This window comes from Acomys russatus, chromosome 18, assembly GCF_903995435.1.
Source record: "Acomys russatus chromosome 18, mAcoRus1.1, whole genome shotgun sequence".
NCBI classification, from domain to species: Eukaryota; Metazoa; Chordata; class Mammalia; order Rodentia; family Muridae; genus Acomys; species Acomys russatus.
In genome coordinates, this window is record NC_067154.1 from 45,190,180 (window position 1) to 45,262,268 (window position 72,089).

General features: G+C 41.3%; 1 protein-coding gene across 1 annotated transcript; it reads right to left on the bottom strand.

The window, feature by feature from the left end:
- Positions 1-3,032: 3,032 nt before the first annotated feature.
- On the bottom strand, positions 3,033-48,520 carry Obi1 (ORC ubiquitin ligase 1). The gene is made up of 6 exons (XM_051160937.1): positions 48,359-48,520; positions 34,253-34,388; positions 31,937-32,028; positions 28,319-28,567; positions 24,686-24,774; positions 3,033-4,657 (listed from the first exon to the last, which is right to left on the bottom strand). The coding sequence occupies exons 1-6, from the start codon at positions 48,428-48,430 to the stop codon at positions 3,112-3,114; spliced, it is 2,184 nt and encodes a 727-aa protein (XP_051016894.1). The 5' UTR covers positions 48,431-48,520; the 3' UTR covers positions 3,033-3,111.
- Between the last annotated feature and the right edge of the window lie 23,569 nt (positions 48,521-72,089).

Here is a 72,089-nt window from a genome sequence, read left to right on the forward strand (position 1 = left end):
TCTAGTGTTTTCCTTTTTCAGTTAGGTTCTTGTGTGTCCTAGCCTGGCTTTTAACTTGGTAGGTAGTTGAGGATGATTCTGAACTTAAAAATTACTTTTTGTGTGTGTGGTTGTTTGGCCGGAGTTTGTCTGTGCCCCACTTTGTGCATACCCTTTGCCCTCAGAGGCCAGAAGAGGGTGTCTGATCGCGTGGAACTGGAGTTAGTCTTGAGTTGCCATATGGGTGCTGGGAACAGGATGGGGATCTGCTGGAAGAACAGGTAGCACTCTTAATCACTGAGCCATCTCCCCTGCCTCTGAACTTGTGATCATGAATGTAGTTGTTACCTCTCAACTGCTGGATCAAGAGGTGTGCTCCACCACACAGGGTTTATGCGGTCTTGGGGGAGAAACACAGAGGCCACTGGGTATGCCAGGGAACGACTTTTCTAAGTGGCACCCTCAACCTATGAATGTTTTGTTTGGCACAGACATAGCATGCATATTTTAAAAATCTGTGAAGCAACCTATTTATCATGGAATCCAACAGCAGAAGTAAGCAATAATGAGGAAATGTTTAAAGCAAAATCCTATACAATTACCGTCTTTAGCTCAGGAATAGAATGGGATTAATCTGCACTCATCTATTTTGTTTTAGGGGGGGACGAAAGGATGCTTTTGAAGGTAAGGAGCTAAGAAATATTGTGGCCCAAGAAGGGTGCACTCACCCAGGCTAGTCACTGGTAAACCAGGCTACAAATATCAACTTCACTAGCACAAAGACAATATACATTTTGACTTTAAAATGGACACTTTTTTGATTATGTGGAATTTGTGGTTAAGTCCTTTGTATTGGCCCATTTAGACTTATACAAGAAAAGAAATAGAGATTTCTCACAGTTGTGTAGGCTAGGAAGTTTAGAATCACGGCATCGGAAGATAGGTACAGTGTTTGAAATGTACCTGTTCTCTACTGCAAAGATGGTGCCTACTAGCTACTTCTACAAGAGGCAAGCTGGTGCCTTCTACTTTGCTTGCAAAGTCATTAACCCCACTTTTTTATGACATAATCACTTCCCAATGGTACTACTTCTTAATATCATTACCTGGGGGTTATAGTTCAACACATGCAATTTGGGGGCCATTCAGGCTATAATACCCTTATTTACCACGATGAAAATCCTCCTAATTTCTACATGAACTCTAAACATGTAGCCATATAATCAGAGATCTAAATTGCCACTAGCTTTGGAAATATCCCCTTGGTTTACCATGGCAAAGAAAATATGTATGATAAAACAAATACTAGCCTGTTAGCTCCCCACCCTGTTGGTTATTATTACTTCTAAAAGTGGAGAGCATGATTCTTTAGATCATAAAAGTGATTTGTTGTATTTTTTATGGTTTCACTGAATCCTCAGAGTCTATTATAACAAGGGTCAGCAAATTCTTAAGTAAAAGGGCAGACAGTACATATTTTAGGTTTTGTGAGTCAAAGTCGCTGTTGCAAATATTCAGCTCTCCTGTTCTTGTCAAAAGCAGACACAGACACTTGGAGTACAGCTATGTTCTAATAAGAGTTTAGAAACACAATTTGAATTTCATGTTTTGGGGTATGAGGTACTTTTTAATTTAAAAAAAAATCACAAAACTTTTTTTTCCCCCTCAAAGATATACAGGATATGGCTGAGGCTGTAGCGGGACTACAGCACTGGCCTAGTGTCTACAAGGTCCTGGACCCCGAGACTCTGTGCCACAAACACAAACACCTTAGGTCCAACTGGTCAACTGCTGTATTATAAAATAAATTGAAAATAGCAGTAGAGGTCCTTAGAGGCTAATTCATTATCCAAGACGACATGAAAGACATGTAGTGCACATGGCATCCTTTATTCAGTTAACATAAAAAAGCATGCAGTGTTAAGGTCAGATAATACATGAAAATGCGCAGTGCACATTAGACAAATTGGTTATTAGCATACTGTTATTAACACATTGTTTTTACAGCCTATATTGGCATACCATACATGTTTAAAATAATGTACTTTTTAAAGTCTAAACTAAAAGTTGTGCTTAGCTCTTACATATTCCCACTCCCACTTTTTATTTTCACGAAAAAAAAAAAAAGTCCTATATAATAGATATCCATTAGCCAATAGGAATTTCTTTATTCTCTGGATGGAGGATGGAGGAGGCAAAAGGGCTCCCATGCTTACAGTTCCCACAGTGAGCAGTAACATGCAAACAAGAACATGATCACACAAAAGGCTTCCTGTGACACAAAGAGTCAGAAACACAACAGACTGCTTTTTTTACGTACATATCTGGAAAATAAAGCTGGGCTGTTCACGTTCCTCGAAACCCAAAGGATCTGTGTCTGCCTTCCAATACACAATGATCTCTAACTTACACACACACACACACACACACACACACACACACACACACTCAGAGATAAAGTAAATACAAACCTCCTGGAGTAGTATTTTCATACAAAAAATGTGTTCTTTCATATCAGAACATTTTCACACACACGAACATGCACAGAATGAACAGAACACAACATAACAGACTGTGAACATCTATATAAAACTAGGAACAAGCCAGCGAGTACCTAAGGTCAGCGTGCCGCCATTTCTCCAGCATGGCCTAAGTTAAATAAGAAGGGACATACGAAATCACTTCCACTCTGAGAACAGCCTTAGACAACTGGACAGACTCCACCAAAAGTTCTAAGATACTCAAGTTCTAAACACAGTTGAGTCTTAACTGGCCACCATCTCTAACAGTTTAATAATGGGAAAAAAGATGTCTAATCCAGATATATGTAAAATTCATTAAAAGCAAAACAACAAACAACACAGAGACAGAATCACATCCTTCTTCGAACCTCTCTGGCCAAAAAAAAAAAAACAAAAAACAAAAAAATCACCACATGAAAATAAAATGCCAAAGTCTCTTCAAAATGAAGTGCCATGGCCATGGAGTGAGGTAAACCCACTATGTTGACTTGACACTTAAGCGAAGATTATAAGTCCAGGATCATGTAGAATCTTCATGAAGTGACTACAGTAACATTAAAACGCTCACACCCCTTTCGGGACAAAGCCACAAGTGACATCTCTTGATGAGTCAGCTTTTGGTTGCTTTGGATGGGCTGGCATTGGACAGACTGCTCTGTATCTTCCTTTTTGTTGACTGATTCACACCCTTGTTCCTCTTTTCAGGCGTAAAGGCAGTAGACCATGGAGACTGCAGGGGGCTGTGGAGGCTCTGCATCTCTGAAGACATCTTAAATAAAGACGAGCCAAACCTCTGATCCTCAAATAGTCCCTGGGCACCGCTTAAGAGAACACCCCGGGAAAACTCTGTCTGAAACAAGCAGCTCTGGGCTTTGACTTCACTAGTTCCTGAGTGAGAAGTGGGGTGGAGAGAAAAACCTTCACTCATCTCTTGATCGGATGGAGAGAGGAGAAAAAAGGAAGTGGGTTTCCACTCATTCGCATTTTCTAACCCATCAGTAGTGAGGGCATTTTTGGAAAGATTTAGTTTAGCTCCTTCTTCCAACTTGTCAGGTTCCTCAAGAAACTCCCTGCCTTGGGGGGATTTGGAGGGCCCCTCCAGCTCCACTGACTTAAAGCCATTGCTACAAGGGCTCTTGCTATTGTCAGACTCTGACATCATCGAGTCCAGCTCAGAGATTTTGTCAAGATAAGCAGCATCCATGGACGCCTCACTGGATGTTCTTGTCCGGTTCATTTCAAGAGAGCGAATACAGTTCAGTCTCTTGGACAAGCCTGATGCTGACTTCTCACTCAATTTTGAAGGTATTTCCCCAACAGAGCTGGCTATTGTGCTCCCCTCTGGACTGTCACACTGCAAGCTTTGCGAATAGCTTGTGGGGCAACAATCCCAAAATCCTGTCTTTGGGGAAGCAAAACAGTCTGCTTTCTTTTCATTTTCACTTCTACTTATATCATCCTCTGAAGAATTGTTACCACAGCCATTTGGAGAGTCACAAAAATCATCAAAGACCAGTTTTCTGAGATGGTTTGCATGCTTTTTGGAACTCCCTGCTTTGATTACAGGGTTCTCTCTGTTTTCTGGAGTGTTTAGCTGAAGGCAGCTAAGTGACAAAGGAGTGCAAGGAGCTGGGAGATCATAGAGCTCTTCCCCTTTGTAAGGTGCACAGTCACTTGGCTTGCTGCCCCATTCTCTCTCCAAGTAAGCATCCATCGGTGCCTCTCTCACAGCCAGCAGCATTTCCGTGGGCTTGGGGTATCTGTCATTGTTTTTGGAACAGTTTGATTCAGTGCTGCTGGTGCTTTCCTGTCTGACAGAATTGGTGTCTGAGAGTCTGCTGCTAGAAGGTGCTGCCAGGCGAGAAGCCGAAGTGGAGGTGGCCGAGCCAGCCTGTTTCCTGGCACTGTCACCCTGATTCTTTGAGGCCACCACGTCGTCGCTGCTTTGGGGCCCGCTGGCATCTGCAGAAGGTGCCCTCTGGCAAAGGGCATCCATAGCTCCCTTTGCTTCTTCTAAATGTTCCAATTGTGCTACTTGAGACTCTAGTTCCTCTATGTATTTATCACTCCGCTCTAGAGCTTTCTTGAGGCGACTGGTCTCACGCTCATACTGTTCTACTTTGGACTGAAGAGCAGCAACTGTAAACCTTCCAAACCTGAAGAGAATGAAAGGACGTTAATGCTATAGCTCAGACTGTTCCCTTCGCAAAACCCAAGTATCAACTGCCCCAACCCGCATAACAGCAACAGTGACATTTCAGAAGACTTACTCAATAGGACAAAAGCAATGCTAGTATAGTTCCTTCAGAGAAAGTAATTACACTTTTTAGATAACGTGTAATAACACAGAAGAAAATCTAGTCAGACATTTGAGTAGTCAGACTAAAGCTTGAGACAAAGGCAGAAGCCCGCTGATGATTTCCTCTCCACAAGCTAGCTATCAATCCGGCTCACGTATGCATGAAGAGTTATCCCCTAAAACAATGGCGAAGATTTATGATAACATTTGAACAGTGGTCCACATCGTGAAATATTTACATTCAATCATTTTCCTATCGTACAGCAGTGTTTTACAATACATTTCTTATACAATGTCACCTTGTCAAACATAAAATGTCAATTTGAAATTCAGAAATCCTAGATGTCTCAGGAGGGGAGGTTTTAAATACTTATTTGGACCCTTTCAATTACAGTCACTGTTGATATGAAGCTTTTCCTTGGCCTTTCTCAGCACTGGGCTTTAATTCATTTCAGTTCCCCTTATTTTCGGCATTTTACAACTGTGTAGGGCATCAATCTCATTCCTTCCTACTTTGAAATACGAAGCTAGTGCTTGGCTTCCCACATACTACGCATAAAAACATTTTTATATTTTCTGAAAGGGAATATTTGAGAGTAACTAGAAAGAACATCAAAAGCTCACTCTTTACCTGGTACTATCTATTTTCCATTACTCCGTCAAGAACGGGCACTGAGTGCAGCTGAGGAAAGCTTTTTGAGCAGCTAGGACAGGCTGGGCGTGCACCTATCCAGGTCTGGAGCAAGGCAAACAAAGACTGTTCTGGGTCTAAATTCACCGTAAAGAGTGGCTGCACTTCCTTACACTTCCTCAGAGCGCATCATCTTCTTGGTAACTTCCAGGTTAACTGAGCTTTAAGACTCTGGGAGCTGTCTCTTTGCAGGTAGGTATCTGAAAGCGTATCTTCTAAAAATTGTTCTTTTTTCCCCCTTTCTTCCTAATTACAAAAAAACCTAAAACTACGAAAACGTATCAGCACTAAAGCATATATGAAGGAGCATAAGAAGCCATCGGTGATGGTGGCTTCTACAGTGAACTCTGTGTCCTGGACAGCCACTCAACGCCCATCACTTCCTAGGCCCTGGCCCAGTTTCTCTCCAGCATAGCACTGACATGATCTCTGCTCTCTTGCTACTGACAGAAAAACGTAAGAGCAAAGGTAAATATAGAATCATCACATCTCAGGATAGAAAAGGCTTTAAAAGATATGACTGTGGAATATTGATCTGTTCCCTGCAATTAACTCAACTCCCAAAGCACATTGCCTTCAACTTCTAAAATGCAGGACAAAAGCAAGAGACATAACAGAAACAGAAACTACAGAAACAAGCCTCTTCACCTTAAGACAAAGTTTGCTACTGTGAGCATTTGGTTAAGCAAAGACAGAGTTTGAAAAGGATTCGGCTTCTAAATACAGTTGACGGCGGCAGAGCTGGTGTTCTGGAGGAGAACGTTAGCGAAGTGGGCGAAGACCAGAGTGCATTCTCCAAACCTGTTTGTGAGTTCCTGCTCAGAACTACTCTGGCATAACCAAACACTTGCATGCTTTTAAATGGAAGAACTATGTAGCATGTTTATTTAATGCAAAGAGCAAAACTAACAGCCTTACATTTATTCACAGACTCATTTTTTAAGTGTAGACTTTATAAACAAAGATATCTTCCCACAAAAAAAGACCAAAGGATTTAAAATCAAATTATGCCACCAGACAGCACATCAGATGCTACCAAAGGATGTCACTGGGAACTAATAACGAATAAGGAATGCTTTCAAGTTTTTTTGTGTGTGAGTGTGTGTGTGATAGATAATGTACATGTGCTGTGCAGGTGTGCTCTTTCTCACTCTCTGCCTTATTGTTGAGGTGCTGAGGTAAGGTCTCTCAACCAAACCTATTCTGCTCAGTCTCATCAACAAGCTCCAATGGTCTTCCTGTCCTCCTTCCAACAGCAATGTGTGTTGGTTGAAACCAGGCATGGTTTCTTATGTGTGCCAGGAATCCATCCGCAGATCCTCATCCGTGTGGTGTAAGAGCTCTTTCTCACTGAGCCATCTCCGCAGCCACAGCTTAATTATATATTTTTAAAGAAGTAGCAAAGGTTCTGAGTTGAAGTCAGTGATATCCCTAGTCATATTTTTTGAATCATTTTGGAGTGAAAGCTAAAGTGCCATGGAAACTAACAGGTGTCAACATCAGAACGTATATTAAGAAGGACAAGCAGATCACAAATGCTTTTAAAAATTAGGCTGTCTTCTCAATGATTCAGAACCCCAAAGTTCCACTTTAAGACCCACACAAATTAATAATACTAAGTGATGGGGATTTTTTAAACATGCCAATGGGCACACTGACAGAAACATATAGTCAAAAGCATAGGAACTGATTTGACTTCTGAATCCTCTATTACAGTCGATGTGCCAAGAGGGTAGGGGGCCTTGAGGTCTACATTTACTGCTAGACTGTTAGACCCATTCCTGATACACAGCAGTCCCTTGTAAAATATCTTCTATAAATATCAGCCACCTACTTTAAGCTACATTAGTTCATTCAGGACTGCAGAGCCAACTCTATGGGATACACAAGCTAAATCCTCTGTCCTTTTATATATGTAAGTAGCACGACAATCATTACATTATTAAACCAAATACATTCCATACGTGCGCCTTCCCTTTTGGTTAACAGCAAGAAAAGCGATGGAGTGGCATGTGGTTTTTTGCTGCAGCCATTATACAGCACAGCCTTTCATTTGCAGGATGAATATTCTTACAGCTTCATCCAACAGGCTTTCCTTTTCACCTGCGTAAAAGACTCCGAAGAGATGAGTTTTCTGATACAGGGGTTGGGGAAGTTTTAATGATTCCAAGACACTTTTATTAAATTTGGCAAAGGTAAGCTATCACACAGAAATAACTAAGCACACACATCTAACGGCATAGACAATGAGCATAGGAGCTTATTTATCTTTGGGTTTTAATACTCTCTTACCCCTCCTAACTCCAGATATTTCCAAAGTACAGAACATTAAATGAAGCAATGCCAAGGCAAGCCAGAGGGATTTCTAAGTATCATTTAACATTACTTCCTTTTCCTGAGCAAATTCCAAAATGGTGCATTTTTATAAACATTCCATTAGAGACCAAAAAGCTTTGATTTTCAAAGTAGCAGTGATGGCCAAAGGCTTCATTATGGCAGAGAAGCACTGAACAGTTTGTGAGCTGATACTGGAAATACATTTGCCAGAATCTAGAGATGCACACAGGAGTTGTGTGCCTGCCAATGTGAACTGAAATGTGCATTCTGGATGAGAGAAAAGGATACAGAGGTAAGCCCCTGTCTCGTCCCTGGAGACTACAAAGAAATAAAAGCCTTATTAATTTGACCCTTTTTGAACAGTTATTTTTTCCTTTTAAAATTATTTGTTGAGAATATCATATTTGAGTATTTACATCACTCTTCCCCTCCTTCTCTTCCCTCTAATTCCTCCCAACTCCTCAAATCCATGGCCTCTTATCCTTTAGTTATTATTTATATGTGTGCGCAAATTTATAAACACAATCTTCTGACGTCATTCAGCATTCTCATGTATTTGAGGCTGACCTCTTGAGTTTACCTAATCTACCAAGGGCTTGTCCCCAGAGTGGACCGATTCTCCCTCTCCTAGTAGCTTTCAATTGGCTGTAGTTCTTATTCTTCTAGAGGTCAAGTCCTATGAGAATTCTTCCTTCCATGCTGGCATTTCAATCAGTAGTGTCCATCTTTCAAGTCTTGTTTAGGAACCATACTGTGGAGATTCTGGGGTGTATCTTTCCTGTTACATAGAGAAGACACTACCTCCCAGCAGACATGAGAACTCTATTAAGAACATGTCTAACAGCACACGGTTCATAAGACCATTTCTCTGCATAGCTTTTCATAACAACCAACCAGCCAAACAAACAAACAAAATGTGTTTCAAAGTGGCCAGAAGAATACAAAGGAGGCAAGAATTGTCATTAGAACCTAGTATGTGAAGGAATAAGTTTCAGTATCTAGCTAATTAGCAAGCTGGGAAACTTTTGTGTTTTCCATTCTCAACCCCAATTAAAGGACTAAATACATCAAGCACAGGGGATTGGCAAGACAATCAAAAATTTCAGAAAGGCCTTCTTCCTACAGAATTTTCTTATTATATTCTTACTTATCTTGTGTACGTGTATACATATGCGTTCCCACCACAGCATGAATGCGGAAATCAGAGGACAAACTTCGGAGTCAGTTCTCTCCTTAGGTCATGAGGCTTGGCAGCAGACGCCTTTACCTGCTGATCCATCTGAGCATGGCATTCAGAGAAACAAGGCTTCTCATGTGCCTCCTCCATATGTACAGTCAGTCCTCAGGCTCGGGTCAGACCCCAGGCATCATCATGCCTGCAGAGCAGTCTCTGACTTCCTAGTTTTTCCTTACCTACTGACTGAGCTAACCAAAACAGTGAAAGCACTGAGTGGCCTGGGTTTTGTGGTCTGGCTTACCTGACAAATCTCAGTGGTATTAAGCATTAAGATGGGCATGTTGAAGTCTATTTCAGGACGCTTCTTTTAAAATCTACATGACTCTAGAAATAGGTAGACTGCAGGACCTGATGGTACCCCACAGAAGTTCCTAACAACTGATAACAAAATGCCTGGTCTTCTGCAGATAGCTCTAATGCGTTGCTAAATGTCTTTGTAGAGCTCTGAGAAGTCCTTTGACTCCTGGTAAGCTCACTGTCCTGCCTCTAGTTAGTAACAAGCATAAGAGGAAGTTTCTGTGACCTGGAATCTTGGCCTAACAATGACCACGTGCCTTTGGAGTTGGGCCATCCATCAATCTGATGCTGAGCACTAAGGTCAAACCATAAAGGCAAAGCAGAAGGGATGACCTGAGAATGCTTGGAGAACGGTGTACTCAGATAAGGACGTTATAGACTTGGTGTGTTAAGGACTTTTCCTTAATCTGATTAGAGATGAGTATTTCCTGGGCTGGCAGGAGAGTTCCGCAGGTAAAGGAGTTTGCTGCTAGACCCGATGGTGACCTGAGTTCAATCTTAAGAAACTCACACGGTGAAGAGAGACAACTGATTCTAGCAAATTGTTCTCTGACTGCCAAACATGTAGCACATGGTATGCAAGCACCACACCCTTACACCATACATACATGTTCACACAAAATAATAAGTCAAACTACCCTGGGATAGGAGGGAAGCTATGAAGCACTGGACATGTCTCTATAACCAGTTAGTTCTAGCTGGTGTGATGACCATGTGCCTATTGTAATCTTTCATCTTTCTTTTCTGTGCTATTGTTTTTCTAAATTCACTATTTCCTTTACGGTTCCTGTATGTACTGAACTGCTGGCAGTATATCATGGCTGTTCATCACTAGAGATCATAATGCTAAGATTGAGCCCTGTTTTTAAGTAGCATGCAGACCATTGATAGATTTTCCCATTAAGATTTCTGTATTGCTGGGTACTATCTTACTCCATAGAAACAGGTCACATATGTAATTTTTTTTACTTTCAGCACTTTAAAATCCATGAGCCATAACAAGATGATACACTAAGATACTACATAAATCATTGTTTTCTTATTGCTAGAAATATACACTAAGTAAAATCAATACTGATATCCTTGCTAACACGGTTCCAATATGGTTCCAATAAGCACACATTACCCTAGTTAAGTAAAATGAGTCTCCTAACAGCATGGCTCAAAGTTCAGTTATGACATCATAAACTCTGAGTAGCTTCGTAATATAAAGCCCCCTGCTTTTAGCTTTCCAGTTCACACACAGTCTATACAACCAATAGATGGGTATTACTAGCACCCAACCAGGCCAGCTCTTCCGAAGCCATCGTGACCAGGCCGTGTACGCAAGCGCACTGACAGCAAACTAGTTAGGCTGCTTCCCTGTAACTCAGCGAGATACCTCACATGACATTTCGGAGAAGCAGACTAAGAGAAGACAGAACCAGGAGACAAAACATGAAGGGGCAGCACAGCACTGAGCAGAGTTAGTGCTGGGAGTAAAACCAGAACTGGATGACAATGTATTTAGGGAGGAAATAGCTGTCACAGGGCTTGTCTACTCAGGAGACTCTAGATACGAGCGTAAAGGCAAAACGTATCACAGAGCTGAGGAGTTGCTGAGGTGAGGAGGATGAAGATATGGAGAAGAAATGACAAGTGGGGAAGAAAAACCCTCACACGAGAGCATGTGGCTGTCGTCACTGCACTAAGAGCAGAGAATAGTCTGGTGGAAGTTTATGCAGGCACAAGAGTATGGTAACTTTTCAAAGTATCAAAAAGAAGATAGCTCACTGGTCTATGTTTTCTTTTATTGCTGCAATCAACATGGCCAAAAGCAACATGGAAAGGATTTATTTGGCTTATCCTGCACAGGGGCTTATAAAATGAATGAGTGGGCAGGCTGTCTTAGTAGTCACTGGGGAAAGCCACAATTGTCCTATGGATTTTAATTCATCAAAACATTATATCTTATTATCACCATAAATGTATATGGACACAAAAAATGGTAAGGCTAATATTTAGTGCACCAATATTTATTTAGCACCATTTGAAACACATGATGTCACAGTACATCACTGAGGGAAGGCAGGGAAGGAACTGAAGCAGAGACCAAGGAAGAACACTCACTACTCATGGCATTTTCTACCATGGCTCCCTCAACCTGCTTTTTCATATAACCTAGAACCAACCACCGAGGGATAGCACTGCCAATAGTGGGCTGGGTCCTTTCCCACCAATCATTAACCAAGAAGATGACGCCCAGATTGCCAACAGGCAAATCTCATGAAGGCATTTTCTCAGTTGAGTTTTCCTCTTTCCAGATGACCCTTGTTCGTGTAAGTTAACAACAACAACAACAACAAACAGCACACTCATGTACAGGAAGAGAAGGCAAGCCTAGTTCTGTGTGATTAGTGTTTTTAACAAAGAAATCATACTTTTAATGTTTCAAAGTTTCAAGTGTCTCAAACTGCGCTATGTCAATGTTAGTGTAATACAATTACAACTTTCTTTCTTTCTTTGTTATTCATTTATTTTATGTATATGAGTGCTCTATCTGTATGTACACCTCCATGTCAGAAGAGGGCATCAGATTACATTATAAATGGTTGTGAACTACCATATGGTTGCTGGGAATTGAACTCAGGACCTCTGGAAGAGTAAGTAGCTAGTGCTCTTAACCTCTGAGCCATCTCTCCAGCCCTAGTTTTACCATTTTCATGTCCATCTACATTTTTTGACAAAATATTAATGTCCATAGGACAATTGTGAATTTCCCACAGTGATTATTAAGACACCTTACCTACTCATTTTATGAACCACTATGCAGAATAAAGCCTTCCTAAAATAATAGTTGACATATGTCTCAAAAATTTGTATGTAAGAACAACTACAATTACTCTAACAAAGACTGACCTAGACAATGAAGAGATGGCTGTGAGTATTTGATGCTCTTCCAGGGGACTAGAGTTTGGTTCCCAACACTCACATTGGCTGGCTCACAACTACCTTAACTCTAGTCCCAGAGGATCGTCCACCCTCTTCGGGAGTCTGAAGGCATCATGTGCATGTGGTGCACATACATACATGCAAACAAAACACCCATACACATAAAATAATAAAGTTATTTTAAAAGAAAAGAATAATCTATTCTCAGAGTGTATTTTATCACAGAGTTGTGTATGTATGTAGCAGCAAGTGCAGGGCTCATTTCTTTATTTTCTTTTGAGACAGGGGCTCCTTATATTGGTGAGGCTGTCCGAAACTGAAGAGCCTCTTCAGCCTGTCAAATGCTGAGGTGCTGGCGTAAGCACCTTCTTTGATATATTTTTCCTTCTGTTTGTATAGTATACTCAATATTTTAATACTCACAATCTACCAGTTAGGAATTTCCATGACTTTAAAATCTTTGGTTGAGCATAACATAAGTGAGTAGCCTGCAATACCCACCTGCCAGGAATCGGAGTCAGATGGGACTGGGAAGCACAGGAAAGATTAGCCTGGGGTGCTGCCTTGTACATATGCTCAGAGGGACCAAAACTGAGGGCATTTCAGGTAAAGAGGAAAGGGAAGAGCAGAGCTGAAGAAACTTAAAATTATATTTGGGGTGGGAAAGAAGACTCAAATGCCTTAGTACGATTCTTTTCTCACCTGTTTCCTATGGCTTGATTGCACATTTTCCATGTCTATTTCATCACTGTATATGTTTTGGCAGGATACAGTAGAAACAGTCTATCTAGACACTACAAAAACTCCAGTCATGGGCTTAGAAATGGAGTGTATGTACATGACAGGCAAACTCTATACCAGTGAGCCACGTTCCTCTTCCCAGCTGGCTACATGTTACTGAGAGATTGTCTTAAAAATGCTTCTTCAATTTTTTTTCTTTTTTAAAAAATTAAGCACTTAGAGCTGGGTATGGTGGCATATACCTGTAATCCCAGCATTCAGGAGGCAGAGGCAGGTGGATCTATGTGAGCTCAAGGCCAGCCTGGTCTACAATGCGAGTCCAGAACAGCCAAAGCTACACTGAGAAACCTTGTCTCAATAAGTAAGTAAGTGAGTAAAGCACTTAAGTAAACAGATTTGTAAAGAATTTCCAATAAAATAGTATTGTCTATGACAATCTTTGTCATATCTTATGTCTGTTAAAAATGTCCTATAGGGACATGTATTGAGAGGAACAGTAAGCACATCCTCTAAAAACCCAAAGCAAGCAACTTGTGTACCTCAGCACATAATTCAAAGAATAACACAAAAAGGAAAAAACACTTTTGTCTGTAACTTAGCAAGAGTAATCAGAACAATGTTCAGTCACTACAGTGAGTACTGTGACACAGAGCAGCAGCACCATGGCCTGGAGAGTTGTTGACCAGAGTGAGTACTGTGACACAGAGCAGCAGCACCATGGCCTGGAGAGTTGTTGACCAAAGTGAGTACTGTGACACAGAGCAGCAGCACCATTGCCTGGAGAGTTGTTGACTACAGTGAGTACTGTGACACAGAGCAGCAGCACCATGGCCTGGAGAGTTGTTGACTACAGTGAGTACTGTGACACAGAGCAGCAGCACCATGGCCTGGAGAGTTGTTGACTACAGTGAGTACTGTGACACAGAGCAGCAGCACCATTGCCTGGAGAGTTGTTGACTACAGTGAGTACTGTGACACAGAGCAGCAGCACCATTGCCTGGAGAGTTGTTGACTACAGTGAGTACTGTGACACAGAGCAGCAGCACCATTGCCTGGAGAGTTGTTGACCAGAGTGAGTACTGTGACACAGAGCAGCAGCACCATGGCCTGGAGAGTTGTTGACCAAAGTGAGTACTGTGACACAGAGCAGCAGCACCATTGCCTGGAGAGTTGTTGACTACAGTGAGTACTGTGACACAGAGCAGCAGCACCATGGCCTGGAGAGTTGTTGACTACAGTGAGTACTGTGACACAGAGCAGCAGCACCATGGCCTGGAGAGTTGTTGACTACAGTGAGTACTGTGACACAGAGCAGCAGCACCATTGCCTGGAGAGTTGTTGACTACAGTGAGTACTGTGACACAGAGCAGCAGCACCATGGCCTGGAGAGTTGTTGACTACAGTGAGTACTGTGACACAGAGCAGCAGCACCATGGCCTGGAGAGTTGTTGACCAGAGTGAGTACTGTGACACAGAGCAGCAGCACCATGGCCTGGAGAGTTGTTGACTACAGTGAGTACTGTGACACAGAGCAGCAGCACCATGGCCTGGAGAGTTGTTGACTACAGTGAGTACTGTGACACAGAGCAGCAGCACCATGGCCTGGAGAGTTGTTGACTACAGTGAGTACTGTGACACAGAGCAGCAGTACCATTGCCTGGAGAGTTGTTGACTACAGTGACTATTGTGACACAGAGCAGCAGCACCATGGCCTGGAGAGTTGTTGACTACAGTGACTATTGTGACACAGAGCAGCAGCACCATGGCCTGGAGAGTTGTTGACTACAGTGAGTACTGTGACACAGAGCAGCAGCACCATGGCCTGGAGAGTTGTTGACTACAGTGAGTACTGTGACACAGAGCAGCAGCACCATGGCCTGGAGAGTTGTTGACTACAGTGACTATTGTGACACAGAGCAGCAGCACCATGGCCTGGAGAGTTGTTGACTACAGTGACTATTGTGACACAGAGCAGCAGCACCATGGCCTGGAGAGTTGTTGACTACAGTGACTATTGTGACACAGAGCAGCAGCACCATGGCCTGGAGAGTTGTTGACCAAAGTGAGTACTGTGACACAGAGCAGCAGCACCATTGCCTGGAGAGTTGTTGACTACAGTGACTACTGTGACACAGAGCAGCAGCACCATTGCCTGGAGAGTTGTTGACTACAGTGAGTACTGTGACACAGAGCAGCAGCACCATGGCCTGGAGAGTTGTTGACTACAGTGACTACTGTGACACAGAGCAGCAGCACCATTGCCTGGAGAGTTGTTGACTACAGTGAGTACTGTGACACAGAGCAGCAGCACCATGGCCTGGAGAGTTGTTGACTACAGTGACTACTGTGACAAAGAGCAGCAGTACCATTGTTTGGGGAGTTGTTGACTATAGAGACTGACTGTGACACAAGAGCAGTAGCACCATTGCCTGGAGAATTGTTGACAGGGGCATTAGAATGGGGACAGTGGAATAACTGCTTTTCCTTCCACTTTGCCAAAGTCATGTTTCAAGAGCAAGGTAGAAGCTAGGCATGGTGGCACTGCCTGTAACACTAACTACAGGGAGCTAGCCTAGGAGGACTCCAGCTTTGAAGCCATCATGGAGACACACAGGGAGACTGTCTCAAAACAATAGCAAGGTAGAATCTACTGGGCAAGCTCTCTGGTTGAGAAGAGGGCTTAACAGCAACAGTGGTAATGTAATGTTAAAGAAGGTCATTACTGTTTCTTAAGCTAACCGTGCACTTGTAGTTAAGGATTACTCTGCTGGAACCTGATGTTCTCAATAGACATTATCTGTGTGTGGGGCAACATATGCGAAGAGGAACACGTTACTCCCTTTGGAGGCTAGTCTCTAATAAGGCTTGAGCCTACACAGGGCCACTTGGAGTCATAAGGAGAATTACATACTGTAGTGTTTTCTAGGGTTTTTTTTTCTTCCCTGAATCACTGATGACAGAGACTTGGTCTCTAGTCCTTTGCTTGGAAACTGTAACTAGTGAATCACCTTTTCCAAGTCCCACCCCAGCCCCAAGCAAGCGCTACTCTCTCTATGCTATCAGTGAGATAGATTCATTTTAATTAGGTAAATCTCACTTTGTTTTTTTAAATTTACTAAAGGACTAATCTTGAAGATAATCAATCATCTATGGGAAAATACTATTTTATATCCTTTTACATTTCTAAAGGTAAAAGCAGGTATATCTCCAAAGCATAGTAATTGTAACAAAATTTCAACAGCAGAAAACATTACTAATGAGTGATAAATCATTCTTAATACTCCCTAGACAAATATATGTATATGTATTTTTCACTTTTGCTAAATCCTCGTATTCTTCTCTGTGCCCATTCTCTCCCTGTATATGGAACACTCAAAATAAAACAAAGAACTGTGATCTAGCCACCCTGTACTTATTACTCAGACGAGCTACTGAGGACTAATGTGTGCTCAGGCGGCTATGAGAAAGGACTATAAGGTAAGTGGAAGCCATCCTTCCTGTTCTCAAATATTCATTCATAATCTTTCTGACAACCACACTGCTTCATTACCAACATGCACTGCAAGCAACTAAAATACCCTATCAATACAATAGAGACAAGCTGAGGGAGAACTGCAGTAACTGTCTATCACCAATTAGCTGTATATCCAGAGAAGGGCCCCTCAGGCACCCAGCCCAGGGGCTGTTGCTCGAGTGGCTGTCACAGTCTGGCCCCAGGGTATCATCAGGCTTCCCCTGACCATCTACAAGCTCCCCTTCTGGGAAAACCAAAGGGCAGAGCAGAATCAGTCACCACATCAGGCTAGGGTCAAACACCAGGAATCACTGTGTTTGTCAGAGCATCATCTGGAGAAACAAAAGCAGCTGGACTAGGTCAAGAGGGGAGAGAAGACCACACCAGCTGGACCAGCCCTGCAGCACTGGTAAGACAGCAGAGGGCACTGCCATGCGGGCCCATCTAGGGAAAGCAGACTCACGAAATACTACTGAGCCACAGCTTAGAGCCAGCACAGAAAAGGTAGCCTAGTGTACGGAGAGACTCATAAGAAACCCAGGACTGGAGGAAAGTAATCTCTAAAACACCTCCTCTGTTCCCCTCTCTAAGAGACAGAAGCTTTAGAAAACTTCTTGTTCTCCTCATCCGGAGAAAATGCCAACCTCTGAAGTCCTGTTCTCTTAAAACTCGTACATACTCTGAGCACATAGAGAAACTCAAAAGTCTTATCACTTTGGTTACTTTACCTGAAGTGCTAGTGTAGCTAGGTGTAAGGGCAGCTTATTTCTTCTGGGTCCCCAAAAGGAAGTTGTGCGTGCATATATAGATATATATTTATATAGTGTAAATATACATATGTGCATTTGGAAATGTACCTAAGTGCCCTGGGCTGGCAGAGTAAGTTGCTATGATAGTCATGATGGTGATCAAAACACAGCATAATTACCAAGGTCCTGATTCTCAGAGTAATCATAATAAAAGGAAGGCACTCCTCTGCCTAGGGAAATTGCAGAGGTCCTCAAAGATACTGGGCTAGATTTCAAACAATAGGGAGCCATTGACTTGCAGTACTAACAACAACAGCAATAATAAATAAATAAATAATGCTAAAAACAACAACAAAAAAAACAACTTCTGGGCAAGACTAGGGAAGATGAAGGAGAAGTGTGGGCCAAGGCATCGAGTCAGCCCAGGGAGAAGCCCCACATGACCAGAGCAGAAAACAAGGAGAGGCAAGAGAAAACCAAGACTGTTGAAAGGTCAAGCCCTCAAGACCTTGCAGACTGGAGTAAGAAATTTGAGCTTTACTATAAAGGTGACTGGGAACCACAAAATGTCATAAAAAAGAAAAGCAAGTTGATCAGATTTATAGTCTAGATTTGGGCAACAATAAAGTAGATACTCAAAGGGAAAAAAGCAAGTAGTGAGGTTAAACTTATGTAGATCTATAGGCTACTGGGAATGAGATGATAGTTTTCAGATGCAGTTCTAAGAGCTATTTTCAAAAGGATATCTGAACAATACGGTGTAGAGTCAGGAGAAATGGTAAAACCCTAGCAACTCAGTGAGTAGTGAAGTCACTGAGAACACAAACAAACCCAAGAGGAAAAACAATTTCTGCATATGGTGAAGTATATTGCATATAATTATTAGACACATACAAAGAAGCATCCCTCTTCTTTATTATTTGTTACATGTTATGGTTCTTTGTTATATGTTGTTATATGTTATGGTTAGAATGAGAATGTCCCTCATAAGTTCATGTGTTTGAATGTTTTGTTTCCAGTTGGTGGAAGTGTTTGGGAAGGATTAGGAGGTGTGGCCTTGTTGGAGGAGATGTGTACTGGGGATGGGCTTTGAGGCTTTAAAAGCTCACACCTGCCTCAGTCTTTCTCTGCCTCTGTTTCCTGTCTTCAGATCAGGATGTGAGCTCTCAGCTACCGCTCCATTGCCATGTCTACCTGCTGCCACACTGCTCACCATGATGGCCAAAGACTAAACCCTGAATCTTGTAAGTAAGGCCCCAATTAAATACTTTCTTTTATAACCTACCTTGGTCATGGTGGCTCTTTACAGCAAAACAATACTAACTAAGACACATGTTACAGCAAAGTATAGATTAGTTCCTTTAATCCTCTCAATAATATATTATCTATAAAAGTTGAGGGTATCAATAAGCTAAATTATGTGTCTAATGTTATCTACTTGTTAATTTGTTTATATAACCAGTATTTATCAGGTACTTTCCAGGTTTGAGACAGTGAAAAATACAGGCCTCAAACTTCTCACTCTTTTGAATTCAGAGTTCAGAATGGTGGAGACAGACAACAAAGAGATAAACAACTAAAGTACTTTCAGGGAGTGAAAAGACTGTAATGAGCATGCTGTAAGCCTGGCTGAGCGCTAACTGTGGACTGTTATAGGTACACTTAACCCTGAGTGTAACCTTTATAGTAGGTCAGGTGCACTGGCCGCATTTCAAAGAAGCCCATAAATAAGACGGAGAAAACAGCCAGCGCTCAGTCCTAGGGGGTCTAGCACTGAACCTGTGTTCATAATCACTACACTTGAATATTTCCCTGTGTGATTTTCTTATTCCGGCCTTGTGACAAGACATGTAAGGGATAGGAAGCAATGAAGGGCAGGGGCTGGTTTCAACAAGGGAAAGTGCCTCTGATGTTCCACAGAGGCACCTACGTACAGATCAGAAAGTAGGACGCCAGCCTTTGAATGTCCTAGAAGCAGGAACCTGGGGAGAGGTGAACTGCGGAGAGTGGAGAAGGAAAAGACAGGCACTGAAGAGCTTATTCAGAGACTGGATTTCCTTCCTGGAAATTCCCAGGCAGTTTCAGGCAACAGATTTAAGCAAATTGATTTATACTTTGTCATAGACACTTTCGGAAAGTAGCAGAAAATAAATTGTGCAGAGGACACAGGGACAGAGTGGAGGCACAGAAATGGGAACTCAGGGAGCCTGCTTCTGGAGCTAAGCGCTTACCTACCATGCTTTGTGCTAAAAAGAGTATAAACATGACTGCTGTCCAGGAAAAGAAGTAGGCCAATCTTTACCTTTTAAGTAGGCTTAGACAGTTTGACACGCTGGGAGCTGATTATTAAAGCCACACAGAAAAGACCGGTTCAAGAAAACAAATGCCTTTAACTTCCCCTAAAAGGAGGTCTAACTGACAAGCTTTGAGGTTGTTGTGCCGTTCAGTAAGCTGCATACAGGGAGACATCTAGCCCAAAAACCATACCAAAGATACAACGATAATGTATTATACCCAGATATAGATGTATAGAAAGAAAAGCCACTGAATTCAAAATCCAACAATATATGTTTTAGATAAGTGACATTCTACATTTTATTTTTAAAAATATTTGCCATGTACACATGCATGTGAGTGGAGGGTGGAGGCATGTGCATGTGAGTAGCACATGGCAGAGGCCAGAAGAGGGTATTAGATTTCCTAGTACCGGAATTACTAGCACTTATAAACCACCTGATGTGTGTGCTAGGAATCAACACTGGGTCCCTCCATAAGAGCAATATGCACTCTTAACTGAACCATCTCTCCAGCCTCAAGTTCCAAAATTTTATACTTTGGGCTTTATACTCTCACCAGCTGAGGTGACTCAATAGCTGAGGACTAGAGTAGCTGCTTTGTAATAACTAGCCACAGGGCGCAGTTTCTGCCCACTATGGTGTGAACTGGAATGTCCCCTATTGGCTTATGTTCTGACTACTCCATGGAAGGCTGCAGAGCATCTGGCTGGGAGCAGGTCACTAGGCTAGAACTCTGAAGGTTGCTGGTTCTGTTCAGGTCTAGCTGTTGGCTGGTCCACGCCACCTGAACACTGAGTGGCTGCCTCAGCATTCTCCCATGTCTTCCAGCTTTGGGGCTGAAAGTTCCATGAAACAGTAAGCTAACAATAAGCCTTTCCTCATTTTAAATTATCTCTATTGGGTGCTGGAATCACAGCAATATGGAATGAGCAGGGAGGGTCAGTACCAAGAGCTGGAGTGAGCCTGGCCATGGAGTTCTTGGGCCTTTGGAAATGGTTGGTGGGAAACTGTGGAAGAGTTTGAAGATGTAGGACTAAATGAGTCTTCAAAGCCTCTAAGTAGAGCCCAATGGGTGACCCCAGTGGGGATTCTGAAGGCCAGAATGCCAAAAGAAGTGCTGACAGTGAGGCTTAATTCATAATAGTTTGTCAGAGAAAGTTTCTAGAGAGCACAGCATTCAGGCTGTGAAATGGCTACTGCACATGCTGGAGAGATGGTTCAGTGGTTAGGAAAATGTGTTGTTCTTGCAAGGACTGGAGTTAGGTTCTCAGCGCACAATTGCCTCTCCCTCCAGCTCTAGGGATCTACTCCCTCTTCTGGACTGTGGGCATCTGTACTCACATGTGCTGATACACACACACACACACACACATACACACACACACACACACACACACAGAGTTTATAGTCAGAACCAAGAGCAAAGAATGGAGGGTTTTAAAACCATGCAGTTTGGCACCAAAAAAAAAGGGTTCACACCTGAGTCAAAGCTTTAGGCAATGTAGATGTTAATGAGATTAGTATCACTAAAAGGGAGCACGCACTTTACACTGCGACAATAGGAGAGATAATTAAAGGTGTTGTCCTACCTACTGAAAGTCCCCATGTAAGACTGCAAAGGCATTTGGAATTCATTTAAAACTAGAAAGCTGAATGGGCCTCCTGCTAGAATAGAGCCACCTAGTGAGATGCTTTCCCAGGTTTAACCATGCAAGCAGACTGCTGTGTATGCAAAGGGGCCACACTATTTCTCAAACTGGCAACAGCCTGGTGTTGTTCATGTGGTACAGGCATACAAAATACTAAACTGAAGGCACTATAATAAAATAAAATGAATTTTAAAAATCCATGAGGCTTGGTAGCAATCTACAGCTGGACTCTCTTACAGGAAGCCCAGAAGCATGCTATGGGTCAAGCTTTGAGGTAAAGTCTAAGATGCAATGGGGAATCCCAGAATTTTAGAGATGCCAGAAAAATGGTGGAACAAGTATGAAGGAAAGCTTTAGTGGAACCCAAGACAGGCCACAAAGCCTACAAGTGGCAGGGCAGTAGGGCAGGGCTGTAGCCCAGTGGCACCCAGAAGATACCACCATGTATCTTGGTGCTGAGCATGGAGCTACAGGTTCTAATGTTTGTCCAGTCTTTTTTTTTTTTTTTTTTTTTTCCCAGTTCTTTTCCCTTTTGGAATGGAAATGTTTATTCCACTTTATGTTGGGACATGGGGCTTTTGCTTTGATTCCACAAAAGCCCACAGCTAAGAGGTCATTTCAGAACGTTGAGTCTTTCAGAATCAGACTGTTTAGTCTATAGGGACTTTTGAACGCATTTTGTATTATAGCATGGACAGCAACTGTGGGACTGTCATCTGTCAGAGTGTCATAGCTTGGATATGTTATGTCCCCAGCGGCTCATGTTTTAAATACTTGGTTGCCTCTGTGGCATGACTGTGAAGACTACAGATCCTTTAGGACACAGACCAGGTTGTGAAAGTAGGTTACGAGAGGGGACCTTTGTAGGTTATACTCACTGCTGGGCTCTGGCTAGCTCTCTGCTTCCTGGTCCATGTGATACGAATAATGAGCTACCTCCTACTCCCACTGACATGAACAGTATCTTCCAAACTGTGTTCTGACTGATAGCGAGATATCTCTGAAACTGTAGTGCAGAATAAATTTTTACCCTTAAATTGTTTCTGTCATGTAGTTTTGGTCGCAGTGATGGAAAAGTAACTAATGTTGAGTACCTGGGGTGGGGGGTACAAATAGGGGAAGAACCTGTGTGAAGAACTAAGGAACTTTTAATCCCTTATAAGTAGAAATGTCACAATTCTTCAAGTTAAATGTCACTAAGGAGTTCCTAAATCCAGCAAGTACAAACGCAACCATATGTGCTGACACAGCTTAGGGACAGTATTTGGAATCGAGGAAATTGAAAAACTATGAAAAATTCAGTTTTGAACTCTTCCCTTTGGTGTGCTCCCATTCTGTACTACTATGTGTGGGTGTGATGCTCTTGATATATCTCACTATATAGTCGTACTAAGAACAAGTCTTTGAGGCTGGCAGTGGGTGCGCACACATTTAACCCCAGCACTTTGGAGGCGGAGGCAGGCAGATCTAGTAAATTGGAGGCCAGGTTGGCCTGCAGAGTGAGTTCTGCGTCACTGATGGCTACACAGAGAAACCTTGTCTCAAAAACCAAAACTGATATAGCTTCTAAGTTTTCTCTACTCTGGGGTCTAAATGTAAAGTGCACTGTCCCGTGTGACTGAGAACAGTGTGCTCAAGTTGTGGATGTTTCAGAGAACACAGCGTGTGTACAGAGTGGAAGTAACCCTTTACACTCAACCAACGGGACAAGAGAAAAAGAACTGCTCAAGGCACTTGCTATGCAGAGAAGGAATGGGTGATTTTTCTATGTTTGTATTTACTTTTAAATTCTTAAAATTTCATATTCTTTTTACACAAATGTAAGTGTTGCTCTGCAGTGAACCGTATTTGGGAATTTTCAGCTTGATCAGCTTCTCTCCCACCAGGATTAACTGATGCCGAGTAAACAGGGTGTAAATCAAATGCAATGCATTTAACCCCTCAGTACTTTGCAAACTGATCTGGAACAGGAGTCAGCTCGAGTCACTGGTCAAGGGCAAGGGCTCCCTTCCTATAAGCAAGTCAAAGACAGCAAAGCTGCTGTGGGGTTGGATGCGGGGCTGCTGGTCTGCAAGCCACGGAGGCCAGACTTCCTCAGGTGAGAGTCTCCACTTATTTATTCGGTAGAAGTCATGGATATTTAAAAGCACACATCTTTGTGGCTAGCATTAAGTTTGAAATCTGGTGGGCAACTTTTCAAGAAATAAAAGCTACAAACAAAATAGCTTTCATTCCATTCAGCACGCTGTGGGAACAGGCTAATGGATAAGCATTACTGTGACTGGCAGGGCGAGCTGCCAATGACAGGGCTCCAAGCCCACATAAAAGCAACACTTTCTCAGCTTATTTCACTCATTTGTCAAAGTAGGACATTATATGACAGGAAGGAAAAACAAGGCTGGAGAGCACAGGAGAAGGAAACATTTAAAAGTAAAAGTTATACCCTTTTTTAAAAAAAAACCAGTGGTTTGTAATCTTCCCTTTGTGTATTTAGGATTGACTTTTACCATTTCCTAAACCACACTGCATCCAGCAAGGACTGTTTCTTTTCTGGAGTATATACTTCCAATATTGGTTTATCCTGCTTTGTCTTCTTACAATAGAAAAATGAAGGCATTCTGAAACAGATCCTTCAGAGAGACTGTGCCTTGGCGGCCATATTGTCTCCTCATCTGCCTGTTTCTTCAGGGTGGTGGGGTAGGTAAAGACCCCAAACATGCTCCCATCTCCTTTCCATCTTCACCCCTTATCTCCTAATTCTTTCTTACCACTTTAGATAGACAAATTAAGTGTTAAGTAGGTCAAACTTTCAATTTCTAACACAGAGTGGTGACTCTGCCATCATAAAGGACCCATCCACTCCACAGACGTCTCATATAATCAGTTCAAGAGATGGTGGACAATGCCCTATTTATTTCAGCCAAGGCTTTCCTCACCACTGTTAAGTGCTCAGAGTTTGAGGTGCTCCCACCTGCGCCCAAATGCTACTTTCACTTACTACTTCCACCTACCACTGGGCAGACTTAGATAGGTGAGTTAAATCTCTCTGCGCCTCCATCCCAGTACTCTAAGTTACATCCTACTGTACCAGGCAAAGAATGCATTACATGAACAATTAACTATTATCAAGATTATGTCAGAAAACAGCTAAAGGGCAGTTTTCATCTCAGTATTCATTAGTACTATTAAATAGTTATATGTAAAGCCAAGTGAAGGCTCATTTGTCTTAGGTAACATAAAACAATATTTTTATATATCAAAGAAGGAAGAGTTAAGAATGAATTCCTTTCTTTTAAATTAGCCTCAACTAAAGCTAAGACTTGCACTTGATGTTCAGAAACATTCGACTTTTCTAATTGACAAGTCAAATGGAACCACAGTCCATCAGAGAGTCAGTTTAAAAGCACCAACGAGCAGTGACCTCACTCTGTGAGATACGTACTTTTGGGGAGACCTATTATCCACTTCCGCCTTCAGGCGTAAATTCTCCCTCAGCAGGCCACTGTTTTCCAACTTCAACTTTTTATTTGCCTAAAAAAAAAAAAAAGAGTTAAAAATAATTAAACACAAGCTAATATAAAAGTACCTTGTAAATATTAAGACATGAGCCATCTGCTTACAGCAATATCAGAAAATTGAATACTAGACACAGCCCTCAGAAATGTAAAATCACCAGTGGGAATAGTGTGAAACTGCAAATACAAGTAGGCATTTAAAATGTACATTCCCCAAGCACTTTCTAAATCCTGTACTTAGGGAAATAAAGTTGTGTTAGTTAGCTAGCTCAGAGCCACTAAGGGACCATGCTAATGGCAAATATATGTGTTTCTTTTTTTCATTTTACCATAATTGAATGCTTCAAACAAGGTAAGATTACATCATAAGCAAGTATTTACAAATTAATGCTCAAGAGTTAACTCTTAAGCCATGAGACTCATTTCTTGCTTACTACCTAAACAACTTCTTTAGTGATAAATCTAACATAAGTAAGCTATTCATTTTCCTTCTTCAAAAATGTCTTTTTTATTCTCTGTCTTCCAATTTCTGATACTCATAAATTTGGGGCAGTATTTTCTTATAAGTTCCACCAACTGTCCCTGGACATACATAGGTAAGAAAAAGTCCTTCAAGCATGCCTTTTCCCCCTTGATTTGTACAACACCTAAAAATTACTAAAAGTATTTAGTGGTTTGACTGGAATACAGACTGTCTCAAAAAGAATAGAGGAAAGCTAGAAGCTCAATATCCCAGATGGCCTAAAGAAACCTAATGCTCTTAGACTTTACAATTGTCTTAAACGTTTCCTTGTTTAAATTCCTGTCACTGCATTTGTACAATTCTAACTAAAAATAAGCTCTATAGATTTGCCACCAAATTTCCTCACCCAGCAAGGAAATTGGTGAGAATATTTGTATTCACAGCTAACAGGTAACAGAATTACTGTCAGGAAAAAAGAAAAGGTAGCCTAAGAAGTATTTAAAATATATGCATTAAAAACATGTATGTGTTGTTGACTGACTTCTGTAATGTATTACTTTATCGACTTACATACAACTGTGCTTCGGCAGTAACAAGAGGAGGATAGTGGACATGCATCTGCAGCCTATCTCCTTACTTAAACTTATCAGGTTCCTTTTGAACTGGTTACTGAGACCCATCATTGTAGGCTCTGAGCACTTGCTCACCTTCACAGATGCATGCAAACCAGGATGGTGGAGGGTTAATTCTTTAAGTGACTGATAGACACCATTAATGCCCCCTGAAGATAGAAGGCAAGCCATTTGCTTCCTCATATATACAAACAATGAATTAAGCTTTCAAGCACAGTACCATAAAAGGAGGCACTTAGTGAGTATTTTTGATGATAACAACAAGCTTAAATTAGAACTCCCCTGATTTCCTTCCCTGCCCCCACCTCCTAAAACAGGTATTCCTATCAGTATGCTTCAAGGTCTCTCACCAGTCCTGTGGCTTTTTAATACTTCTCCTTATAGGCCGCATGGCTTTTAACTACTAGAAGCAAATAAAGGTTACAAACAGTAGAGTTCTGCCTACTGATGGAACCTGGGAATAATAAAGACTATAATTATTGTGCAGTCTCAACTTGGACTGGTAACAATGTTTCATGTTTCCAAACTCAGCTAAGTCCAGGAAGCATCAGAAGTCCATTTACGCACACCAAGTTGTCCTTTGAATGGCTTGCATTCCTGCATCTGACTCACATCATTGTTTGTACTTCATATTTGCGTTTTGTCTGTCGTCAGTGTTTCTTACTCATTTATGGCCTATTACCTAAGACTATCACTGGGTATCCCAATCAGGATGATTAGCTATTCCAAATAATTCTGATGTCTTAGGATGGCTACAACCAAAGAATTTAAAAATAACTGTGTTTTTATATACTCTTCTTTTCATATATACCACATAGTGACATTATAAAGCCAGAATGGATTCTGCATAGAGCTTCATGCTCTAAGAAGTATCTCTGCCAAAACTTGAGTAGCCACAGGCCATCTACAGCTTGCTGGTGGCTTGGGTAAAGGCATGGACTTCTCAGGAGAAACTGTCTATCGATAATAGTATAGCTCCTCTGATGTCATACATTTTAAATTCTCTTACTTTTCAACAAAGGTAACATGCTTACACTAAAGCTGGATGCCAATACAGAAATACACTACATACTTCCCTCATAAGAATGCATGAAGTATGTATGTAGTTTCTTTTTCCTGAAAGCAGTTTCCCTCTTCCTTTCATACTGGCTTTTTACAAATCGCACAGCATCTGTTTTGTATATGGAAAGTGGTTTACACTGACTTGAAGATGTTTCTCTACTCACTGAAGATATGAGAGCTAATATGGAATGGTTCTTCTGTGAAATAGCATATGGAGCCCATTAATGACTTTGTGGCTCAGGACTCAGTAATTCAGAACAAGAATAGCATTTTAAGGGAATACAGATAGGTTAAAAGGGCAGCGGTACAAATGAGTGCCATAAAGCGATATGCAGTTAGCACTACTTTTCTCCAGGGCAGGTAATCCTCAAGTCAAGCTAAAGGCTGGTCTTCGTTCCAGAAAGCAATATAACCCCTGTCACTGCTCTAGTGCTCATAGCATGCATCTTTATCTCCTTGCTGGATTTAAAAAATCCTGTTTTTCCCCTAACAGGTGTTCCCTTTATCTTGTTAGGTGGGTAGCCAACTAGGACGATGAATCAGCCTCATACATGGTGTTACTCCTTTGCATAAGTGCTCTAAAGTAGGTGCTCATGGCCTTCTCTGAATTAGTATACTTTTACTATGTAGTCAGATTCATCTTTCAAAAACCAGAGAATGGTAGTGCTAGGAAAGATGTGGTTAAAACCTTTTGTTCAGCCAGGCATGGTGGCACACGCCTGTAATGCCAGCACTCAGAAGCAGGGGCAGGTGGATCTCTGTGAGTTCAAGGCCAGCCTGGTCTACAAAATGAGTCCAGGACAGCCAGGGCTACACAGAGAAGCCCTGCCTTGAAAAGCAAACAAACAAAAAACAAAACCTTTTGTTCAGCTATGTACAGAGGGACACAGTAGTAATCCTAACACTAGGAGTCTGAGGCAGGGGGATGGCTGGTTTGAGGCCAACTTGGGCTACATAGCAAGTTCAGGACAAGCATTGGCTATATAGCAAATCTTGCCTCAAAACACAAAGAAATGTTTCTTTGCTAAGTAGAGAAATGGAATATGTTTGTTTTAATGTACAGAAAGCAGCCACTGCTGTAAGCTTTAAAAAAACAAAAAGGCAGACCACAAAGAAGGGGAACAGAATCCTATGCTTTAAGAGAAGACAGCTCTTCCAGAAGCACTCTCACAGAGAAGCACTGTCATACCTCCAATTATAGTCACAAATGCAACCACCTGAGATTTCTTGGCAGCTAATGATTGCTAATGAGAATTCGTTTTCCTATTGTACATAAATGCTCATCCACGCCCAGTTCTCCTCTCACAAATTAGCTAATGGGAGTCAAGGTATATGGCTACTTAAAATACTGTGTAACTTTAAAAATAAGCATAATAGGTTTACGCCCCAAGACTATAACTTACCTCTTTCAACTTATCCACATCATCTTTTACTTTTTCATAAATGTCATTAGCTGTTCTGAGCTTTTTCTTCCACTCTGTTGCTGTCTCTGGGTCAATTTTACTTGGATTATCTGTTGTTAGATGTTTGTCTTCATTTTGACTTCCCTGCATCAAGGCTAAAGGATCCAAAATAGTCTTGATCTGTGACTCCAAGCTCAAATTTTTACTTTTAAGTTCTTCTACCTCTTTCTGCAAACAGTCTATTTCATCCTAAAAAGGTACGGAAGTCAATAATTAGATATAGACTAATAGCTTATGTATGCTAAGCCAGAGTCAATGTGTTCTTGAATATTATACTCAGACTTTTATAAATACATGGGCCTTTTATATGCCATGACAGTTTTGTAAGGAAAAAGTCAGTTTAAATTCTCAAAATGTATTTTGACCTCATAAAAATTGGTATCGCATTGCTTACGTTTTAATTCAAAGACACTTCTGCTTTTTAAAAAATGCCACAAGCCTTTGACTTTGTTTAAGATATTATCAGGAAAATAACAAAAGACATTGAATTTCAACAAAAAAGTATATTCTAATTCAGAAGAAATAACTGAAGCATGTTAATTGTTTTATAGAGAGAAATTTTAAAAAGTACTGGTCAAAATAGTCAACCATAATTTTGTCTGAATTTTTATTTTTGCTTCTATATCTGAAGCAGGAATAAAATCCTTCCAGTTTTCATCCCAGATTAATACCAGCAGTGGGTCTTCAAGCACAAGTCAGAGCTACTCCAAATATCTGCTTTCCTACTCTGGAGAGGCTCTTCTTAAAGGTGATGCAAATGCTTGGGATAGCCTCTTCTCTCTAATACCCCTGATTCATCTATATTGGACACACTGTTTTAACCTGAGACTGGCAAAAATCCTATCAGAAAATAAAGTCCAAATGTCAGCACTTCCTTCCCTATCTCCTGCTGAAATGCAGCTGCCATTGTGGCAATATTACAAGGGAAGAGCATCAACAGATGATTTATTTGGCCATGAGGACCTCATGAATGAGGCGATGCTGGTATGTGGGGTATGAGTAATCACAGAATGGGTTGCTGAGCGAAAGAAAGAAAAGAAGAAAGGAAGGAAGAAGAAAGAAAGAAAGAAAGAAAGAAAGAAACTGAGTTCCAGCACTCTTTCTTCCCTGGTCCTTTTGTTTCTCATCATCGGCTTGATAATCTCTTAACTTTAGGTTGTAGTACCATAAGCCAAATAAATTTCTTCTTATTGAAAATTACCCAGTTTAAGGTGTTCTGATTTTAAAGAAACAGAAAACAGATTTAAGTCAATGATCTCTCTGATTAGTGTCTATGACATTTATTTATTATGTAAGAGTACATTTTAGGCTTGTCATAGTACTACTTACTATTTTAAATGATATTACATTTAATAGCATGCGAAAAGCAGTTGTGTCCCACCCGACCTTTTTTTCTTTCTGAGACAATCAATGTCTCTCTCTCTGTCAGTGGTTCTCAGCCTAGGGATCGGATGACTCTGTCACAGAGGGTGTACATCAGCTACCCTGCACATCAGCTATCTACACTATGATCCATTACAGCAGCAGAATTGCAGTTATCAACTGGCAACTAAATGATGTTATGGTTGGGATCAGCAGAACACGAGCAGCTGTATTGCAGGGCTGCAAGATTAGGAGGGTTGAGAAGCATGCTCTATGTAGTCCTGGCTTTGAGAACCAGTGTTGTATGCAGTCCCGACTCTCCTGGGACTCATTATATAGGCCAGGCAGACTTCAAATTCACAGAGCTTTGCCTGCCTCTTTCTCACAAGTGCTGGATTTATAGGCATGTGCCACCACACCAAGCTTAAGAAGTTGTATTCTTTAAGTTAATATAGTAATTAATAAACAAACATGCATTTATATATTCACAGGTGTGGAAAACACATGTAGGAATGAACATTTATTTATTCTCACTTGTGCTCCAGCGTGCTAAGAATGTCTGAGGCAGCTGAGGTAACTTCATGCACAGAGTGTAACACAGAGATACTTTCGATCACACCATGTTTATATAACAGCTGTGCACCAATTGGCCACTCTGTTTTTCTTCAAACTCTAAACCAGGGGATGAAGATCCTTCCGTCTTAAAAATCCTCAATCCTGCTGGGCAGTGGTGGAACACTCCTTCAATCCCAACACTTGGGAGGCAGGGGCAGGCAGATCACTGTGAGTTCGAGGCCAGCCTGATCTACAAAGCAAATCCAGGACAGTCAAGGCTGCACAGAGAAACCCTGTTTCGAAAATCTAAAAAATAAATTAAAATAAATAAATAAATAAATAAATAAATAAATCCTCAGTCCTCAAGAGAAGACCAAAATCTGTGGCTTCACAGGTGGCTCCTCTGCCTTGTAGGCGGCCTTTGCTTTATGTGTTTACTGCCTGTCTTTCCTCACCCCCAATAAAACTTTTTTTTCAACTGCTAAAAGGAGGAGGGACTTTCTATACAACTAGATCAGATATAAATATATGTACATATAGACATATGTGTATATTATAAAATATCCATCCCTCTTTTAGTGATGATAAAATGACAACAGGGCTTAATATCAACTATTCAAATACATATTTATTCCAGTAGCATGAATTTATTTAGGGAAAAAAAACCTACCTTTGTGGTAAGTCTGCTCTTTCACCTTTAGACAAAAATTAGAAATAATGTATTTCCCATAAAGTTTATTTAGTGTATCAGAATTGATCAAATTTATAATCATCAGTGAAGCTACAGGTAGTAACGAATTAATTGTGTTCCCTAAGTGGGCTTCTTTAATAGCTCATTTAAAAAAGAAGGAACAAATATAAAATGATTATGGAGGTACAAATTGTTAAATACAAACACATACACACAAACATACACACATACACAGAGAAAGAGAGAGACAGAGAGAGAGACAGAGACAGAGAGACAGACAGACAGAGAGAGACTGAGAGACTGAGGTGGGGAGTGGTTTAAAAAGGAGGGGGTGGGGCTGGAGAAATGGCTCAGCATTTAAGAGCACTCATTGGCTGCTCTTCTAGAGGACCTGGAATTGATTCCCAGCACCCACATTGCTGCTCACAACTGTCTTCAACTCCAGCCCCAGAGGATCCAACACTCTCTCATGGCTTCAGATACCTGGTATTTAAAAGGTGCATAGGCAAAACTCTTATATGTATAAAATAAAAAACATAAATTAAAAAATAATTATAAAGAAGGAAAAGAGGAAAATGCTCTTATTTCTTCCTTTTCTATGAAATCCTAGTCTCCCATCCTTTACTAAAATAAAATAATTTCTCTATTTAAAATAAAAAGGGAAGAACTTACCAACTATGGTTAGATTGGCACTAAAGGTTTCACACTGGGCACAATGATCAATGTGTGTAACCTCAGCACTTGGAAGGCAGAAGCAAACATATTACAACGCTCTGAAAAAGCAAGCAAACAAACAACCCCTGTGCCCTCCCCAGCCCCAAAAAGACCCAAGGGAAAAACAGAATCAGGCAAGCTTCAGAGGACTTGGCTCTAAAACATATGGGAAGCTGATTCAATCAGTTTCACCTTATGTTCACTGCCAAAATCATTTTAAACATCATATTATTTACCTCATATTCTTTATGGAGTAACTCGAGTCTGGTTTTTCGAAGGTGCTTCCTGACTGTGTGGCTCAACATAGGCTCGCTCTCACTTGTTCCTCCTATAGGGGAAGAAAACCCTGATTTGTGTTTGGTTTGGCAAGATGAAAATGAACTTTTTTTTCCTTTTTCTTTTTTGTTTGTTTGTTTGTTTTTGTTTTTCAAGACAGGATTTCTCTGTGTAGCCTTGGCTGTCTTGGACTCCCATGGCGATCCGCCTGCCTCTGCTTCCCCAGTGCTGGGATTAAAGGTGTGCGCCACCACACTCAGCGAAAATGAACCTTTTTACCCTCCATGTTTTATTATATAACTTCCCAGGTAATTCCAGAAACAAAATTTAGATAGATTGGAGACTCTGGCCCAATTAAGAATAATGTGAGTTAATTAAGGTTTAAAAAAGAAAATTAGTGCTATATTAGGAGAGGTGAAAGGAATTTCAAACAGGAGCTAGGAAATAACAGAGAGACTCTTGGTGTTTTCTTTCTACTTCGGGGACTACATTATTCTACATTTTTCTCTTTAATAAACACTGAAAGTGAGTCTATAATTAGGCACAGGTGGACATCTTTCAGAAAACTTAAAAAGTAGCAGTAGTGAACTAAAATTAGGGGGACTTGTCTTAAGGGCTATTTGTGACAGAAATGGAATTGACGACACATGACAGAAAGCAAAGGCTGAGTGGGACTGTGGGGCCAGCCAGCGTTACCGTTTAAGCCTTTCCCTTCAGTAACTCTGAAGAAACAGTTATCAACTAACACCATAAGAAATCACTTCAGGAAAATATCACAGGCATTAAATCTTATCATAGCAAAGACAGTGGAGCAAAGGGCTACACAGGATGAGTTCATTGATTTTGAATATGGCAAATCTAAAAGCAATCGTTAATAAAGCCAATAACTATATTTATATTTAAACAAAACATACAAGACTGTGTCTATGTGCCTTTGTGTGTGTGTGTGTGTGTATGTGCGCGCATATATATAAACCAAGAAATTAAAACAAATCTGGGTACTGGTGACACAATTCTTCCTGATTCTAATGACCCAGTTACAATGGATTAAGTTCCAGGATTAGCTGGGTACCCTAACTCATGACAAATACATCTGGTATAAATTATTTCAGAGAACTCTGATATAGTCATGGGTTACTGCCTCTGTAGTTAGCAGCATGATAACAAAGCATTTTATAGATGCGCGTTTTCAGTACAGTCTATCCAAACAGAGACGAGTGGACTATTTTACTTCAGAAAGTTCACTCATATTACTTAGCTAGAGCTCTTGATGATGTCGCTTCCTACTTTAACCATCAATGCTCTCATTTTACACAACCACCCGACGCCTTGCTAAAGTTAAGCAGGTCTGCAGGCAGAGAGTTTAACCCCATGGACAGCAACATAGCAGAGAATGAGCCTTCAGCCAGACTTCATCCCGGTGGCCACAACAGGGGCTTTGGAGCCAACTCTGGTCCCAAAGTCCCACTCAGCCCTTTGCTCTCTGTCACGTATCTTCCGATCCATTTCTGTCACAAACAGTACTTAAGACAACCTCCCCTAATTTTGACCACTACAACTACTTTTTATGTTTTCTGAAAGATGGGCTGGAGGGATGGCTCAGCTATGTAAGTTTGAGTGAAAGATGTTGTCTACCGATGGCTAATTATATACTCACTTTTAATGTTTACTAAAGAAAAACAACAATGTACCCCTAAAATAAAAATGCACACGCAGAGTCTGAGCACATTATTTTCCTAGCTCCTGCTTGAATTTCCTTACTTTTCCTAATATGGCACCATTTTTTTTAACCCTGAAGTAGCTTCACATTACCCTTAAGTGGACCCAAGTATCTGGTCTGACTATCTAAATTTCCTGTCTCCTCTCTAGTGCAGCCCACACACCACCACCCAGGCAACATTCCTAAAGCACACTTTGGGGCACAGCACTCCCATGATCAAAACCTAAAAGTCACCTACTTCATCAAGTGTTCCTCAGAGTTCCTCACCTTCTTTCCTACACCCTCTGACCCTTTATTTTCCCTTCTCCCTTCTCAGGACCTGTGACCTTAAACCATTAAATTTCTGTCCACATGCATGTAATGTATGCTGCATGTGGCCTGAGTGTTATTTCAGGATCCTTCACGCTCCTCTGCACCACACACACTATATATAATTACTAATAAACACAACATGATGTTAATCTGTAACAATGAAAACTTTTATCAGCCTTCCCCCAAACAGTAATTATGAACTGTCTTAAATCTGTTCTTATGCACATATAAAATCAATCCATACCAATAATCTCTTTGCAAGGGTTTTCAGGGGTGATGGGGACTCTGCAGGCTGGACACTGGCTGTTATTCTTTAACCACAAGTCGATACAAATCGAACAAAACACATGGTTGTTGGTGCATACGACAGGCTGACGAACCTTTGGAAAAAGAAACACCACTTTTAGTTCAGGGCAACTGTCCTAACTGGATCCCCAATATGATTTTGTTTAGAGAAATCAAACTGTTCCTTTCAAATATAGGCAAGTAGTGGGCTGAGGAATTGAAAACGATGCTTCTCTGGACCACACTACTTCTCATGACAGAGATGCGAGCTGACAGAGCTGGTCATGAAGACTGCAACTTTGACCTGAGATGCTTATGACATACTTAACATTCATGGTCAAAACAGAAAATGTTTTCTATTCACTAAGTCTGGGACCTTTTTTCTCAGCCTATTTCTATTAGGAATTAGGATGGTAGGATCATCAATATGATAACTGAATTGTTCACTACATCATAAGGTAACAACAACCACCTAATAAGGATTACAAAAAGATCTGCTGTGATTTCAACATGGTCTGTCATTACTTAGCTCCCGATGTACTAGAACTGAGGTGTTAGGACTATTACGATTCTGTGTTGCGGAAAGCAAGCAGCAAGTCAGGACTTGGTAAGAACCATTAGTTCCCATAGAGATGATTGATATATATACCAAATCTGGACCTCTCACTAGTCTCTTGTTTCCTATCTCATCACAAAACTCTCTTTTTTCTTCCTCTCTTTACCTGATTGGAAATTCAGATCATACTGTGTTCATGGGTGTTCTAATTTTATGCTTTTGCTCATAAAACTTCTTAAGATCCTCAGACCTCCAAATACCAGGAACACAGTACCATATTTACTCTATAGTCCCTTCTTCCCATCCACATTCTGCTGCAGTAGCTTTTAAAGTACCTTATAACCCAAGATTAGGAAGCCCAGTAACAAAGGAAGTTGTTTCCTTGGACTAGCAGCTATTTTTATAATGGTAATTACGGTAGTATGAATAAGAACAGCTCCAACAGATTCATATATTTTACTTCTTAGTTACCAGGGACTAAAACTTTTTGAAAGGATTAGGAAGTATGGCTTCATTGGAGTGGGTATGACATTGGACTCTGAGGTTACAAAAGCCCAAATCAGCCCCCACACCCCCGCCTACATTTCAGGATGCAACTCTCAATTACTTCTGCAGCACCATGCCTGCCATGCCTCTGAAAACATATGGAAGTCAATATTGAAGACATAAAATCACACACAGTACATAAGGGGTATCGAGATACTCCACTTTGTAGGAAGCTATGTAAAGGCAACTAGTGAAGCAATTAACATCAGAAGTTTCTATGCCTTTGGTCATACACTAAAGGTTAAATAGATCCCCAATCTAGAGGATGGTGTTGACCAAATCCACACCAGTTGTCATATTATTTACTAAAGTGTCAATGACAGGAGGAACAGCTTTTATACATGGTCAAAGTCCAGGTCATGTTTTGGTCGTGTGACATTTCTTACAGTAAACTCAGTTTGAAGTGGGTAAGCCTGGCCCAGGCAGCCATGAGTTCCAGGGCACAATAACTGATAACTCTACCACCACGGGACTGCAGCGGATTCCCAGGCCAGGCAAATGGCTAGAGGAAAGGGTGAGTACTTGGTGAGCACAAGAGGAGAGTCGAGAAAAGGAAGCAGAGAACAGAGCCTGTGGCGTCAGGAAGGAGAACATGGCAGCCGTCACAGAAATCAAAACAAAGAAGCTTCTCAGGAGGAAACAGTGCCAAGTTCAGTCAGACGCTGGTGAGAAGGAGAAGACTCTGTGGGCTTCAACTGTATAGGAATGATCTGCTACTGACGTTTCTCAGCAAATAATGAGAACAGAAACACAAGGCGGCTGATCAGGTGAAAGATGAAGATAGAGACTACAGACAAGTCTCAGATAGAAAGGAAAAGCATACAAATCAGACACAGTTAGCAATGTCACAGTGACGGAGGGGGAGAGCTACCACAGCTAGCAACTGCAAAGTTCCCAGGGAGCCGAAAGGGGACTGGGATCCCAGCACCAGGAAGATGCAGCTTCTTTAGTAACCGAAGAGGAAGCAGGATGTGTGCAAAACAAACACAAGGATTGATCTGGGGGCGAGAAAGGAGGGGATTCATGTTCCAGTTTTCTCAGTTGGAACTTATACTTTAATCTTTAAATATAAAGTGAGGGTATCGGCAAATAGTGAGAAAGAAATCTGAGACAAGGAAAGTAAAGGAACACAAAGCAAGTTTAACAGGGATATGGACAGGACTAATTCCTTTTCTTTAACTCCTATTTGAGGTCTGTGGTTTTGAATGTGATGTAAGACGAATTCACATAGGTACGCATTTTTCAACTGATCAGCTGCTCAGGTTTAGGCAGGAAACAGATAAGGAGTTTGGTCTACCCAGAGCTGGAGTTTTGCCAAAGAGAAAGGGAAAGAAAGGGAAGTGGTAGGAAAAGGTCACAAGGAAATGGGTACCTAAGTGGCACTGAAGACAATGAAGAAGTCACCAGCATCAGTGACCAATGCAGGTAACAAATGTGGAGTCAGAGAGTAAGGCACATTTGGTCAAGATACTAGGGGTGGCACCATGGTTTCTAACGTTTGCCTGGGCCATATTATCTGATATGCCCCTTTTCTCTTTTAATCTCATGTCACATGTAGTTAGTGTTTGTTCTATGCTCACACTTCCAGAGTCTCCCTGGCCTCAGTGTAGGATACAGAGTTCTAAAATAAACCTGGGGCCTATTCTCAGCATCCCACTTTTTAAACCCTTTGGCTGCTGAGATAGTTTCTATCTCAGAAAATTATGACTTAACCTAGTACCCTTTCATTTATGTGTTACTTTAAGTTAAATAATATACACTAGCAAACTCTTTCACACAAAAGTGCACTCACATGGACACAGACGTATATATAGACACACAAAGACACTCACATACACACATACAGAGAAACACACAGACACACACAGACAGACAGACAGACAGACAGACACACACACACACACACACACACACACACACACACACACACACACACACACACATCAGTACTGCGTAACCAAGGAATCAAATGCATAAAAGGAAGTTAGAGATGGCAGAAACACAGGAAGGAAGGCATGTTGGGAAACTACAGGCAGTGAGCAGAGCTCGCCCTAAAGCATAACTCTGTGGACCATCCCTAGCAATGCAGCCTGGAGAGGGCTTCCCAGTCCCTTGTGCTATCAAATGCTGCAATGTGTCCAGGATATCAGCTGTGGAGCACATGTTTGCTTTGCAGGGTTTCAGTCTTGTTTTAATCCTTTCCGTATCCATATTCTTCCCTTTTGGAAAGGAAATGTTCACCTCACACAGTGACACTTTAGGATTATGTACAGTTCTTTTCTTCTATGTCCCACACCTCCACATTTGCCTTGAGTCTCAGGAGATTTGGAGCAATATCTGGGACTCTTGGGGATGAATTGAACACATTTCATAGTTTGAGACAGATGTGAAACTACTGAAGCCAGGGATACACTGCTATAGTTTGGATCCTGTATATTCCCCAAAGGTTCCCTGCTCAAGGCTTTATCCCCAGCCTGTGGTCTCCTGGAAGATAGCAGACTCCCTAAGGAAGTCACTTGTGGTGTGTCCTTGAAGGCTACTAGGACCCATCTTTCTGCTTCTTTTCTTTGCTTTCTAGTTCCAAAGAGCACGTTCCCTTACCATGAACTCCTGTTATGATGTCCTATGCTTTCTGCAAAAAAAAAAATGTGAATTAAAATAAATAGTTCCTGCTTATAACATTCACAGTACAGGAAGAGTTTCTCGCAGCCTTACATGGTTACACCTTTTCCTTTAATACTCATTTTCTGCTTTGTGTCTTGCTTAGAAAATTGGTTACAATTCATTTCCCATCAGACTTAATCTCAGTGGGGAAAGGAGTAGTGCTTTGCTCTTTGTATTTCATAGTATCTGGTACATTGCTTTGAAGATGGTAGGATTAATAAAAATAAATTTTGATGCAGCAAATCAAAAAGTGAGATCATGTTGCCCAAACTGTGTTCTGGAGCAATCTACGGTTAAACAGTAAGGAAAAAGTTTTCTCTCTCCATTCGGTAGCACAATGATGCAGAAGAACAAGTGCAGGCAGGCTGCTTGGCTCTCGGTGCTTGGTAAATTAACCATGCTCCAAGCAGAACCATCTACTACTGTCTATGTGCTGGAATTTTTGACGCTAACTAGTCCATTTCCCTGAACAGGCTTCTTATCAGGTGAGGAGTTCCAGAAGGCAGTATCATGTTAGCTTCACGATCCTCCAGATAAGATAGTGGACTAGAAGCTGCCTACACATGACAGGCTAAGAAGAAAACTCAGTGCAAGAATAGACTCTATTCTGAAAACAAAAAGGAACTTCCAGAAATGTACAAAGGTGATGACAGAATGGCACAGAGTGCTAAGAAAAGGATGGGAAATGCACAGAAAGAAAGCAAAGAAACAACAGTTTCAACCATAGGGATCACCAACAGGATAGAAGCCTCCAGAGGAAAGAGACTGTCAGCTGTCCTGGAAAGAAAGCTAAGTGCGGCTGGAAGGTCCACTTTGCTTCATAGTCCATCAGCTGGGCAGGTTCTCCCACCTTCCCCAACCTCCCCAGATTGTATACCCTTCTCTGGGACAGCAAGGTTCAATTTGAGGGTTATCTCCCAAATGCAAAGGGAGTGGGGAAGCAACTACAACACTCCATGAGTGAGGGCTTGTACTTTCCAATGCCCTGAAGTACTGATCTGCCTACTGGAAGGATATGGATGTCTTAAGCATCAAAGCATGAAAGAACATCAAAGCTTTCTGAATCTACAGTAGAGAAAGGCAAACAGGTAGATGCAGGCTTGGAACTGCTGAGCTCCAGAATTAATTTCAGTTGAAAGAAATTGCTATACAACAAAAGGGAATAATTGGTCAAGCATATGTACCAATTTTAAATATATGTGCACTGAGTGTTACTGAACAGATACTTCAGAGTAGCGGATGGGCAGCTTGGTCCTCATGTGGGTCCCCCTAGCAACTGGAGTGGGGGCTATCTCTGACATGGGCACAGGTGCCTACTTTTGATCACTTTCTCCTAGCTGGGCTGCCTTGTCTGGCCCTAGTGGAAGAGAATGCACTTAGAGCTGATGTGACGTGATGTGTTGGGGCAGAGCGGTATGTGTGTGTTGGGGGGAGGGGGAGTCTCCCCTTTTCTGATGAGAAGCAGAGGGGGGGGGAATGGAGGAAGGAGGTAGGAAGAAGAAGAGGAAAGAGGGTGCTGCAATTGGGATGTAGGGTGAATAAATAAAGTAATGAGGAAAACCTACATCATCAATCAAATAGACTAAATAGCTAGAGCATATTCTATCCAGTGGGAAAAGAATACACATTCTTCTCAGCAGTTCAAGTAACCATCACTAAATGGATGACACTCTAGGTCACAGAGAAAAACTTAAAAGTGAAGAACAGAATTAATCTCTTGGATCTCACCTGGCAACAGTAAATGAAAACTAGACAACAAAGACAACAGAAGCTACACAAACACTTGAAAATGGAACAATACATTCCTGATGACCAGCGAGTCACTGAAGAATCAATGTGGATATTAAAAAATTTCTAGAGGCAAATGAAAATTGAAAACACACCTTCCCAGAACTTTTTGTGATACAACTAACACATTCTTAAGACCAAAGTTTACAGCTATGAGTGGTTACACCAAAAAAAGAGGTCTTAAATACATAACATAATGGTATACATTGAGTTCCTAAAAATAAGAGCAAAATAAGGCAGTTATCAATAATAAAGATTAGGGCAAAACATTAATGAAATGCAGACTAAAGAACAATACATGAAATCAAACAAAAAAGCGCTTCTTTGAGATAAATGAGATTGACAAACTCTTAGCCATATTAGCCAACTGAGAAAGAGCCATTTTAGTGAATTAAGAGATGAAGAGAAAATGTTTTAACTGATTCCATTGAAATCAAGAGGCTTGTTAGGGAGTATTTTGAAACTTCAATCCCCCAAACCTGCATAATCTATAAGAACTGTATAAATTTGTAGACACACAACCTACTAAAATCAAGATGCTATAAACAACTTAAACAGATCCATATTAAATGAGACTGATGCAGTAATCAAAAGTTTTTCATAAAGTCCCAGAAATGATGGACTGTCAGGGTCTAGCAAAGCTTTGAGAAAGAGCTAACACCAGTTTTTCTCAAACTGTAAAACAGCAATACTGCTCACATTACACATAGAAAGAGAAGGAACATCAAACTCATTTTATGAAGTTAGTATTACCATGATACCAAAAGCAGATAAAGACACAGAAAAAAAGAAAAGAGAGACTAGGACAATTTCACTGATGAACACAAACACAAAACATTTCAACAACATTTTTGTAAATCTTACTCAAGGACACAGTAAGGAGCTAAAGCAATGGCAAAGTGGCTAAGAGCACTCACTACTCTTACAGAAGACCTAGGCCTGGGTCCCGGCCTCTGCACCAGTGGTTCTCAGCCTGTGGGTCTCAACCGCTTTGGAATTATATATCAGATATCCTGCATATCAGATATTTACATTATGATTCATAACAATAGCAAAATTAAAAAATAATTATAAAATTATGAGGGAGCAATAAAACAATTTTAAGGTTCAGGTCACCACAACTCACTGTGTCAAAGGGTCATTAGGAAAACTGAGACCACTGGCAGATATGATGGATCACAAGTGTCTGTAACTACAGCTCCAGGAGACCAGACTGCTGTAAACACACACACACACACACACACACACATACTCACACACACACATACACACACACACACACACAAAACACACTGTGCACAAACAAGCAAAACACTAATACTCATAATAGTTTGAAAAAAAAAATCTAAAGAACACATTAAGAAGATCATACATCATGACCAAGTTGATTTCAGCCTAGGGAGGCAAAGTTGGATCAATACATACAATAAATGTAATATAACAAATCAAGTTAAAGATAAAAAAATCACACCAACAAACAGGCGACAATAATCAAGAACCCTCAACAAAGTTCACTATCCATTAGAAATAAGTCACAAACAAACTAGGAATAAAAAGACTGTATTTCAAGATTATAAAGCTACACACAACAAACTTATAGACAACATGTATTAAGTGAGGAAAAACTGAAAACATTTCTTCCAAAATGATGAGTGAGACAAGTGCCCATCCTTCCCACTCTTAGCATACTGCTAAAACAGTGTCAGCTAGAACAGTAGGATGAGAATGACATAAAAATGAACACAGCCAGGAAAAGCTCAAACCCTATTTGCAGGTTATGTGGTCCGATATTTAAAAGAACTTACAGACTCCACTAGAAGATTCTTAGTTCTGATATCATCTACATAATAGGACACAAAATCAACATACGCTAATCAGAAGCACTCTTATACACCAATAATGACTCTTACCAGGAAAGAAATCAGGAGAAAACCCTCCTATACACAGCAGCTTCAAAAATAAAATAAAATACCCAGGAATAAATCTAACCATGAAAATGAAAGATCACAGTAAAAACTTGGAGACACTGATAAAATACGATGTAGAAGACACTAAACGGTAGATAGATTTGCCATTTTCATGAACCAGTAGACTATTGAAAATGTGGTAAATTATAGACAGGAATCTAAAGATTTAATGCAATTTCCATCAAAATTTCACCATTCTTTACAGAACTGAAAACTAACAACCTGGGGCTCCAGAGATGGCTGAGCAGTTAAGCAAACACAGAACTCTTGCAAAGGAGCAGAGTTCAGTTTCAAGTACCCATCAAGTAGCTCCCAGCTGTGCCTCCAGCTGCAGGGATGCAATGCCTTCTTCTGGACTCCATGTCATCAGCGCTAACATATGCATACTGTCCCCACAAATATTCACATAATTTTCTTAAATCCTAAAATTCACATGAAACCACAAAAGACCTTCAGTATTTAAGCAACCCTAAACAGAAAAAAAAAACAAAAAACAAAAAACAAAAACCCAATGCTTAAGTATCATAACATCTGACTTCAAATTACACTAAAGAGCCAAAGTAACAATAACTATATTATACTGGCACAAAAACATACATGTAAAACACTGGGATAGAACAGAGGACAAAGACAGCTAGCTATAGACACCTACTTTTCTTTTTCTTTTTTAATGTGGGAAATAACCTTATTTATAATTATTCTGTAGGTTAACAAACTTTTAATGATTAGAAACATATGCTCTTAAATCTTGGCTACTTCACTACTACTACAATGCAGCAGTTACTACTGTTCTAGTGCTGAGATGAAACATCACAACCAAGGCAATGGAAAGTATTTAATTGGGGGCTTCCTTACAGATTCAGAGGGTTAGTCAACAAACATCATGGTGGGGAACAGGACAAGGGCTTTTGAAACTTCCAAGCCACGAGCCCTAATCAGCCACCTAATTTCAACAATGGTGTCAAAAACACACTGGTGTGGGGAAAACTGGACATCCACGTGCAGACGAACCATACCAAATCTATAACTCTACGCTTCCATACAGGGTTAATTCAAAGTGAATCAAAGATGTGAACATTGGAAAATGATAGAGTAAGATGTAAGAAATAGATTTAAAATGAGGCACAACTGAGGACTTTCTGAAAAGACCTATAGCACAGGAAATAATCCAAAGAATTGACAAAAGAAAAGTCAGAAGGCTCTGAATAACCAAGAAAACAATCACCAGAATGAAGAGACAGTATGGAAGGGAAAATACCTTTGCCAACTGTACATCAGACAAGCCATTAATACCGAGAATATATAAAGAATTGTAAATACTAAACACCCCAAACCCAAGTCATCCAATCAGTCAACGGGCTAATGAAACTGACAGGATAGTTCTTAAACTAAAATTAGAACTACCTATGACCCACATGTACCACTGGAATATAGAGAAGGATTCTAAGCCAGCATACTACAGAGATAGCTGTACATCAACACTTATTGCTGCAGTATTCATAATAGTTAAGATACAGAACCAACTCAGATGTCTATCAACAGATGAATGAATAAATAGGATTCACATACAAAGCTGAATTTTACTTAGTTACAATAAAAAAAAAAAGAAGGAAAATAGATGGAACTGGACATCATTATACTAGGAGAAAGAAGCAAGAATTAAATACCAAATGTGTTCTTTCATATATGAGACCTAGATTTATGTCTGTATAGGTAATGAAAATAGAAAAGGACCATGAAAAGTGAGAGAAAGATCTCAATAGGAAGCAAGGGAGGTTCTAGAATACATGTGGCAAAGAAGAAGGAGGGACTGTTTGGGGAGAAAAGAGCCAATGGGAAAATGAAGAAACATATATGAAATCTATTAATTTGGATATTGTAATGGTTTGAAAGAGAAATGTCCTCCCACAAGTTCACATAACTAAATACTTGGACCCTGGTAACTAGCAGGGTAGTATGGATAACCTTTGTGTTACAGGTTATGGACCCTTTAAGAAGTAGAGCCTTGCTAGAGGAAATACATCACTGGAGGCTGACTCCAAGAGTTTAAAGCCTTGTCCCACTTAGAGTCCATTCTCTTTGCTTCCTGCTTGTGGCTGAGTATGTGATCTTGGGTCACATGCTGCCATGCCACTTCTGCCATTAGATGGCATCTCCCTTTGGAACCATAAGCCAAAATAAGCTCTTCCACAGGTCACTTTTGTTTGTTGGTGGTTTAGCAGCACAGCAACAAAAAGTAACTAATACAGAAGCTGCTACCAGGAGATACAAGGTATCGCTGTGAAGACACCAATTGTTTTCCTTTATATTTTCTTTCTTCTTTTTCTTTAATGTGTAGAACTTTGAAACTTTGGACTAGAAAGGTAGTAGACTGCAGCTAGGCAGTGGTGGCACACGTTTTTAATCCCAGCACTGAGGAGGCAGAGGCAGGTGGATGTCTGAGCTCAAGGCCAGCCTGGTTACAGTGGGAGTTCCAGGACAGCTAAGGCTACACAGAGAAACTCTGTCTGGGGGTGGGGGAAGGGGGGCAGAAGAAAAGAAAAAGTAGAATCCTATAAGCAAACATTAAAGGTCTTCCTGTGAACCTTGAAGTCATTAATGATGAGAGTAATATGGACTGTGCAGGGTTGGCTCAAGAGATTTCAGAGAATATGACCACTATTAGCAGCTGGGCTGGCGAATATTCCTGTGAAATTTTGGTGTAACTACAGCTGCCTTCTTCCCATGCCTTAAGAACTTGCCTGGGGCTACATTAAAACAAAATGTCCTTGGCAGAGGAAATTTCAAGATAGCATAATAGTAAGCCTGTGGTATGATTATCACTAATAATGCATAATTCTACAATGAAAGGAATAGATGGGCACAAAGAAATTCTAAAATTGTACATTTTGGATGGGAAAGGTTACAGCCAAGGCTTGTGCTGAAAGAGAGACTATAATTGTTAAACACATCAGCACTGAGGAGGCGTCCTGCTCTGTACTGGAACAACAGGAAGGGAAGTCTGAGGGTAGGACTCTACCTAGCCAAGCTTCCAACATATAAATGGGGAAAGTCTTAGGGTAGCTTGCTCCTAGAAGCAACTGCATCAACATACAAAAACTGCTGCTAATGTGGTCTATTGGGTTGAGGGTCCATCCAAAGCTGGCAGAGCCAAACTTGGGTGGTGTCTTCTATGTGGTACTGCCTTTGGAGGCACAAAAGTGGCAAGAGTGAGGAGAGTCATGAGCTCTTCCTCGGTGGTTTCAGAGAGCCACTGAGGCCAGGTAACACCTCATAGGGAAGCTGAGAGGGCTAGAGGTCCTGAGAACCCTTTATGAACGAAGACCCCAAGATATTGGAGCTGTCCCAATCACAAGACATCTGCCAAAGACAGCTGCATACAGGGGATGGTGCTACCCTAAGAGAGATTTATGTTGCAGCAAATCTGGGAAGGTGAACCCTCTAAGCCTTTTGATACCCAGCTCTCAGAAACTGGACACAGAGCTACAGGATTCTGTGTCCTGCTGGGTTCTGGTCTAGTATTTCTTCACTATGCCCATTCCTCCCTTGAAAGAGGAATGGATAGCCTGTGTCATCTTATGTTGGAAATATGTAGTTCTAAACTTTATTTTACAGAGATTGCCCGAGTCTAAGAAAAGACTTTAGTTTTAAAATACTGTTGAGATAGTAAAAGACCATGAGGACTTTTAAGAGTTGTGGTAAATTCATTTGTTTTATGACATGGCCATGAGCTTGAGGGGCAGGGAATGAAATGTGGTTTGAACGGGAAATGTCCCCCCAAAACTTGGGTATTTGAATACTCGGACTCAGGCTGGTCACTCTATTTGGGAAGACTAAGGACTCTTTAAGAAGTGAGGCTGAGCTGGAGGAGGTACCTCACCAGGAGAGGGCTTTGGGGATTTACAGGGTCACCCCACTTCCACTTCTCTCTGTCTCTCTGCTTTCTGCTCCAGCTACCTACACCCATACCTCTCCAACCATTACGGACTTTTCTGGAACCATAAGGTTAAATAATCTCTTTCTTCCATTAGTCACTTTTTATCACAGCAACAAAACGTAACTAATACAAACACTAACTTTAAAATAAGTTCTTTTATTTGACTATACTCTAAATGGTAAAATACAATGAATTTAGTACTCCTTCAGTTATTGTTTGCCCAAGTGCCTCTCCCCAGAAATACCCAAACACAAACACGCACAGAATGAGAAGTACTAGGACACAGAAATGATCACAATTTGCTCAGGTTGTTAGTCTTTACAATCACAATTCTCTCAAATAAGATCTCTAGCAATAAAACAGTATAAAAAGGCAGGAACACAATGGCGAGGGTTAAGTGGCATGTAAAATATCACACTCTTCAGAGGTGTGCATGCTGAAGTATGAAGTATCATAAGATACTCTTTCCAAGACGGTGAAAAAAAGGAAGAGAAGAGTCACGTGCAACGTGGTGCCCTTCACACTGAATGAACAGGAAGGAGCAGGCTTTGGTGCAGAAGAATAAACTCTACACTCGTTCAGCCTTTCCTTCCTTCCATCCTTTTTTTCTTTCTTTCTTTCTTTCTCCTTCTTCTTCTTCTTCTTCTTCTTCTTCTTCTTCTTCTTCTTCTTCTTCTTCTTCTTCTTCTTCTTCTTCTTCTTCTTCTTCTTCATCTTCTTCTTTTTCCCCTGACTATCCTAGAACTGGACCTACCGATCAGACTGGCATTGAACTCAGGGATCTTCCTGTGTCTGCCTTCTAAGTCTGGGATTAAAGCCGTGCACCAGCACAGTCAGCTTCAGCTTTTGTAGTACGTAATTGGAGCTACTGAATGGGTAAACCCTTCCTCTCAAAACAGCAAATGAATCTGAGAGGAGTTACGTTTCAAGTTCTTCATTAGTAGCCCTACTATCTAGGCCTCACTGAGTAGGAATTAATTATACACTGGCTTGGGGGGGGGGCTCTTCTCATTTAAGGTGCTACTAACAGCTTTCTACACTGAAGAATGTTTGTATAGTACCACAGGAAAGTTAGGTGGTAGCAGCAGCTCAGGAATCCACGAATCAGACACCATTGGCTTCACCCTGGGGGCAATCAGGAAACTCTCTACAAACTCACAAGTGTTCCTGGGGAATCAAAAATCTATCTTCACCCCACTGAGGGCCACACAGTGCTTCCAACAATTTAATGGGGTTGATGCAATTAGATACATTTTCAGCTGTGGAAACTAAGATGCCAGGAAACAAACGATACAGATTATAATTGGCAAAGCCTGAATTGTATTCAATTTTTAAAAAAGCTCTCCCCTGGCTAACACACACCCACCTGGAAGTAAAACAAACCAACAACACACACACACACACACACACACACACACACACACACACACACACACACACACACATACACACACACGTTTGAAAGAAGCAAGAGATGGCACTGATGGAATGTATGGGTATGAAAAAAAAAGAAAATACACATCAGAGCCACCAACTGACCAGCTCAAATAGCACTGCTGCGGTCAGCTTGCCACAGAAATCAAGCAAGCAAGCCATTCATTCTCTCTCATAGCACATGTACCATTTCACTGCCCTTTTACTCTGTTTAGGGTTGGAAGTGGCTTCCAATCTCAACTTGCTTTTATTTACTGAATCGGCCAATCTATGCTGAACCTGCAACATGTAAAAGCAGGCGATCTCATTGGCTGACACTCATCCCCACCCCCACCCCCCCACCCCCTCGCCTCCTATAAGCCCCAGGCTGTAAACTGCAGCCTATTTTCTCAGGCAAACTACATACAAAAAGCAATCCGGGATGGAAAAGAATTGTTGCAGTTCTTTTCCGTTCTCGAACCACGCGGTTCTTAAAGGCACGCTCTTTAAAACACTCAATCGGAGGCACAAACGGAAATGAAAGAAAGTACGAATGCATGAGAACATTCAAAACTCCGCTTCGGATACCGAACTACTTTCCCCACAGAGTTTCACAAACCCATGAGCACCTCTAGCCTCTTGTGACTGATCCCACCTCCGAGTTAAGGCCACGCTTCTCACTCTAAACAGTACAGAAGGGAGTGGGGACAAGTATCATTTACTTTTCAATTTTGAACGCATGGCAAAAGCCATCCTCCCTCCAGAAGAGAATAAGGAAAGGGAAGGACTTTAAAAATAGACCGAGGCTCCCCGAACAATCATACCGGGTGTAAGACAGATCGGGGGAACTCGGACGTGTCTCCCGGGGACCCTGCTTTAAGGAGCTGCACGCCGCACAGGCTGCAGAGCAGGATGGAGGCTGAGACGCTAACCCGTTCTTAGCAGGCCGGCTCAGGCCGCCGCTGGCCGCCCTGCCCCGGGCCGCAGGCCCGCTCCGAAAGGCGACAGAGGAGTCCATCGATCGGGTCGCCCCCGCGTCCCCAAGCACCGGCCTCCCGCCGCCACCGAAAAGCTAGCAGGTCCGCCTTCCTTGGCATCCCAGCGCCTCACGCCCTGTCCCCGCCCAGCACCGGGCCTCGCTCCGCTCCCGCGGCCACTTGGTCCTCAACCCGCTCTCCTAGCCGTACCCATTACCTTCCCCAAGCAAATGTGGCACGTGATGGGCAGAGTGAGGGACAATGTAACGTTCTGCACGGTCTGAGCCATGGCAGCGTTCAGAATCCCGCCAACACGGAAGTCCCGCCGACAGCAGCTCTTCGCCACGCTGGGAAAGCGCGAGGCCGGCTACGGCGGCCTGGCAGGGCCACAGCGAGCCGGGCGAGGGGACGGAAACGCGCTTCGGAGACGCGCGGTCGTCCTGGCATTTTCCCTTTCCTATTAAATAACAGGTCTAAAATAGGTCCCTGGCTCAGGAGCTGAAAATTTGGTGAGAATAGGAAAGAAGGACTGTTTACTAGAGGTATCGAAGCTCTTGAAATTTTAAGAAAAGTGTAATTATTTCAGAAAGGAGAGAAAGCTATAATGTTTCAATCTCCATATCTTTCCTCTAAGAGTTGAATGGGGGATGGGGAGGTAAACTGCGTGAGAAAATAGAGCCGTAAAATATTTTAAAAATTCAAAGTAACTGTTGCCTCTCAGTTCCTTTCCTATTCCTACAGCGTGCCTTCAGAAGGCAGGATTACTGATTTAAAAGCAACGGCTTTCTTCATCCAGAAGTTATCTATAAGTACCAGAATAAATTTAATCTCCCTTCTCCCAGAAACTTTCACTAGCCTTTCTAAGCAGGAGGTTTAAGGATTCTTGCCAGGATTCTGATTGACCCAACCTGAGGAAACTTTGCAAGGCTACACTTGCACCCTGCATTTTAACGACTTCACTTTAGGTACAAGTAGGAAATGACATGTACCACTTCTGTTGTTGATCACCGGGTTAATTTGTGAAGTTACAAATTAGCGTTTCCCAGCAGTGACAAAAAAAAAAAAAAAAAAATGTAAATGTTCCCAAGTGAATCTTACCTGTAAGATTTGGCATTTAACTGCAACTTGGGGTAAATGGTAAAAAGCTACTGTGGGGAACGATGCCAAATGAGGCAGCGTGTGAGATCGGATATGGAGAAGCAAGAGCAATGCCTTTTGCTAATATCTCTCTATGAAAGAGGCAGCATAAAAAGCGAAGAAGTTCTTGACTGATGGAGAAGATAGACATCCCTGCCTTGGACAACTTTCTAAGCCAGGCCTCAGGCAGTATATTAAACATCTGCTTCTTAGTGCTGTGTGTGTGTGTGTGCATGTGCGTGCGTGTGCGTGGTGTGTGTGTGTGTGTGTGTGTGTGTGGGGGGGGGGGGTGGAGGTTAATCATCACGGCTCTAAAATTAACAGGCAATAATGCAGTTGGGAGCGGGCACCTGGTCTGAAGGAGGCCAAGGCCAATTAAAAACTGGCTCTCTAGTGGCCCTGAGAATTATCCCAAACAGCTCACGTATCCTTGTTCCTAAGAATTTAGAGGCTTCTCTTGAGCTTGGTGTGGGAGAACCAGCAAACCAGTCACACTGACTACCTGCATAATGGACACTTCTTCCGAAGGCCTGGCAGGAGAGCAATCTGCTTCGAAAGCCTGTGATCATTTGAAAGGAAAATCATATTTATTCCAAGTCCAGAATTCACAAGTTTAGTAAATGTATCTTAGCCGGTCCAGCTTTGAACCCAGAGTTAGGATGAGAAAGCCTCATGGTATTTCAGGGCTTCCTTCTATGTTTGTTTGTTTGTTTTGTTTTTTGGTTTTTCGAGACAGGGTTTCTCTGCATATCTTGGCTGTGCTGGACTTGCTTTGTAGACCAGGCTGGCCTTGAACTAACAGAGATCCGCTTATGTCTGCCTCCCGAGTGCTGGGATTAAAGACATGCGCCACCACCACCCGGCTCAGGGCTCCCATCTGTGGCCTCTAAGTGGGACAGTAAGTGAGAATCTATCCCTGAGATGCCACAGCGGTGGCAGATATGTAGAAGGTACAAGATTAAAAACATACACAACCATGCCCAGGCTTTAACTATGTTTTTTGAGTTTAAGATTGTATATTTATAACCTTAACTAATTATGGGTTCCCACCACCACCACCTTTGTTTTGTTGTTTTAGACAACATCTTACTATACAGCCTTGGCTAGCCTGGAATTTGCTCTGTACAGCATACTGGCCCGAAACTCATAGAGATGCCCCTGCCTCTACCACCAGAGTCCTGAGACTAAAAGCATACACAACCATGCCCAGGCTTAAACTATGTTTTTTGCGTTTAAGAATGGCATTCAGATTTTCTAGTGGAAGGTGCCCAGTGATTTTTCTACAGATTGTAATATATATTTTACCCATAACCTGCTTTTTAAAAAATAAGTTCAAGCTATTTCATTTTAAACAATGTCTTTTGGAGGGAGTGTTAATAAAAGCAAGACTATACTTTCTTGAGAATTATAAGGACAGTAAGGTTCATTTTTTAAAAATTAAACTACTTAAAATGCATAGTATAATAAGTGAACATTCATCTACATTTTCAACACCCCTCTACGGCATATCCTCACATAGATTTAAATTTCTACATTACTGTATGAATGAGCAGACTGGATCATGCTTTTCTCATTTCTGCTTTGTACACATACATACGTGTGTGTGTGTGTGTGTGTGTGTGTGTGTGTGTGTGTGTGTGTGTGTGCGCGCGCGTGCGCAGACATCCACGTAATATTGCTGTAAATGTGGGTTGATTGGGACTCTGGGCCCATAAGGCTCCAGACCAGCTCCCATGCTTCTCTTTAGATCTTGCAGCAGCTCATGGGCAAGAACTGTCTTCTCTGCTTTATGAAGAGCATTGTCCACTTTGGACAAATTATGTTTTCAATAGATACTGCTGGTACAGATGCTGTCATTACTCTAAAAGGACAAGATTCCATGGCTCGCTCACTATGTCTTTTCCATTTCTCCTCGTTCCCCCCCCCCCCAGTCTTTTTTTGGTTTTGGTTTTGTTTTGTTTTTTCTTTCTTCCTTCTTCTTCTCTCTCTCTTTTTTTTTTTTTTTTTTTTTTGTTTTTTTTTTTTTTTTTTTTGTATGTATGTATGCTCAGTACAAAGCATTAAGTGAGAAAAGCAGGCCAGGCCAGGTATAGCATGATCCAATCTGTGCTCATTCATACAGTAATGTACACATTTAAATGTGTGTGAGGATATGCCCTTGAGACCGAATTTCTCTGTGTAGCCCTGGCTGACCTGGAATTCACTTTATAAACCAGGTTGGCCTCGAACTCAGTGATATAGTTACCCGCCTCAGCCTTCTGAGTCCTGGGATTAAAGGTGAGCTCCACCACCACTACCTGGCTCTTTTCTTTTCTTTCTTTCTTTTTTTTTTTTTTTAATTGAAATAGATTTTTTTTAATTCAACATAGTCTTTAAAAAAATATCAATGTGCATGTTCTCAAGTGTGTGGAGGCTCGAGAGCCTTTTTCTCTCCTTCCACCATGTGGGTTCTGGGGATACTGCTCAGGTTTGATGTGGGGTGCCATTGCCTGCTGAGCCAGCTCACTGACCCTACTCAATATGTTCTTTATTTTCTCTCTCTTGTTTTTTCTAGACAGGATTTTTCACTGTAGCCTTGGATGTCCTGGAACTAGCTCTGTAGACCAGGCTGGTCTTGAACTCATGGAGATCCACCTGCCTCTGTCTCCCTAGTGCTAGAATGAAAGGTGTGTACCACCATGGTTGACTACAGTATATTCTTAATGGCCTTCCAAGAGACCCTGTGAATTGAGGAGTTCAGTTACAAATGGTACCTGGAATAGGTAAATTGAGGATCCCTGAGTCCTTAGAATTACAAGCCTGTAGCACCCAAAAGGTTCTTAGGGGTAGCAATGAAGGCCTGGTCTTTCACAGAAGAATAAACTGATTGGACATGGTAACCCAGCCCATAATGGTAGAACCGGAGCTAACTTCTAGCTCCTACTTGAGCACTCTCTGAGGTTGCTGGCTCAGTGCCTCAGTGCAAGTGCAAGACGTATTATTATTAATAAAGTAGTTCAGTAATAAAAAGTCAGTCATAATTGAATTTCGTTGCTATGAAAACCATCAAATAGCCCTGGAACACCTTTTACCCCTTGTTTAAATCAGATTCATTTTAATGATAAATTATTTAAAAGCAAGTTTTAAAAAAATAAAATCTTAAGTGCTATTAAAAATTGATTAGGAATGCATTATTCTCTCATTGACCCAGTTTAGATTGTTTTTTAAATTTTTTTTTTTTGGTCAAAGCTAATAAATTTGAGTAGATGTTTCAGATAGACGGTTTGTAATCATTGGCTCACCAGTCAATTAATCACAACTTCATAAATATTGATTTCATATTAAATTTAGTTTCCATTCCTGAAAGACTATTTTTTTGTTTGTTTTAAGTTTATACACCCCACCTGGATTGTGGTGAAAACTAAGAAAATTCATAAAAATTATATTAAAAATTAATCGGAGGTACTGGCCCACTTGCATGGGTGTCATATGCGGTATCGTCCTCTCAAAGGCTTGGAATTATGAGCTGACATACCCCAAGATGATGGGGTGTTTCTTATTGCAGCAGAGAATGTGGGGTGCTCGTCCACAGTGTCTTTGTGTTTTGCTTACGAATACATTGACCTGTGTTGTCCTCTTTCATCTCACAATGCCATCCGTGCCCTTGTTCATTGAGTGCATGGTTATTAGAAGTACGGAGGACAGGTTACTCAGACAGCCTTCTTTTATGGGCTTTCCAATCTGTTGCCAAACTTGTCTGCACTGCTTGAAGCGAAATCTGGCTCCTTGGGTAGCAATAGAAATCGTACATCATGTTTGAATGCAGACACAGCATAATAGTTGCAGGATAAATAAACAATTATTAATTGTTCACTCCACCAATATCAGAGTACTTTTATGTGCTGGGCACTTGTCTAATGACTGGGTGTAAAACTGTGAATCAAGCAAACAAGACCGCTGGCTTCATTTATCCACCAAACAAATATTTATTGATTATCAATAATGTACCAGTCACTATACTGGAAATGAGGTGTTTCGTGAATCTGACAACTGAGTCTGGCACGTTTGCAATCCTAAAGCAGCGAGGTCTGCTGTGATTTCTCTCCTGGATAATCTTATTGTTGGTTTGCCCCTGGCCATTGTGACATAGCAGGTTATAATATTAAATATTTTAAAATGTTGCAAATTGGGTGATCGTTTTAAATTATGTCATTTTAAGAGAAAATTTTATTTCCACCTAAGGCTAAATGTTGCTTCACAAATGTTTGTTAGATGGGTAGGAGATAAATGAAGGAAATATCCCATCTGGGAATACTGTAGCAAGATTCACTAAGGTTGGGGAGTTTGTAGGGTTTAGAACACTATGAGGGATAGGAAATCAACCACCAAATAAGTGCTTCCAACATTAAGTTGCCTATGTGAGCACATTTATTTTCCTCTTGCTTTCGTTTTGTGTGTGAACAAAAGTTCCAAGGTGATTCTCCCCATAGGAACCCCAAAGCCAGGCTACTATAAAAGCAAATGGCTTTATACTATTTCTTGAAAGCCTACAAGTAATTGCCTTCTATTGGGAGCCCAGCTCTCCCAAAAGAGCATCCTGCACCTGACCGTAGGGTCCTCAGCAGCTGGCGGGGGTCTTGTCAAGTTGTTTTTCCTAGAAACCAGAGTTCTGTGCTTTTTTCACAAATTAATTATGTTAATTATATATTTACTGATTCGTCAGCTTACCAGAATTGTTGTTTAAGGTAGGGGCCCTTATCTTCAGTTCAGGATCCTCAACGGTTTCATCACTGTTTTAACTCCATCCCTTCTCATCACTGTGATACTTGGGTAGACATTTGATACACAGTTAGCAAACTGCTGTGGAAATCTGGAGAGCTAGAAGATGACCCCAGCAGTGCCACTCCCCTGGCCCTGTGGTGAATTGTCACTATGTCTCTGTGGGCATTTGTTTTCTAGGCTGCATGTCAGGGAACTGGGCCCAATAACCTCAAAGAGATCTCTTAGGTTGAAAACAAAAACAAAACAACAACAACAACAACAACAAAAAATCTAAAAATCCTGGACCTAGAGTTAAATCTATATTATAAAACAACCATCAAACTCAGAAACTCATCATATGGTTCTCAGAAAAGGCGTGAGTGGCTGAGGCATTCTCAGAGACTAGGGGTCACCCAGGAGACCCTTAAAAAGGTTAGAAGCACCAGGAAGTGCTGTGAAAAAATACCACGTGGAGTACAAGCGGCATTGTTCTGTTAGATTGCTTCCACTTTGAAAGGCCAGGAACGAAGTCACGTGTGGCAGTGTAGGCCTTTCATCCCAGCACTCAGTGGGCAAAGGCAGGTTTATCTCCGCTACTTCAGGGCCAGCCTGGCCTACAAAACAAGTTTCAGGATGGCCAAGGCTACACAGTGAGACCCTGACTCCTAAAACCTAACCAAACCAACCAAACAAACAAACAAAAAACCCAATCAGAAACAGGAATATAGTAATTGAGAGAGTATTTGTCATATTCAACTTAATAAACTCACATATAAAGAGTGAAAATTAATGCATTTATAAAGGAAGAGATCAGTTTCCATTTCCCTGTTAGATTTGGTTGCTTTGACCTGAGGCAACGTGTACAAAGAGAAAGGATTTATTTTGCCTTGCAGTTTCAAAGGTCTCAGTCCACCGCCTTTGGAATGGAGTGCTGCAGAACATCACCGCAGGGAGCATGTGAGAAGCAGGCCTGGAAGAAAGGTCCAGAGACAAGATACATCCTCCCTAGATAAGTCCAGAGTGATACATTCCCTCCTAGTTTATGGTACCTCCAAATAATGCCGCTGTCCTAGTTTGTTTCTGCTACTGTGATAGTTACAGAGACAAAAAGCAAGTCGAGGAGATTACATTCCAGACCACTGTCCATCATTGATAAAAGGCAGGACAGGAACTGAAGCAGGAACCCAGAGGCCGGATGTAGCAGAGTACGTGGAGAAAGGCACCTCGCTGGCTTGCTCTCCATGGCTTGTTCAGCCTTTTTTCTTGTACAACCAGGACCAGGGGTTCAGGGGTAGCACCACCCACAGTGACCTGGGTCCCTCCTCCCCCACATCAATCTATAATCAAGAAAATGCCTTGCAGGCTTTCTTACAGACTAATCTAATGGTGGCATTCCCTCTTCCCATGAACTAGTGTGGTAGTTTCCGTGAGAACCTCGTAGTTCGGGTATTTAATAGTTGGTTCCTGCTGGGAGCCAGGCCAACGCTAGGCTTTCTCAGAGTGCCCGATAGAAGGGCAAAGGGAATGCTGGTTCTGTGTGTTTGCCCAGTGGAAGACTTGGCAAGGTCCAGTCTGGGGCTGGTGCCACGGTCTCAAAGAAGTTAATATTTCAGAGGGAAGTGACTTATTCCCTTTGGAGAGAATGGAGTTATCAGTTCCAAGGCTGTTGTACTCAGTCTGTGGTACACTTGGGACATCCTGTGTCCCTTACTGGAACCTTGCTTGGCTAGTTTTCTGCTGGCTTTGTCCCACTGTATGATAACTTTCTGCTGACTCGGTTTCATTTTCCCACATGCAAACTGTATTTCCAGTGCTGTACTTCTTAATAAACTTGCTTGGCATAAGATTTAGCTTTGTGCAATATCTTCTAACCCCAGTTTTTCTATTTTCTTTATTTTTCTCATGCGCTGGTCCTTTCTCTCAGAAACCTCTCCCTAAAGAATGACCTGCTGGTCCAGGTCAGGGTCCCAGGAAGTGGCTGTTTGGGGAGTCTTAGAGGCTGTGGTCTTGCTGGAAGAAGTATGCCAATGGGGTTGAGCTTTGAGGTTTTAAAAGACATGAGCCATTTCAGTTCTCCCTCTGTTTTCTGCTTCCAGTTGGAGATGCGAGCCTTCAGCTTTCAGCTTCCACGTCTGCTCCCTGCTGTCATCCACATTATGGGGCGTCATCCCCTGGGACCATAAATACACACACACACACACACACACACACACACACACACACAATCTTCCTTCTACAAATTGCTTCAGTTGTGGTGTTTTATCACAGTAATAGAAACCCGAAGATACCTAGCATCTTAATTACTGTTCCACTGCTGTTAGGAGTTACCATGATCGAGGCAACTTTTCAAATAAAGCATTTAATTGGGGTCTCGTTTACAGTTTTAGAAGGTTATTCCATGAACATCATGCCAGAGAGTATGGCAGTAGGCAGACTGGCATGGTGCTAGAGCAGTAGCTGAGATCTCATATGATAGGCAAGTTACAGGGAGAGAGAGAGTGAGGGGGGAGACAAAAAGAGAGAGAGACAGAGAGGCAGACAGGCACACGTGCGCACGCGCACACACACACACACACACACACACACACACATGAGAGAGAGAGAGAGAGAGAGACTAGAGAGAGAGAGACTAGGCCAGCATAGGCTTATTAAACCTTAAACCCAACCACAGTGACAACACCACCTCCAACAAGGCCACACCTCCTAATCCTTCTCAAGTAGTTTCCCTAACAGAGAACTTAGCATTCAAACACATGAGCTTTGCGGGAGGGGGGGGGGTCATTCTCATTCAAACCACCACACTTAGTTTGTGTCAAATTGACGTACACTAAGCAGCTCAGCCATCAAATTTTAAAGCCATCAATGGAGTAATCAATTGATTAGACCAGAATCCTCCTGATACAGTTGCTTCCTAAAGCCCCAAGCAGGAGTATTGCATTGGGACTTAGCCTTTAACACATGAGCTTTTGAGGGGAACGTCATCTCAAACCACAATTCTTTTTTTTTCCAATATTTTATTCTTCTCTCATATTTTACATCCCAACCACACTTTCCCCTCTCTCTACTCCTTCCAGTTCCTTTCCCTACTTCCCTTCTCCCCAGATTGACTCCTCTGTTTCTCTAAAAAAAAATTAAAAATAAAAATAAAAAAAAAAAGAGCAATGTCCACCAAGGAATGTCCACCAAACATGGCCTAACAAGACACAATGAAACTAGGCACAAACATGCATATCAAGGCTGGATGAGGTAACCCAGTAGGAGGAAAAGCATCCCAAGTGCAGGCAAAAGAGTCAGAGATATCTCCACTCCCACTGTTAGGATTCCCACAAGAAGACCAAACTACACAACCATAAGGTATATGTAGAGGCCATAGATCAGACCAAAGCTGGGCCCATGTCTGTTACTACAGCCTCTGTGAGCCCCTGTGAGTCCTACTTAGTTGGTTATGTGGGCCGTGTACTCTAGTGTCCTCTACCCCGCTGGCCCCTACAGTCTCTCCTCCCCGTCTTCTGTGGGGTTCCCTAGCTGTGCCCAGTGTTCAGGTGTAGGTCTCTGCATCTACTCCCATCAATTGCTGGAGCATACCTCTCTAATGACTATTGAGCTGGTACCAATCTATGAGCAGAAAAGAATTTCATTAGGAATCACTGCCTTTTTTTTCTCCAGTCATGTTTGGTTCTACCTTGGGTTTCTAGGCTGTCCTGCCTCTGGCTTTTGGATATCTAGGTAGTGTCAGGAACAGGAGGGATCAGGTGAGGGGAAGATAAGAGGACCAGAGTACTGGGAGAGACAACTCGGGGAAGCACGTGGGGTAGGCAATATAGAAATCCAATGCAGTGGAAACTCCCTGGAATCTACGAGAGTGACCGTAGCGAGGTCTCCCAGTAATGGGGGATACTGAGCTTGAGCTGGCCATCTTCTGTAACCAGGGAAGACTCCCAGCAGTGACCTGGAACATCAACCTCACCATAAACCATAATTCTTGAGTAGCCGTTACTTTGGGACAAAAAAGTGAACAGCTTAACTTTGGATAAGCATATAGGAAACAAAGGAGTTTGGGTTTTGTTGTTGTTGTTGTTTGTTTTGTTTTGTTTCATTTTGTTTTGTTTTGTTTTTTTCAACTCTTATCCAGCAGGGCTGTAGAGATAACCCATCAAGAATAGTAAGCTCTAGAATATATGGTGTGTGTTTCTTTCAACAGCTCTGAAGACTAACTACCAAAGTCTCTGTTTTATGGCTCAGAAAATTGAGGTTCCCGGAGTAGCAGTAGACATTAAGTGCAGTTAGTAGACTTTCTGAGTTGTGGACCAGTAACTGTTACTTCAATGGTCAGTTGTCAAGATGACATGGTATTTGTCTTCAAGGATCTTAAATCAGTTTATTTAAAATTTGATTGAGGTATAGTGATATCACTCAGTTGTAGGACGCTTGACTGGCATTCATGAAACCTGGAGTCCAATCCTCAGAAAAAATAAGTAGTAAATAAATTTATCAAATGGAATATAATAATACGACAATATAGCCTATGACAGCCAGCACCTACAGAACACTCATTTTGATCTACATAATGCTGCTGAATCCTGGAAGATGCCTTTCAGGCTACGGATTGTATAAAATTTCCCATCTCCAGGAAAGGGCAGTCAGAATACGGAAAGGAACGTTAACCCAGAACATGGCTATTCCTGCAAGAGATCATACCTTAAGACCTTCTAAGTCTGTGTGATCTGTCTGGAATGCAAACACACCTTTAATCTAGGAGACAGAGGCAAAGAGATTCAAGTTCAAGGCCAGCCTGGTATAGAATAAGTATCAGGTAAAGAAGAGCTTAGGTCCAGGCATTGTTAGTCCATGTCTTTAATCCCAAATAAGGGTAAAGTTAGTTTGTGTAAAAAAGCATGCATATTTGAAAGTGAGTGGCAGAAAAGGTGATGAATCAGATATTTGATAGAATAGGGTTATGCCCAATTCTGATGAAAAGAGGGAGGAAAAGGGAAGCTACTTAAGAGGCAGTTTTACAGAGAGTTTGAGGCAAAATTTATCAATTCTGGGCCGAGAGAGAAGCCAGATTATGTAAGCAAGCTGGGAGAGGACATTGAGCCAGAACAACTGAGTTGAACCAACCAGCCTAGAGCTCAGAAAGAACAAGTAAGGGTGAGCTTATTAAGCAGTAAGACTCAGAGGCTGAAAACATTCTAGGCCTAGGTTAGATTGGAGGCTAGAAGCTTCCAGGGCCAGGCCTAGGTTAGCAGAAGGAGACAGTCAGCCTCTAAGACAACAACTGAAACACCATATGCAGTAAACCTAGACCCTCTGTTCAAATCTAGCCAATGGACAGCTCATTCTCCAAGGTTGTGGGGAGACCTGGGACTGGTGCTGGGGACGGTGAACTCTGGTGGCCCCAATTTGATCACTTCCCTTTGGTGGGGAGGCCCATAGAAGGAGGGGAAGCAGGCTGTTCAGATGAGCCCTGATAGGCTGTGGTCATATGGTGGGGGAGGAGGTCCTCTTCTGTCAGAGGTCAAGGAAAGGGGAATAGGGCAGAAGAGGGATGGAGGGGAGACTGGGAAGATACAAGTGAGGGGATAACAATGGAGATGGTAATCTGAATAAATTATAATAAGAAAAGAAACAGGCAAGCAAAAGATACTTTTACAAGAATATACTATAACAAACAAGGCTCTCAGAAACTGATTTGGCATGAGGGTGCTTCTGACATTACAATGAAGAGAAGAGCAAAGAGAATTGGGATTATTCTAGGAATTTTAGCTTGAATAATGGGAGTAGGGCAGGAACAAGGCAATTAATAAGTTGTAAGTTCCCCTAATGCTCAGTTATGTGTTGCATGACCTCACTGACATTGGTGTTGAGATCAGATGACCCACCCTCTAGCCTTCTCATCATCTTAAATTTGAAAAATTATTCTAGATTTGTTCTTAACAGCAACAGTGGCCCTTTCACTAAATTACATTTTTCTGGATGGAGGTCATTACAGAGAACTTAATTCAAAAGAAAACATTAATTATAAAATATTAGGAGCTTTATTTTCAGTTTCTTAGGTCTTATATCTTATTGGTATCTACACAGCAACTTTTGTGCAATGAATAGAGTTTATTAATTTATTTGTACTTGACAAAAGAGACTTATTTGTTCAACAAATATATTTAAAATGTATTGTGTGACAACCACTGATATAGGTTTGACACATGACAATGATTAGAACAGACACAAAATTGCCAGCTTTCTAGATTGCATTTTGATGAGAGCTCAGAGTATAAATACGCTACAGTATAAATACTGTGTCATGTGTTATAGACAGATACAGTGAACTCCTAACTAGCATGGTGCAGGAGTACTTTTTAAGTCAGCCCAGTAAATATAAACTCTTTGGACCCTTCAGTCAAAATTTCATAAAATCTATCTCTTTCAGTAACTATATATGTATAACATGAATGAAAATGTTGTATTTAGAATTTCTAGTATCTCCAATAAATGGTTTAGTGCACAGGGAAGAAGGCTGAAGTCAGTTGTTATGACTGAGGATAACATGTGGGACAGGTTCCCAGGCTTCTCTCACTGTGCAGGCACTGTGTGAGCACAATAGCTAGACTATCTTTCTGGTGGTTCAATGGACCTGAAAGTTTAAGCTGTTAATTGCTTTGTTGTGTAGAAACAAGTGCATCTGTGGGCGTGTGAGGGTGCTAACTTTGCTTTGTAGAAGATGGTGGTTTTCAGAGCACTTTCAACACTTTTATCTGATTAGCTCATCATCATGGCCCAATAAGCAGATTGGAAAGATGGGGAAAGATCTCTTCTTCCAGCTCAACACTTAAGGAACCTAATGGCTTGCCCTGGAACACAAGCCAACATTAGGACAGACTCAAAGCCTTCCCATCATTCAAATTCTGGTACAGCTATGTCTGTTTAAAAGCAAACACTAACCTTGAAAGAACTTTATTAAGTTTTTATTGTATTCCAGACAGTACAAAGAAATATATATATTGAGTATGGACTCAATCTTACTTTTATGATATTTATAGTCTAGCAGGGGCAAGGAATAGTATACACAGCTAACTCCTAAGAAGAATTAAAATTGGCTAAGTATCTTCAGAGATATTAAAATATGTGGCAATGGGAAATTGGGAAGGTTATTTTAAGTGTGAATAAAATAAACTTCATGAAAAAAACATCATTTGAACTGGTCATATGTAGACAAGAGGTGGAGGTGATAGCTTATGCTAAATTATGAAAATAATAAAGCCTTAAGAAACAGGCTATGGTTCACTTTAATTGGAGCACATACTGGGTGAAGGTCAGAAGTAGAGAAGCTGGGGAGGTTGGCCAAGTCCAGTCATGAAAGCTCTTCACTTTGGACTTTGCTTTCTAAGCTTCAGGGAGCCAATGGCAGCTTCTGAGTAAGCGAGTATCAGTACCCAAAGCGGACCTTGTGGACGCTCTACAGAATAGAGTATGAACAATGGAAAAGCAGGCTGTTGTGTGTGATTTGTGTAGTGGACTAAGCAGTAAGTGTGGTGATATGTGAGCATAAGAGAGATGATTGTCCACAGGCAAGAATGGTGACCGATTTCCTGGCAGGAGGATGCATTGGCCAAGGGTTAGAAGAACAGTCAGAGGGAGGTAGATAGGAATAAAGGCGAAGATAAGTGGGGTTTCAGCACACAGTCCCATGAGATCCCTCATCAGTTTAGGAATAAAGAGATGATCTTTGGGTTGCAAAGTGCATAGACAGGAGGGTCCCCCGTGTGAACGTCAAGCATCAGAAATCTCTAAAAAGCAGCCCAGGAGGACAAGATAGTAGGCAAATATACCCACTGGACTGTGTAACTTAATCTCAGGGTAAGTTCTGGGCTAAGAGAATACCACCACTGTGGGACCCACAAAAATGTGGCTCAACTCTACAGAGACCAGCAGGCTTTTAGCCTATGTCTGTAGCACTGAGACCTGAGCAATCATAATTAGAGAGGCAGAGGATACATAAAAGGAAACAGACTGTGTGGCTGGATGAACCACATAAGCTCAGCCCGAAGCAATGCAGAGCCTTGAAAACAGCTGGGCAACAGCTGGGGCTTACAGCCCCTGCTGGCAAGCGGCTGTCAGCCACAGACATGCTCAATACCTGGGAAGTGAGACTCAGTGTCCAAGGCTAAGCAGCGGGGGGTTGGGCCTAAGGTAGACATGGATAGGCAGGCTTTTTTTTTTTTTTTTTTCTCTGCTTGCAAACTGACTACAAACGACTCTCCCAGCAAGCACATTTCTCCCTCTCAGTTCCAAGAGATGAGAAGGCCAAGGCTTAGTTATTAAGAGTCTAGGCTGCTCTTAGAAAGGATTGGAGTTTGGTTCCCAGCACCAATGTCAAGCATCTCTCAACTGTTAGGAACTCCACCTCTTCTTTTCTGCCATGTCACTTCACTCTTATGCATAACCCCTCCAGACATACATATACATATATAACTTAAAAAACAAAGGCAAATCTTAAATAGAAAAGACAAGGAAGAGGCTCCAATTTTCAGTTTCTTAGGTCTTAAACCTTATTGTAATTCACACAGCAGCCGCCCCCCCCCCACAATTGGAAGCCTTTAGAAACTTAAGGAATGGTATCTTGAGCTCCATATCACGTGGGACTTGGGGATCTGAGCTCCAGACCTGATGCTTGCTCACCCAGTACTTTACCCACTGAGCCATTTCCCCAGCCTCAGCAAGGCTCTTAAAGTCCTTATATCCTCACAAAAATGTGAGTCATCATCGAAGAAGCCAGAGGAGATTTGAATCTGAGCCGCATGGCTGTGGTCAGATTTCAGGCTGTTTTCAAGTATTGAATGCTCCTGATCTCTTTGGTCCTCTCTCAAAGTGGCAGAAGCAATAGCTTGCTTGTGGCTTGATGAATTCATTCCTTCATTGAAATGCAAAACCACGGTTAGTTGAATTTTCAGAAAGATATCTGGAATATCCTTTAAATTATATTTGTGTTATTTCAAATGCTGTCACTCTAAACTGGCTCCTATGTCAGAACCACCTACATAAAACAGATGCTCCTCTCCCCCTCTACATACCATTGCTGAATTTCTAGGCTATAGAACTCCATCGTATCTTTATGGAGGCTCCCGTTTGAGAACCACAGGTAAAAATGTCTTGCATCTTTTTTTTTTCCAGTTTTGTAATATGGCTGCTGGTTTCTGGTTTGGAGCTAATGTGTGATGGGAAGGCAAAGTTTGTATTCAGCCTTTCCTGCCTTTTATAACCAAGTTCGTGTGTTTGTATTGAAAGCACTAGGGAAATGTAGACTCCGATCTTTGAGAAAGAAGGAGTTAACTTGCAGGATGCTAACTAGCTGGGCTGGATTATACCTGCTCTAGGCAGCAAAAACACCTAAGTCTGTTGGCTGCAGGCAATGGAGTCCCTCAGGGGTGCAGGGCATGTGTGCTCAGAGGCATTGTTTACTGCCTGGTCCTTGGGGCTGAGAAAAGCGAATGTCATTTTATTGAAGTTAGGAGTGGAAGCAGAGTGGAAGAAGTCATTTCCTAGAGGTTTGAAACAATTGCACAGCTACAAAAAAAATGTGATAAAGAATGGCTTTAAATTATTTTCTAACAAAGTTAAAAGATTGCAGTAATCATTTGTGGTAACCAGAAAGTAAGTGCCATGCTTCAAGAATGACTGCCGCTTCTGGTGAAATAAGAAAAGGCAAGTGACTGACTAAGGCATCTTCACCTACCACTCAAGGCCATCAAAAGCCAACAAAACCTCCCATGTCAGACATGCATATCATTTCTCGCCTTTTTGCCACTGTTCTGATTCTCTCTCAACTCTTATCACCATATTATTGCCTTTTCAAAAACAGACTTAAATGCTACGCATTGCCTGACTGCAGTTCCCCTCTTTACTCTTGCCCCATTCTGCTGTCATTTGCTTTCAGGAACTCCTTGGTTCATCCATGTTTGGGGGTGCTTCCTCACTTTACATTACTAAGCGTAGTCTAGCATTTGTTTGTTTCTATTGATCTCTGAATCTTGCACAGAGCAGACTCCAGTCTTATATACTAGGCATTCAATACACGCGATTCTCAACTGGGCAGTGGTTTTATTCCTCAGTATTTAACTGGCAGTGCCTAGAGACACTTTTGGGGGTGGGGCTATAGGCCAGAGGGATAGGGGTTGTTATTGGCGAGTAGAGGTCAGAGATGTTACAAACATCATATGAGTCACGGCACAGTCTCGCTTCAGTTACTTGGGAGGAACAAGTAGTTTATACAGTCCAAGATAGCAAGATGTCAAAGCTTAGACATCTTAGCTTAAGTTGAGATGTGACAAAGTGTTTGCTACAAACAACTTGCACATTGTACAAGCCATGCTCTCGTGTCTATATTGTTTCTCAGAGAAACTTTTATATATACACTGAAATTGAGAACCAACTTGTAGTAACAGGGACTTGTGATGTGCAGGTGAAACAGTTTGGTTTCTAAGTGTGATCAATGTGGGGAATAGAAGCTAAATGCTTTTGCTCATGCCGAGTTCTTCTGCCTGCTTACTCTAAACTTCCTATACACCTCTGTGAATTCGTTTCAGGTGAATTTCCAAAGAGCCGATCTTCCTATAAGGAAGGTCAATCCTGCAGGGATTTAGAATGTTTTCTTCTGGCCATTTATAAACCCAACCAAGGAACTTTGTGAATTTTATGTACTAAACGTAGCCATACACCCACATAAAACTGCAGGGGGAATTGTACTTACACAGGAGAGACTCCGGTATGTAACTGCGCGGAGCCGCAGCTTTCAAATGACTTCAGCTCACCTACTTAGACCAAAGAGGCTGTCAGTTAATTTAACAAACTATCCCTGTTCCCTGATCTTTGGGCCATAAAAATTGTTCATCTGCTCAGTCACAGGCCATTTAATTTTGGATGCATCGTTGCCAGTTGGTTACAGTAATTAGCATTCCCTGTATTGAAGTAGCTTCCCCGAAGCTATGCTAAGTAGGGTTGCACTTTTGTGTGGATACATAAGCTGGCTTGTGCAAATGAGCCTGGCCACCCATCTTAGAGACAGAAGCCCTAACTACCATCTTCTTGGCTGGGGTGCCTTCCAGGCCCACCTGCAGATCTTATTTACTGATTATTAATGACAAAAACTGTAGGCAGCTGTGAAAGGCACAGCATGGCAACTCAAAGCTGCAGCTCAAAACTATCCTCTGCGGGACAGTAATTTTCTTGAATGACACCTGACTTCATTTTAATTTCTTTCTTTGCTCCAAATGCACTTGTGCTTGAGAAATGCAATAGAAAGTCAATGAGTTCCAGGTTTAATAGGCAGACCTGCAACATTTGTGGGTGCATCTGTTAGTTTCCTGGCAGAAGCGATGCGTTTGGAGGGGAAATGTATGTTTGTGTTTGTTCCAGAGCTGGCGCACAGCTCGGAGGGCGATGATTCAGCAGAACCCTGGAGAGATGCTGGAGAACAAGGTCACCTGGTGGCTTGCTAGCTGCCAGTCTATGGAGATCACATATTATATAGATTTAAATATCCAATTTGATTAAATAAGCATTAATCTTCAAACGGCACCAGTGTGTATGCTTGGGAGATCCAGATTACTAGCTCAATTTAGAGGAACACGGTTTTTCGGCATAAAAGTCTGAGAATGAACGGCCTCATTAGGAACGAAAACTAGATTTAGTTGTTTGAAATGCCCACATCTGTATTTTAGCGTGTACATCAGTAGTTTTGGTTTCCTGGGAAACCACCATGCAAGGGTTTGTAAGAAGAGTTCATCATATTTTGCTTTATATCCATGGTGGTTTTATTTCTTTTTTTTCCTAACACACAGAACATAGTATTTCACCAGCAGAATTCATTTTGCATGGCTAATTTCCAGATTAATAGAATGAACACCTTGAATGTAATTAAAAATAAGTTAAGTTGTGTTCTCTTATCTGACTGATGCTAATGCAAAGATGGGGCCCGAGCCCACATTAGTTGCTTTCTTGTCTTTTATTGCAAAGTCTCAATTGTTCGAGGGAATAAAAGCATCCTAAGTTGAAATTTTTTGAGGTGAGGAACTTATAAATTTTATAATGGATTAGCTGTTTTGCTCTCCTATTTAATCACAATAGTCTCTAAGCACAGTGAACTCTTGTTAATTAAAAAATGATCTACATAGTCTAGATAAAATTAATCTTTATTTGCATATGCTTTGAAGTAAAATGGAGTAAGCATTACAAATAAGGAAAAGAGCTGCTTTTGGTCTTTGCTGATTCTACACACACTTGGGGACTATGACTGACATGATGAAGGGAAAGAACAAACCTACTGTTATTGCTACGCGACTTTGTATTTCTTCGTGAGCATCCACAAAGGGTCATTTTCAAAAAGGTGAAGACAATACTAAGAGCGAAATCAGAGCAATGAGTGAGAAAGAAAACAATTGCATTCAATTGAAGTCATTTCTTGTGTCATTTGTTATTCGACAACAACAAAAACAGAAAGAAAGAAAAGAAAAGAAGGAAGTAAAAAAAAAGAAAGAAAAGGGAAAAGTCGCAGAATCTACAGTGGAATAGACACAGTACGAGGAGCAGTAAGAAAAGAAAAACCCACGTCAGGACCCCATTTTAGAGACTACTTTAAACTACATCGAAAGAGCTAAAGCAGGGGAAAGAAGTGGGACAACTTTCCATTGTGTTTGATGCATTTGTTACGATGGTGTACCTTTAAAATCCTATCAGGAGAGAGAAGCTGAGGTCTGCTTCCAATTGCGCGCTACGACTATTCTTCTTCTTTTTTTAAAGTAACAAAACAGTCTTGCTTTTGATAGAAAGAGAGAAAGAATGTAAATACTTGTCTAAGAGCACTGTGGTGAATGGCCGTTGGAAAGCTTTATTGACATGCTCCACCTTAATTATAAATGAAGGGAAAGGCAAAGTGTTTGTCATGGTGTCTTTTTATTGGGGTCTCCCAGCAGGTTACTCTGGTCAATGTCCAGAATGAATCAAGAAAGGGAGGAATTCAGGCCACTAAAATTCTGTACTGCATTTTATCATTCTCAGTGGGGAAGGAAGCTGAGGGATACAGGGTGGGGAAGAGCGAGAGCTAGAGAGAGAGAGAGAGAGACAGAGAGAGAGAGACAGAGAGACAAAGAGACATAGAGACAGAGACAAAGAGACAGACACACAGAGAGACAGAGAGACAGAGCTATTTCTTAGCTGATTACAAGGAACTTTTGTTCAGTCACAGACATAGGGGAGAGGAGTAGGGGGAAGCAGGAGGGCAGGAGGAATGGGAGGATACAAGGGATGGGCTAACAATTGAGATGTAATATGAATAAATTAATAAAATATTTTAAAAAAGAGTTTTTCTAGGGGAGTCAGTAAGATAGAAAACAAGAAAAAAGAAAACTCTGTTTTTAAGCCCCAGAGATTTATTTATTGTATGGAATAAATACACGTATTTTACTCAGTCTGCTTTGTTGTAACACTTCACACCTCTGAATGATATCACAGCAAAATATACTAAAACTCATACAGCCAAGTGCTCTGAATCTAGGAAGGGAGTGATGGGGAGGAGGAGGTTGACAGGCAGGGAAGGGAAGTAAGAGGATGGCAGTGGAGGTAGCTCAGGAAGCACTGCATGCATGCATCAAACTGTCAAGGAACACTTAGCCAAGGAAACAATGAGAGGGATTGGCTGGCGAGACCGCTCATCAGTTAAGAGCACTGGTTGCTCTTCTATAACTAGGGCTCAATTCCCAGCACCTACATGGAAGCTCACACCTGTCTGTCACTCCAGTTCCTGGGGACATGACCACTACTTCTGGCCTCTATGATGCAGAGTTATACATGCGGGCAAAACACCCACACATATAAAATAAATACATTTATTTACAAATTTAAAAGTAGGGAGCAGATGAAATGACAGTAACAATGGCAAAATCCATATAATGTATGAACAGGAAGATTCTTCCCCATTGTTTGAGCATGGAGAGCAAATTAGCAAGAAATTAGTTGGTTTTTTTTTTTTTTTTTTGTTTGTTTGTTTGTTTGTTTGTTTCTCCTCAAGGTATCAGCAAAACTGGTGGCTGGGCTGCTTCTTAATTCTATGTGCACTGGCTACAGCATACTGCTGCTGACAGCAAGAAAGGGAGCAATGCCGAAAGGGCAGTGACTTCTAGTTTCAAATCTTTTCAAAGTCAATACCGAAGTCTGCAGTTGGGGTGGAACCTGAACCTGTGCCAGCTTTTCATGGCAGTGACAGTCAATCCCAGAAGTTACCCTGGGAAGCCAATTGATTTCCCATCATCCTGGTTAAGATAGACCTCTTTATTCACATTTTTTTTATTTCGGTAGCTTTATTTACCTCAATTTGTTGTCAATCTCAATCTGAAAGTATTAATGTTTATCTTGACTCAAGAGAGATGGCACCCACACAACTTTTATTATGTTGTTAGTTATTTTATCATTGTTGTTTTTAATCTCTTACTGAGTCTAATTTGTAAGTTGAACTTTATCAGGCTTATGTATGTATGCAGAAAAGAATACAATTGCTACTATCCACATTTTCAAACATTCACTATGGGCTTTAGGATATATTCTAAACAGAAGGAAGGAGTGACATAATTATGTGTAGTACCAAAGTGCTTTCAAGTATGGTGGAAGGCATCATTAACACACAAACACATTAATGATAATATTTTGTTATATGCAAATTTAAGTTTGTGATTGGCCCAGACCAAACATCTATGATAGACCTGTTTTGCTGCCCAGATAAGAAATATCTGGAGTTTATCTTCGTCAGGTGTGGTCACACCATGAAGAAATTTTCACTCATAATCCCTTAGATTCAGGATGCAGTACATAACCCCCTTCCCCTTGACAAGCATCTGGTTCAGTTAGGAGCAGGAGAAAGGTAAGAGTGTGAACTCTAACTGTGATTTCTGTGGGATATGCTAGGCAAGGCGCTTTAGGATTCTTTGAGTGGATGCTTTGGCTACTTTGAGTGGCCATAGGCTGTAAGCTGATCTCTACCTGTCAGAACCTGGTCTTGAGGCTGTTGGAAAAAACAGGTGTATTGGGTCAGTGTGAGAGTCTGCTAAAGGAGATGGTTCAGAATTTGCTCTTTGAACTACTTGACCATGAAAGAAAGCTGTGCTAATAAATAAACTGGTTTCCTATCTGTAGAAATTAGCTAACCCTGAGAGGGCCAGTCCCGTTCCTGATTTTTAAGGATCTCAAGATGATAAGACATTATGAATTTTTTAAAAAGAAGAAGAAAAAGAAGATGGGGTGGTGGTGGTGGGGAGGGGAGACCATATCCTATAGGAATTTGCTTCATAGTTCCCAACAGTAGTGCTGAACTGTAAAGGTAAAATCTTGACATTGACTGGACATTGGTGCTTCATTCAGAAGTAGGGCATTGGTCAGTAGATGAGTTCTTAGTTTAAATGTTTGACAGAATATAATAATAATAATTGTGGCTATGAATTGACTCCTTGCTCTTTGTCAGGCACTGTGTTACACTTAGTACATGCTGTTTGACAACTTCACAAGGCAAGTACTGTCATCTCCACAGATGTCGGAATGAGCTGAAGCTTGCAAAGCTTTAGCAATTTGCCTGGTTAATTCACCAAAACCAAGAAGCAGCCCTCACCATAGAGGCCAACCTGTGTTCCTTGTAACATTCACTCCTAGACTCTGTGACTTCACAGAGAAATATAAGTGAAGAAATAAAGAAACAAATGTAGCATAGATAAAGAGACTGACTGCAGGGTGCTAGGACTGCAAAGAAAGAAAGACCATTTCAGGAAAAGGCAATAGTAATATACTCTCCCAACAACAGAAAAGATATTTGAAAGCAGAAAAACTAAGAAAGATATGCTAGAATGTAAGGAACTGGTTTCCATGGAAACACATACAGTTTTATGAAATCCATTACAGTGTCCTTGCATTTTACCTTTCACTGATGATGTTCTCTGTTGAGAGTGAGTCTAAGTGTGGTGCTAGGCAGTATAGCAGTGCTGGATGATGATGGAGGGATGATCCTGATACCCAGTAACATAGGTTAGAATCTGCTATCATGCCTGATGGGAGCCTTTCTGTGTTGGGAAGTCAGACATGAGGTTTGAGAGGCAAATGAGAGCTATACAGCTATTTCTAGAAATACCATTTTCACATGCACAGGGAAAAAAAGTCTCAACAGGGACTGGAAAGAGTTTGGGGAAATTATAAAGAGAAAGAGACAGATTTTATTCCTATTTGAGAAAAAGGCAACAAGAAAAATGGTTTGTTCATAAGATAAAATTTAGCAAAACCAACGAGGGATAAAAGGTGAGAGATGATAGAATAAGGGCACTGGAGGGAATATGACTGGTAGCCAAATGTTCAAAATCCTCATTAAAGCCAAAAAGGGGACATTGGCTAAAATAGCAGCAGCAGGACAGTGATCAATCAGGCAAAAGAGCACATGGCGATGGTAAGGCTTCTGAAATATTGGAGCTAACAGTCAGAAGCCATATTTTGACTCCTTACCGTCATTAATTCTTTGCTGTTGACCAGTGTAAATGATGGAATTAATTTTTTTTCTAACTCTCTCATTGCTATTTACAGCTGAAGCTAAGTGCTAGGTCAGGTCCCCTCTTCTGGCTACTTTCTATTTTTCATTCTGATAAACTACTTTTTTAGGACTTATTTTTCAAATCAATCTACAATGTTGAAATACCCAACTCTCTTTTCTCAAAGTTTGAAATTACAAATACGGTGTGTTGGAGAAGGGGGTGAGCAGCTAGTACTCAATATGGCCCTTAGAAATGGTGCTAGTGCTGTATTTATAGATACCCAGACTGGTACTAATCTGCCTTTGACTGTTAAATTTATCAAGGACTATTTAACTCAACAATGGAGGAAATGACTCTGGGTTGGGGATACATATGAACTTTGTGATAAGAGCCCCCAAGTCAAACACAATGTATGGAAGTCTGGTTGGTACTCAGGAGATATGAGCCTCTGCTTTCACCTTTTCAAGCTAGTTAAAGGAATGTTAGTTTCCTCACTGTACATATACTCCTTACTTGATACGAACCAGCAAATGATGCTGGTATAAAGAAAGTGTGTATATCCTAAGTCTGTTGGAAAAACAAGACTAACATCAGCACAGCACATGACCTTACCAGGTTCTTTACCCTGATGGCAACCTGGCAGGAGAGCGGAATGTTCTCCAGTTTATAGGGGAGGGATCTGGGACTCGGAGATTAGATGGCCTGTCGAAATCCGCAGGCTAGAGAGATGACCAGCAACCAACGCGAAGTCATCTAGCTCCAAATCTCGTTCTATGTTTTGCACATGGAATTTAAAATGCAGAATAGTTTTAGGACCCGGGAGCCTGTCAAAGGACAGCTGCTGGCTCAGTGGCTGTGGGGACAGTGTGCTGTTCTGCTCTTGTCACACGCTTCCAGCTCTACTGCTGATTCTCTGCCTCTTGTTGGTAAACACAGTAAGGTCTTAGGTTATTTTCTTCTGGAACATTGGGGCCACAAGTGTGCTTTTGAAACCTTCATTTATCAGTTTAATCCATTTCCACCGCTTGTAACTCAATAACAACTTTGATCATAAAGAGATGCTGAGGGCTCAGTCGTTAAAGGCTAGGCTCACAACCAAAAATAAAGATATGCTGAATTTTAGTTATTTTTGTTCATGAATTAATATGAATATTATCTTTAATGTGGAATTCATTGATTTTTTTTCAGATGTTGAATTAACCTTGAGTGAGTCATTGAAAATAATACTATTTTGTCTTTCAATTCTAGATGTGATAAAAGTGGATTTTTATAGAAGAAATGAAAATGTAAATAAAAATAACCAGTACTCATCGATCATTATTAGTATCCTGTTGAATTTTCACTCAGTTTTTAAACAGGCTGTTATGAACAATTATGAAGGTCTAAGGTGGAAACCACACACATATACAATACATGTCTTTTTGGGTGATATTTTTCCTGTGCACTTAAACTTACTAGACATTACAGGCACACTGTACTTTGTGTCATTTGGCAGTTTCTTTAGTCTAGACTATCTATTGA

Excerpts from the sequence above, each read along its gene's own strand:
- Obi1 (XM_051160937.1), bottom strand. The coding sequence starts at position 48,430 with ATGGCTCAGACCGTGCAGAACGTTACATTGTCCCTCACTCTGCCCATC. Across the intron at positions 34,389-48,358 it reads GCCACATTTGCTTGGGGAAG|GTTCGTCAGCCTGTCGTATG; the intron begins GTAATGGGTACG and ends CTTTTTCCAAAG. Across the intron at positions 32,029-34,252 it reads CCCTTGCAAAGAGATTATTG|GAGGAACAAGTGAGAGCGAG; the intron begins GTATGGATTGAT and ends CTTCCCCTATAG.